This window comes from Xiphias gladius, chromosome 12, assembly GCF_016859285.1.
Source record: "Xiphias gladius isolate SHS-SW01 ecotype Sanya breed wild chromosome 12, ASM1685928v1, whole genome shotgun sequence".
In the NCBI taxonomy this organism is placed as follows: domain Eukaryota; kingdom Metazoa; phylum Chordata; class Actinopteri; order Istiophoriformes; family Xiphiidae; genus Xiphias; species Xiphias gladius.
The window spans coordinates 13,701,486-13,757,500 of NC_053411.1; the positions used below are offsets into that span (position 1 = coordinate 13,701,486).

At 41.2% G+C, this 56,015-nt stretch overlaps 3 protein-coding genes and 1 long non-coding RNA gene across 7 annotated transcripts; 2 read left to right on the forward strand and 2 right to left on the reverse strand.

Annotated features, from left to right (window-relative positions):
• The first annotated feature begins 1,861 nt into the window (after positions 1-1,861).
• On the forward strand, positions 1,862-4,605 carry six7 (SIX homeobox 7). Its single transcript, XM_040140542.1, has 3 exons — positions 1,862-2,269; positions 3,852-4,015; positions 4,395-4,605. The coding sequence occupies exons 1-3, from the start codon at positions 1,862-1,864 to the stop codon at positions 4,603-4,605; spliced, it is 783 nt and encodes a 260-aa protein (XP_039996476.1).
• LOC120797171 lies at positions 3,447-8,099 on the reverse strand. Its single transcript, XR_005708463.1, has 3 exons — positions 7,986-8,099; positions 5,592-5,680; positions 3,447-4,642 (listed from the first exon to the last, which is right to left on the reverse strand). It is a non-coding gene; the product is annotated as an uncharacterized LOC120797171 (long non-coding RNA).
• zgc:101810 (uncharacterized protein LOC493612 homolog) lies at positions 7,570-16,023 on the forward strand. 4 transcript variants are annotated; one of them, XM_040140537.1, is made up of 10 exons: positions 7,570-7,718; positions 9,207-9,313; positions 10,336-10,446; positions 11,653-11,811; positions 12,117-12,246; positions 12,496-12,632; positions 12,827-12,976; positions 13,503-13,648; positions 13,733-13,865; positions 14,937-16,023. In XM_040140537.1, exons 2-10 carry the CDS (start codon positions 9,266-9,268, stop codon positions 15,105-15,107), a joined length of 1,185 nt encoding a protein of 394 aa, XP_039996471.1. In that variant the 5' UTR covers positions 7,570-7,718; positions 9,207-9,265; the 3' UTR covers positions 15,108-16,023. The 4 variants fall into 4 exon arrangements, with proteins under 4 accessions (XP_039996471.1, XP_039996473.1, XP_039996474.1 ...); XM_040140539.1 differs by having other exon boundaries at positions 9,227-9,313; XM_040140540.1 differs by lacking the exon at positions 9,207-9,313.
• Positions 16,024-17,976: 1,953 nt separating this feature from the next.
• Positions 17,977-45,496, reverse strand: si:ch211-168d1.3 (ras and Rab interactor 2). The gene is made up of 12 exons (XM_040141194.1): positions 45,384-45,496; positions 32,690-32,833; positions 31,758-31,872; positions 31,426-31,498; positions 30,789-30,880; positions 29,404-29,585; positions 28,798-29,082; positions 27,680-28,241; positions 22,970-23,278; positions 22,038-22,169; positions 20,857-21,026; positions 17,977-18,300 (listed from the first exon to the last, which is right to left on the reverse strand). The coding sequence occupies exons 2-12, from the start codon at positions 32,831-32,833 to the stop codon at positions 17,977-17,979; spliced, it is 2,388 nt and encodes a 795-aa protein (XP_039997128.1). The 5' UTR covers positions 45,384-45,496.
• Positions 45,497-56,015: the final 10,519 nt, after the last annotated feature.

The following is a 56,015-nucleotide window of genomic DNA, read 5'->3' on the forward strand; positions in this document are numbered from 1 at the left end:
TACCTAATAAAGCCACAATTATAATTAGAAGTGTCTAACTGAAACTGTTTGTGGTGAAACTTGTTTTATAAAACTGAATAAACATTTTTTATGGCTTAAATAAGGACACTTATTTGAAAGGTTTCACTGTGTATGCTATACAGTCATTCCGGAAAAAAAGGCATTAACATCTTTGTATGTTCTATCAGTACATTTTTAAAAATCACATAAGTTTGTATCCAAAAGAACCAGCTGGTTTGAGAGTAAATGCCTTAAAAACCCTTTCAAATCTATTTTTTTTTTTCCCAAATGATGAACAGAATTGATGAGCCTCATAGGCAATCAACAGTTCATTTTCACTTAAACTGGTGGTGTAATTGCTATATGTTTTCTTCATAGGTAATTATCTGCATCTGCATCCATCTGCAGTTCGTAGTTGCTCTGGCTGGAGGGATTCTTTATAATTTGGGGAGTCATATTAATCCCCAGAACACAAGACTGTTAAAGGAAAGCTGACACCCTGACAACTAACTGTAGTCTACCTATAAAATCCTAATTGTTGGCATACACAAGTCGGGACAGATGTTCACTGATCAGGCTCCAGTGTCTGGCGGGCTCATATCTGTATTCTAGACAGATTTGTAGATGGGATTTTAAACCTCATCACCTTATTTTAAACCAGATGATCCTTCACCTGACTGCAACCTTTATTCAAAGCCACATATCCACCCCAGGAATTAATCTATGTCTGCCTCTAGAGGCGTTTATTGCTGACTTCAGTGAAACCGTAAATTTAATATCTACAACTTTAAATCTTATATTCAGGCTTTGGTCCACTGATGCTAAAGTGGCACGTTAATATATTTTTTTTCCTCTGGTCTATTATGTCCAAATGAAATGTAACATTTTTGCATTATAGCTGGCAGATGCTTACAGGATCCTTAACCTGATTAATAAGAAAATTGTCCTAAGGCTGATTAATGAGCTACAGAAGGATTGAACCGGGCGGCAGACCGTTAACTCCGTGTCTTGGAGCTGCTCTGCCGCACATCGATGTCTGGGGGCCTTTTCATCATGTCCTGGCCTAACACGAGGTCGCAGAGGACAACCTACAGGGACAACCATGTCTGTTTTAATTACATGGGTATTAGTTGGTCAGAGATCGCTACAGCTTTGTGCTCTCGGCCAAATGTCTAGACACATGTGATACCGGTTCTCATGACCATGCATAGGTTTTTACGGTTTTCAAGTTTTCACTCTATCGTAAAGGCACAAAATGTCTTTGCATTTTGCTTCGGTTTTCTTAGGTTTTGCTTGCTGCCTAAGACCCGAGTTCATTTCTGTAGCAGACCGACCATGCACTCCGCATTCTCTGCCGGTTATCATCTCCTCCTGAGGCAGGGCTCCATCGCCATCAGATCCGCCCTATTAAATAACCTATCTTCGTTTGTTTGCTCGCCACAGTTATCCTGGCAGTCAATGTATCCTCGGGCTAAGCCAAACAAGCTGATCAGCCAGTCACCTCTGTACACACAACCCCCCACTAAGAGGCTAATGGCCGGGACGTATAATCCTTCTAAAAACAACTACAGAGATGCTAATTGTATCCAGCTATAAATGCAGGTTGACTCCTTGTCCCTTTTCTCTATTCGTCTCCACTCTCGCGCAGCGGCTTCTCTGAAATATCCGCCAAAATACCGGGAAAGACCCAGTTACGTAAGGGAGGCAGCAGATAGATGCTGCAAGTGTCAATGAACTTGCCGTCATCTCAAAAAAGGCAGCGGGCGCACGGAGTTTCGAGCGCGGTTGGATACACCATTTCATGCGCACTGTGAACGGTACACAAATTCCGCGGTGAGCTACTGAGACGCGACGAGGCGAGATGTTCCCCCTGCCGATGTTCACACCGGACCAGGTGGCTCGGGTTTGCGAGAACTTGGAGGAGACCGGGGACATAGAGCGCCTCGGCCGGTTCCTCTGGTCCCTGCCCGCCGCTGTCCCCGGCTCCGCCGGGGAAGCGCTGAACCGACACGAGTCCGTGATGCGAGCGAGAGCGCTCGTCGCCTTCCACGGGGGAAATTTTGAGGCTCTTTACCAGATCCTCCAGAGCCACCGGTTTACGCGCGAGTCGCACGCCAAACTCCAGGACCTGTGGCTGGACGCGCACTACCGGGAGGCAGAGAGGCTCCGCGGGCGGCCGCTGGGCCCGGTGGAGAAGTACCGGATCCGCAAGAAGTTCCCTCTGCCCCGCACCATCTGGGACGGCGAGCAGAAAACGCACTGCTTTAAGGTAAATGACCTGCGAGTGATACACGGTGCGGTGCTATACGCAGTGTTATCCGTACCTCAGAGATCAAATTCTCTCATGGCGTCCCATCATACCATATTTTATTTGATATGAAAGTACATCTTGACATCGGGAACTTGACCACCAGTTCAACCCCTTGCTAAGATGCTTTTTAACTTGACTGCTGTATCAAGCCGCCTGGTCTTTGAGCTCTTAAGATGGTAATGGTCAGAGCCGTGGTTATCCCCCTGCCTTCTGCCGTGAAACCTACTAAACTACTTTAGCCCTGGTGTCCTGACGCAAGATCAGAGATCTCATACAAGCCTATTTTCTGACCGGATCATTCATGCTCTGGCCTACTGTCAAACAATGTCAGGGAAATTGTTTATGGTTACACAAGATGACAAACCTTGTAGTAACTGTGAATGCATCAAGTTAACTTTCTAGATTTTTTTTTTTGTCATTCTCATATTTGTCTTGTATATTATTTATGGCTTAAGTTCACAGTGTTTAAATAACTTTAAATATGAGTAGGGCTATGTCACACAACTGTTATTTATCTGTATGTCTAATATACTCTCGTCTTAAAATTGCCACTTCGGCGTAGTTTTTCTCTCTTCTTTATGCATTCTGTTCTTTGTTGTAACATGTACTGTGTGCAGCCCACAGGATTCATTTACAGTTTCATCAAATATTTAATTAGCAGCTACTACTTTAGAAATAGGAACATCACTTTAAGTGGCTCTGAGCACAGACCTACAGGAGTCTAAACGAGCAATCTATCAGTTATCCAGGAGACATTCCTTTTCTAAGAGCAACATTTCCAGTGCATCGCCTGTGGACAGCTGTTGAGCTGGACGACTAATGTATGATGCAGTCAGTTACAGTGAGACTTCTCTTGTTAGAAACCACTAATGTTGTCCTTTTTACAAAACTATTCTTCCTGTCACAAACTATTAACCCTTAGTGTCTTGATGTTGCAGAGCACCTTTAGCATTATCGTGTTTACAAAAAAATGCAGTGTCCAGTGTCAGGAGACTGTTAATGGTTGCTTTGAAAAGCGAACTGATTGGATTTTGTCGGGAGACATTAGCAACAAATCAAGAGGGAAAAAGAGCTGCTTACACGATTCAAGCAAGCAGGCATGCACTTTGCCTCTTTGATGTGTGTTTGTGTGTGTGATCTCCCTCTTGTGGCAGGGTGAAGTAATGTTCATAAATGCACTTAATCTCTAATTCCAAACCCCAGCCTCTGCAGCATCCTATTAAGCCCCTTAAGCATGATCCAGTTTAGTGGATATACATTTTTATGTATACTTAGAATGTACAATGTGATCATCTGTTTATGAATCTAGTCTAACAAGATTATACTGAGCATCATATGAGATTGATAAGATTAGGGTGGTTTACTAGGATGATATCAAAACCACATTAACCACATTATTGTGGCCAGCTTCCATATGGTGTCTTTTCAAAATGCTACGCATCCATTCTGACAGAAAAGAAGAGTTGGCATAACATATGTACACTTACACTTACTAATCATTGAAGCCTAAATATGCCATATATGTCTCTGTCTTCTCCAGGAAAGAACTCGCAGTTTGCTGAGAGAGTGGTACCTGCAAGATCCCTACCCCAACCCATCCAGGAAACGGCATTTGGCCCAGGCCACTGGACTCACGCCCACACAGGTCGGCAACTGGTTCAAGAACCGTCGTCAAAGAGACCGTGCCGCATCCGCAAAGAACAGGTATCTCAAAAATGATATCCGATTATGTTGATTATTACTACAAAGGATTATAACTACATTCGATCTTTGTTGCACAAACATTTTCTGAGAGGCAGACCTTCTCTAAGAATAATGTGAAAAACTAAATTTGCCTTCAGTCAAATGGGTTAAGGTCTGTTACAAGGCAAACAACTGATATTATGAGGCAAATTAATGAGGAAAAATTCCAGCGTGTCATACTTTGCCACACTAAAGAAACTTTTTTAGCTCAGCCCTCCAGGGCTTGACTAAACCAAAAGAGGTTATATCTGTCTGAAGAGCAGCTCTGCCACATGTACTGTTAAAAAAGACTCCAATCAGGGACTTCGCTCTCATCTTTCTCCTCTCTCCCTCCACCCAGACTGCAGCAGGATTCTTCCCTCCTGCCCTCTGAAAGCTGCCCCGATGGGTCCCTTCAGGAGCGCCGCCAACACCCCCACTTGCTGCCTGCCTCCCCTCGCCACCTGGGCAGCCCAGAGGCCAGCGACTGTAGCACAGAGACAGAGCGCAGAGGAACCGGAGCCTCAACTCCAGAGATCTCCGTCAGCAGCGACAGCGAGTTCGAGTCTTGAGATGATGGACTCTTTTTCATGGACAGACTCTTGTTCCCTGCGAACACGAGAGCAGTGTCTGTCGGCAGACTCAGACATATGTTAAACTTGACCTGTCTGTGGCTGTGGACACACTGGAGCTGTTCTCAGTGGGAGGAGGGCGAGCATTAGGAGTCCACTTGAGGTGGCTCTGAGTGGACAATGTAAGGGAACGATATGCAAAAATATTATGCACTTAAAAAAGCACCATGGCACATGACCTTGACTGTTATATGAGTTAGTTTACTGCTGACCGTTACGCAGGACTATAGAAAGGTAAACGTCTTATGAGTACTTCTATACATGGAACAAGTATTTTTCAACCCTCAGGAAAAGAATTTATAGAAATAATGCCAATGGTCTTTAGATAATGTGAATATTAATACTCTAAGTTTTGATACTGGTTTCAGTGAATATTTTGGATAGATACTTTTCTAATAGTTTTTATGTATGCTACATAATACATTTGTATGGAAATTACTCAGACACAGTAAACATTAAATGCCTTGAGTAGGCTACTATTGTATGTGAATATGTTTACATGCACATTAATATGATGCAGCTTACAACTTGGCATATTTTAAATACATAAGGCCTATAAATTAAATTAATTTTCAGCATAAGCATAAACTGATTAACTCACCTACATTTTTGCTTAATGATTCACTTTATCTAATCAGGTAAATGCACAGCCTATTTTCATAATATCAGCTCGCACATGCTGAAAAACTGCTTTACCATCACCTTAATGTGGTTAATCAGAGTAATCAGGTCACAATGTGCATGTAAACATAGTGAAAGACCAATTCAACACATTTCACTGCCTTAAAAATGAACAAAGGGCATCACTCTTTTATAACTCAACTATACATAATAACATAAGTTTAGACAATCTTAACTGTATGTAATGAACAATGCATGTGTGCTGCTCAGAACACAGAACATTTTTGTTACCAGCTGTGTTTTACCTGTTCACTTCTCTTTTGGTTACTGTTTGAAATTTGTACCGTTTTCTTTAAATGCTCCTGAGTGCTCTGATGATGAATTCCTGCAGGGGCTAAAACAGACAAGACGAAAAAGAGAAAGTTAAGTACTGAATTGGTCTTAACTCAATGTGCCTATTATATTTGAGAACAGTGAGACCTGGTCAGATATGATTGTGTCCCCATGTCAGGACGACACACTCAAAGGCTTACTATTTGCTGTCTTTCTTACAACCATCATTTCTCATAACACATTACTGCATTTCAATGAAAAGTTGTATTTTGTAAATGTTTTATGTAAATAAATGAACCTATTTTTATTCAAAGTTATACTGGCTCAGTATATTTGTAAACTCAAAATTGTATTATTGCAAGTTTAGCAATGCAGTGTGATAGCAATGAAGTCATGGACCCCATATAGCTGTATGCAAAAGTTTGGACACCCCTGGGCAAGTTAAGTTGACTGATTCCATGAATTTAGTGTCCAGAATTTGCTGATATATATATTCCGGCCATTTGATCATCTTTTCATAGCCTTCCCCTGCTTTGTAGGCATCAGTTAGCTTCATTTTCATATCCTCAGTCAGTTGCATCGAGGAGCCCGTGGTTGCTGAGAGTTACCACAAGGTTTGAAGAGTCAGACAATTCATCAGCTGTGGAAATCAGCTGACAGTTCCTAATGGCAATTTCTTGTCTGCCTTACAAGTCCTAACGAGTAAATTAAGGTCTAAAGAGTTATTGAAGTTCTGAGACATTACAAGTAGAGCGGTGCCCAAACTGTTTATTTCTTTTCTATTTTTTTTTTAGGTCATTAAATAAAAAGTAACAAGTAAAAAATAATTGTTAAAGAAGCTCATTTTTAAGGTCTGTTTGCTGCAGGGGTTGTACTTACTTCTTTTCACCTCAAAAATCAACAAAATAGGTAATTTTCACAGGGGTGCCCAAACTTTTGCATACAACTGTACAGTCCACACAGGACAATGCTGTGTCCACTTTAATGAATGGAGAATCCCCAAACTGGCTCAGTGAAAAATGTTGGACAGAGCAGGGTTCATTCCTACTTGTTCCATCCTTTTTCACCCCTTCCACATATGTTTTTTCAGAAGAAGAAATTCTGAGAAGCTACTACATCTCAAATACAGTATAAAGTTGCCAGGGCTGTTTTATTCTTTTTGTTGATCACATTTTCACTCTTGCTGAAAACCAAAGTAATTTTGTATAGTATTTTTCACATCAAAATTAAAGCCCTAGATTCTTACTGATTTATAAATCAAGCCTTATAAGGTAAAACTCAAACTAAGCTAAAACTGGGTAGCCATTATTTTTCCTATAGGCTTGATATGTTTCTTAGCCTTTAATTATCTTAATGGTTAGTAATAGTAGCCTACATGAGGATATGAAGATTTTCTGTGCAATGCAGAAGAATTCCCCCAAATCAGATAGTAAGCTATGACTGCAATTTACTTTTAATAATAGAGACGAAAGCAGAAATACAATTATAATATACTTATAATATACTCTAATTACAGCCCGACCTCCTACTTCCACACACTGAAAAGTTAACATCACAATTGTATGGTTTTGTGGTTTAAAACTAAGATGGATATGGTAGTTTACTGTTTGTTCTGACAGAGTGAGATGTGAATCATCTCAAGAGCTGAGCTGTGACACTGAGAGCAGACTAAAGCAGTCAATAATGATACACACAAACTGCATTATCCAACTCCCTACATCGGAAAATGCCACATATTATGTGAGTGGTTCCCAAAATGTTTGCTGTCATGCCCCTTTGAATTGTTCCCAGATTAATCAGATTTTTAGACCTTTTTCACAGCCGATCATTTGACTTGCAGGACCAGTAAAAGTGGAACTGACAACATTGATGAAAGCTCAGTTCAATTAATTATGTTACTAGTAACACCTGTGTTGGCAAGTCAAAATGTCTGTAGTAAAAAAGGTCTATTCAACTTAAGTTTCACTCCACATTTGCCCCCTTGGTGATGTTCAAAACAAACTGAAACACAATTACGACATATTATCACCTTAAAGTTGTTATGGCAGACAGCAACGTTAGCATTCATATGGAGCTGTGTTTTAGGCTACCTCGTGGCTGTAAGTTCAACATTCACTCTCCTTTTAGCTCTGTTTTAACTTCCAGGATAAAATATCAGGCTCTTTAGCTGCTAAATGCTCCACTATGTTCACCAGCTGGGTGTGTAAGTTGTTTGGTGCTGGGATTTAGAGTGTAGTTGTTTTATCAGTGCTAAGACTTTAGCACTACTTTTGACAGTGAATTTTGGCTTTTGCGCTAACAATAAGCATAGATTAAACTAAGATGAATACAAAACAAAACCCCACAGGTGGTTCGACAATGCTTACCAATGTTTTGAGGACATTTCCAGGTTCCCAAAATATTCTTCTACCGAGTTTGAACGAAAGATATACTTTCTGGTGCACAGTGAATACGAATTTTAACTCTAAACGAAACAAAGATGGCGGCCGGAAGTGACACGTCTTTTTGTTTGTTTTGTAGCCCGACGGGCAATAAAACAAGGGGGAACAACGGTGTAGTCTCTTTTGTGGCTTTTATTTAGCTTTTACAATACACAAAACATTAATGAGTAAAAAAATATAAATGCTAAAAAAACTTAACGATACACCTTTCAATTTATTTGTACCGAAGATGTTGGTTCTGCAATATTGAAGGAGTACCAGAAATGCAGGAGGGTGGTACACATTTCCGTTTTTACTTTTTAACGTTGTAGAGTAAAATAAAAACACTGATCACCACAATCCTTTTACAAGGGCTGCTGTGAAAATGTTGATATTACTGATGTTTTATGGAAGCAGTTCAAAATCCAAAAACAGAAAAAAATTACAGTGACAAAATCTAAAATGGATGGTTCAAAAATTTTGAAATAACAGTTTTTAGATAAATTAAAACAAGAAAAAAATAATGATTACATAGGTTATTCATAAATAAATAAATAATGTATCATTGAGTTTTATAGCATCACATCAAACTGAGAGAAAGGACTCAAGAAGTCATAGTATAGTAGTTTTTTTGATGCTTGGCTACATTCTTAGAGGAAATGAGAAAACTTTTAAGGTCTACAGTAGGGCTTTGAATCTATTAATCTTGACTTTTGAATGTGGACCTTTCCAGAAAGGCACAAAAGTTTGATGGGATAATTTATTAAATATTATGATTTCCACTAATGCAATCCAAAGACAAGATTATAGTTCCCTAATCGCGCAGAGAAAGAGTGAACATAAGCGTGTCCCCAGAGTAGGCACATTTAAATAAATAATGGACCAAATTTTCTTTTGTTGTTGTTGTTGTTGCTATAAAAATTAGCAGTGTAAGGAAATGTCAACTTTAAAAATGATTTGTGCATGTCTCAGTCAAAAGGCCGCTACTTCTCTCTCTCTAAAAAGCATAGTGTAGGCCTTCCTCCTCCCTGGCCACAGAAAATGGGCGTCCTCACTTTCAGTAATCCCGCCCATGCTTGAAGGAGTAGCAAGAAGATTTCTGCTTGCCTGTCAGTTTTTGTCACTGCTAAATTCATGTGTAGAAATTTTGAATTTGTTTTTTGCTAGTTTGACCCCTGTCCTGACAGGAGGGAGTATCTTGAGCTGTTTATTGCATTTGTGTGAGGATGGACAGCCAGGGAAGGAAAGTGGTGGTCTGTGACAATGGGACAGGGGTAAGTAAGATAGTCCCAAATATTACCAGTATCATTTACGCATTGCCTTTATTATATTCTAGTAGATATCAAATTGAGTTCTAATTGTTTTGTTGACTGTATCCTGCTGTCTGTGTAAACCACATAATTTTTGAGAGTTTTCGATGCAAATCTCTACAACAGGTGTGTTAAATTTCAGTGTTTTATTTTAAAACAATTGTTCCAAGAATTCTTCATTTATTGGCAAACATCCGAAGAAGTCCAGGGTGTGCCTCTGTGTGCATACTAGAGCCTGATTCCACATCTGCCTGGACTTGTCACCCTGCCTATTATGTGCACACACAGCCATAAATGGTTGTAATGCTTTGAACTGAGCAACAATTGGATGAAGAGGAGGACGAAAGATTTGAGATGCTAAAACCCCAGGAGTGGCTCTTTAATACTGTAATGTACTTTTTAAACATGATATCTGAGGGGAGTATGAGCTGTTACCTGTACCTTCAGTCAGAAACCGGCTGTAGTCTGTCTTCTCCTCTGCTGGGAATGTATTGGATCCCTCCAGGCTAAGGAATGCATCTTTAGTCACCGGACAAGTTGAGACAATATGGTATGAGTTGTAGCCATGTCAGGCAGAGAAGCGGTCTGCAGTGATTGCATGTCATTAAAAGGTCATGTAACACCATACTTATTTACCAAATGCATGCCAAACGAATTATTATACCTGCTTTTAAGGAATGAAATGAAATTGCAGTTGCATTGTCTGATAAATAAGAGACAATCTGGTAAAAGCATTATAATAATACACTCTTGGTCAGTTTCCTGGATGCAGATTAAGCCTTGTGCCGGATTAAACTGAATGGAACTGATTTATGAAGGGAAATTATCCGTACAAAAGATCTAGTGCAGTAGGAGTACAATTAATCTGCAGCATCCATTCAGGGATATACAAACAAACTTTCAGTCTCAGTAAACTTACAAAAATGAGAACTTTATTCACACAGAAAAAATCTCTTTGTATGTTTCTTTCTCATGTCCCTCCCCAGTTTGTTAAGTGTGGCTTTGCAGGATCCAACTTCCCTAACCACATCTTCCCTGCTATGGTGGGTCGCCCAATCATACGATCAAGCACCAAAGTCGGCAACATAGAGATAAAGGTGAGGTTAGTTTCAAATGAATAGGCAGCTTGCTCATTGCTCTTTCACAGAACCTGGTAGATGAAGTCAGTCTGTTTGCATGTGGGTTGTGATCATGGAGGATTGAACAGAATAAAACATGAAAATCCTACAAATTCTTCTCCTTTTTATGTCTTGCTTTGCATAATGTAATCAGGTTATGAATGCTGAGGGCACAGTATACACACTCATCTTTATCAGGTCATATTTTATTTTCCCCATCCAATCTGCTGTAACTGGTTTTGACTTGAGATAAATGACAACAGCAACAACAGGATAATAAAAGAAATAGAAAAGGGGGATACAACTGTCTGTCACTTATTAAAACTTAGATTTTGTAACAGTCACCAACTTCCATACCACTTAAAACAAAATCTCTATCTACATGCAGTTGTATTCTATTTAAAGAAAAGTAAATGATTGTGTGGTAAGAGTGGACACAGACTGTAAGACTTGTTCAGCTAATTAAATGCATGACCTACCTCTGCTCTTCAAGATCTTCTTATCTCCTAGGTGAGGAGATACAGTTCTAAGTGTCTTAGAACTGTATCTCCTGTTAGCTTCCTAAGACACAGTTAAGTTCATATGCTCTTGTAACCTGAGGTTGTGCAGATCATCCAGACCTTTAACCCTTGTAAATCTTGTAGTACTTTTTTTTTTTTTTTTTTTCCAAGAAAGATCTTTTGAGCCCTCAATAACAGTAGAGTACTTACCGAAAAAGTGTTTGTGGCGGTGACAATCAAAAACTGTGACATATCAAAAGTTGTCAGATTCTTAGCCTGGTTATTCTCTGATTCAATGTTTCCTGATTTATCTCAGGAAACTCTTAGACTACTTTATTCAGACAAAGTTCTTGTAAGGCTTCTTGTATTAAGTCAGTAATGAACATTAATGTATACATTCCTCAAGTATGGTATCATGAAAATGAATATATTATGAAAATGTTAAATTCATTGTATCTATCAATAACTGAACAACAACAACAGAACAGATTCCTGCAAACTGCAGTGTACACACTTATAGCATTACTCAAACAGAAAAAAAACAAAGACAAATGCTTTAATCTCCCCCCCATAAGAAAAAAAACCTTCCTAGTCTTTACTTATACCAATATAAAGCCACAGAATCATTAACGAAAGCACAGTCCACCTCCACAATGGCTTAACCCCTCCTGTTCTTTTTCCCCAGGACCTGATGCTGGGGGACGAGGCCAGCGAGTGTCGCTCCATGCTGGAGGTGTCCTACCCCATGGAGAATGGCATGGTGCGCTGCTGGGATGACATGCTCCACCTATGGGACTACACCTTCGGTCCTGACCGCCTGAACATCAACCCGTCAGAATGCAAGGTACAGAGCTGCTGGGCAGATGTTGTATGCATTTTTGTCAGGTGCATATAAAAGTCTATGCTGTTATAGACGTTTGCAAGAAACACACAGATTCAGCCTTTCAGAATAAAGCTCAGTAACATATATAGCATATTGTGACACAGCATGAAATAACAAAACAAAATCCATGAAACACTAAAACTGACCTAATTATAATTAATGGTAAATTTTTGTGCTCTATAGTCCATCATTGTCTTCTTTTGCTGTAATCTGCAAGAGCTGAAAATATATATTTTATAATTTCTATCTTATTTTACTTCTTCAAGATCCTGCTGACTGAGCCACCTATGAACCCCACAAAGAACCGGGAAAAGATTGCGGAGGTCATGTTTGAGAAGTACCAGTTCCATGGCATCTATGTGGCAATTCAGGCTGTGCTCACTCTGTATGCTCAGGGTAAGGTATTAGCAACAGCTTTAAAACTTGTTGGTAAATCAACATTTAATGTATTAAAGATTTTGTATATTTAAACTTTTCATCTTGAGGGGTTAAGCCATTTGTAATGACACAAGAAATCAAACTTCTAACTTTTCTTTCCTGCTCAGTCTGACCTCTAAGCTAACTTGCAACCCTGATCTACTGTCTACTTCCTGGTGATCAATGATGGATTCACTGACTATTGAAAGGTTTCAATTGGGTCAACAGGTTTGCTTACTGGCGTGGTCGTGGACTCAGGGGATGGTGTCACCCACATCTGCCCGGTGTACGAGGGCTTTTCCTTACCCCACCTCACACGGAGGCTAGACATCGCAGGCCGTGACATCACACGCTACCTCATTAAGGTGAGTCTAAGTTCAGTGTTTGGGACGTAAGGCCTTAACATTACACATGAAGAAATTAGAAAAATGAAACAAATTGAGAAAATAAATGTGATACATGTAAAATTTGATGTTGCATCTATCAGTAAACACTGATATAAGAAAAATGAGAAAAAGTACCTGTTTTAACAAATCACCTTTTATCTTCCCACCATCAGCTCCTGCTGCTCCGCGGTTATGCCTTCAACCACACAGCTGACTTTGAGACTGTGCGTATGTTGAAGGAGAAGCTCTGCTATGTGGGATACAACATTGAACAAGAGCAGCGCCTGGCCACGGAGACAACCTACCTGATGGAGACGTTCACAGTACGTTGAAAAACAATAAGTCTACATTTTGGGAAATACTCTATGCTCTGTGTCTCTCTTGTTTGTTTTTTTCGTCAAGGATTAAATGAGAAGATCAATACCATGCTCATTTCTGTTTGCTATATGTTAAGGTAAATGCAGCAGCCGGTACAATTAGCTTAGCATCAAGACTGCAAACAGGGGGAAGCAGATAGCCTGCTAGATTTTTCATTCTCGGATTGTTTCATTTCAAAGGCCTTTAGGGGACAGACAAGTAAAAAATATACAGCATATTTAATTATAAAATATAATTTTGTGTAACAAGATCTTTCCCAAACCCCCTAGTCATCTTGTGACCCTTTAGATCAAGACAGGTTGGGAAACACTTTGCAGTATGTTCACTTCAAACCATGGGTCCAAGAACATCACAGCACTGGCCACACAGTTTGATGACACGTAATGACACGTAAAATACATTGGAAAGAACAGTGTCTGTTTAGGATCGGAAATGGCTCCAAAACCGACAGTCTTCCTTTCTCTGCTGCAGCTCCCTGATGGCCGAGAGGTGAATGTGGGTGGAGAGAGGTTTGGGGCTCCCGAAGCCCTGTTCCAGCCTCACCTCATCAATGTGGAGGGAGCAGGAGTGGCCGAGCTGCTGTTCAACACCATCCAAGCTGCAGACATTGACCTCAGGTCTTAGTCTCATCACTGATTAGATCTGATAGAAGGTAGACAAAGCATGTCATTTGCCCATCTACCATCTGTTTTTCTGTGCAGGGCAGACTTCTATAAGCACATTGTTCTGTCAGGAGGGACCACCATGTATCCCGGCCTCCCATCCAGACTGGAAAGAGAGATCAAGCAGCTCTACCTGGAGAGAGTGCTGGATGGAGACACTGAGAAACTATCAGTAAGAACTTTAATATTCATGCTATATCTGCTCTATTGGACAACAGTGCAGTGGGGTTACAGTCGGGGGTTAAATTGTTGATGTTGTTGTAAAACACAACAGCACCAGGATGTTAAATAAGATGTTATACAAGTGTTGATACTCTATAATAACTTTGCATAAATGTCATAAACCATTATTGTAACAACAACATAATCTGTAGCATAAGCCATGATGTTAACATAACAGATTTTCCATTGATTTAATACATTTTACATACCACTGATATATTACCTTTATTTTTTACTCATTTTGTAATAGTAACTGCATTTGACAAAACAATCTCAGCTCAAGGGTCACTTGAGATGAGATTGTTTAGGGACTTTTGAACATAACACACGGTCTTCATCAGCAGATGGAGTTTGCTCAGTTGGCATTTGCAAACTTTAAAACTTTACATTATTCTGAACACCTCTGGGATTTTTAAAGTAGGGATTATGCTTGACCTTGAGGAAAGCAGTTGACAAAGCAATCTCAGCCCAAGCGCCACTTACTCAGTTGTTCTGGAGCATTTGATCGTATCACAAGATCAGGACCGAAAGCAAGTGGACCTTGAGCTAAGATTGTTTTGTTACTGTTGGTTCCAAAAGCAAGAATAAACTGTCAAGCTCAATCTTTGCATTTTTTTGTTCCATCACATTAATAATAACAAAGTTGAAATTAACAGTATGTCAGCCATTTACAAATATCTCCAAGGAGCCATTTTTCAATAAATATTCATTACTTTTTTAATATGGAACCAGAATCAATGTAAAAAGTTTTGTCAATGGAAAAGAATTGTGTACCAAATATGGACTATAATATTTTAATATTTTCCAACCAGGAATTTTTTACTTTTATTATTTTTATTACTATTGTAATAAATGTACTTTTACTGCTTTTTTTTTTTTACTGTAGTTGTAGCAGTAGTTTTATCTGTAGCTCTGTCACAGAGAGACCCACAGAGCATAAAAAGCGTAAAAGAGGGAATGTGTGTACATATAGTGCTCTGTGTTTTATTGCATCTCCCGTCTTCTCTCAACACTTGTGTAGAAGTTTAAGATTCGCATCGAGGACCCTCCCAGACGTAAACATATGGTGTTCCTGGGTGGTGCTGTGCTGGCCAACATCATGAAGGACAAGGACTCGTTTTGGCTGAGCAGAGCGGAGTACCAAGAGAAAGGCCTGGGAGTGCTGCAAAAGCTGGGAGGTGGAGTCAGATAAAAAAAAAAAAAAAAAAAAAAAGTTTGACTGAAAAGGAAAATGTCATCCAAATATTTCAATTGTCTTACATCAAAAGGTATTTTCTGGTTCCAGCTTCTCAAATTTGAGGATTTGCTGTTTTTTGTGTGTTTTATATCATCGTAATTTTCTGATATTTTTAGACTAAACAATGACTCAATTAATTGAAAGCATTTTGACAGATTAATTAACATTAAAAATAGCCTTAATCCCTGTTAATTTGGAGTTGAAAGAAGGCTCAATTTTATCACAGCAAAACCAAATCAAAATATCCCATAAAATGTCTCTAACTACGTGTTCAGCACAATCTAAGTCTCATGAATTTATTCATATGTTTGTCACGTCCCTAACAACTGAGGGCAAAATATTGGTGACCCTATAGGGGATAGTTGTGCATCGGAGCAGCGAGTTCTGACTGAGCAGAAATAATTTTGTTGAGGTGGTTTATTTTGCATTATTTTGCCCTGAATATATATAGGACACACTGAGCAGATGCGGTACATGGATACTGAAATTAGGTTATGCACCGAATTGGCAGTTTGAGACATTTTTGAATTAGATCATGATTTGACCTCATGCAGGGCTCAAAAGTCTAAGAGGTGACAAAAAATAAAAGCTATTTGGGTGAGATTGAATTAAATGGCCAACCAGAATCAAAATAATTTGTTACAGTCAGTGAAACGGGAGTTTTGGAGTGAATCTAACCTCACATTGCCTTGAATTTTCCTTATTTAAAATGATAATGGAACTAATGAGAATTAACACCACTGACTGATATTGAAAATATGAAATGTTTAAATAACCATTAGTCTTCCAAACTAGACACTAGAAATATAGTATTTTTCTCTGTTATTGATATATCTGAATCCTACTGTCAAGATAGATTGTCAAAAAAAAATTAAAAGAATGAAAATAATGTCTTCAAATAATCAAATGTTAAATATTTTTAAAAGAACTGCTGTCTTTCTGAGATGCTCTTAAATAAATATTATAATACAAGCTAATTAAGCCTTGTGCAAGAAGTGTGTAGTACTATCTTTCATGGGTTAATACAATAACACAGTTTAAGTTATTTCAATGGTGGAACAGCAAGGAGTGAAGCGGTGATGTTAGTATTTGCTTCCCTCTGGTGGTTGAGTTCGTTTAAGAAATCGAATGGTTTCAAAGTTCACAATCCCACCACAGCACAAGCTGGATGTAACAACACTGTGAAACGATATTGCAATTTTTATTGCGATACTGAGTTACCTGACAAAATACAGTAATGTGTTCTTACACTAAAAAGAAATAGTGAGCTCTCACAGTGACCACATGCTTCACACACACATACACCACATTCGCAGAACCTTCACGTTAAATGAAAAAAGCATGCAATAATGCTCAGAACACACCATAGTTCTCAAAATGAACCTCCTCAGCTGATCAAAAAACTCCAGATATGTCCGAAATCCATACATAGGTTTGATATCTACTCGACAAATTGAACAATTAAAAGTTAGTTTTAAATACACAATATGATAATTGATAATGACACTGAGTTGAACAGTCAGTTGATAGTGATGACTTGCAGCGGGAGCCACCAGAAGCTGGTGACTCTTACATTTTACATTCTACCAGTCACCGTGAGGTCCTGGTGTGTTGGTCAGACTGTCCTCTCCGTCCGGGAGACTGTAACGCAGTACAGTGCGGCCAAGAGAAACGGTGGAACTCAAAAGCGATGAATTGAAAACGTGAAATGAATGCAGTTCTGAGAGGATCAAACTCTGACACTGAAAAAGATTTTAATACATTCGCAAGTCATTCAGTAAATCTGATGCAGGTTGTCTCGGTGTGTCGATGCGATTTTTTTTTCTTTCTCACGCGGTTTAAAAACAGAGCTGATGCTTTTCTATCACTTCTCTCCTACTCGCCCATTAATCCACCTGCCAAAAACACTTAATAAAATACACGAGCAACGAGGAGAGTCTGCGCTTTTTCACAAAAAAAGTAAAAATAAAATTGTCTCTGTGGGTAATTCAAAAAATAAACAGGTGATTTAAAGCTTCCTTCAAACTTGTAAACCTGATTTCTTTCAAAGTAGACACCTGTTGTGTCACAAAATGACCTCTCTTTTTCTGTTTTTGTCACTTTGGTATTGAGGTTTGCGCTTGGCAATAACACATCTCACATTTTTGTCAAAACTCTATCCCCAGGTGCACAGAGAGGTTTGTATCCCCGAACCCCTTTAACAAACTGGTTCCATCCAAAGATCTGCAGACTTTTACACATAAAAGTGAATGAATAAAATATCCAAGTGTCTTTTAGATTTTGCCCAGAAAGATACCTTGAAAGGGTTACATCACCTGGGTGGACAATTTGCCCTCTTGCGTGTGTGCAGGAAATGATTTTGTTTCCAGGCAACAGTAATCTCACAGAATTTGTCTTTGGATAATAGTCTCCTCGCGTTTTAATGATGTAAACTCTTCATGGTATGTACTCTGGGTTTGTGTTTCAAATAACAACCAAATCCACTTATTACACATATTTCCATGTCACAAACAGTACACTCCTTTTCACTAGCGCCCACACTGAGTGGTACATAGTACAACTTTTGGCAACAGTCTCTATGTTGGTCCTGCTTTGCTCTGCATGTTGGTCCATTGAAGGAAGAGTTTACCGTTTAAGGTCTGCTCCTATTTTGGAGAAGGGCTTCAGTTTTTTCACAAGTCCTGACCCACGACGAGACACAACACACCGCCGGAGAGAAAGAGACAGAACAAGAGAGAGAAAGAGAGAAAGCAAGAGCGACCATCCATCTCCTCCTCCTCCTCCTCCTCCTCCTCCTCCTCCCTCCTTCCTGCATCCCTCCCACTCACTCCTCACACACCGACTCGCTTAGGTCCACGGCGCCACCTCTGGTGAGCCGACGCATTTTGCTGAAGTCGTGGTCGGTCCTCAGGTAGGAGAGCGAGGGGCCTCCCTCGCTGTGGCTGGCCAGGTCCTGGGGCTGAGCCTGAGGCGGCAGGGCCCTCATCTCACCACCGCTGCGCCAGTACAGGGTGTATTGCTGCGGGTCGGACACTCCGAAGGTGGTGGCACACAGCTGTGCCAGGGCCTGGCTGGTTTCCCCGGCTCTCCACTGCAACGTCCGAATGGCGCTCCGCTCCCCGTCCTGGAACAGTATCCGAACGCACCTCTGGAGGGAGGGAAGGAGGGAGGAGGAGAGATAGAAAGAAAAAAAGAGTGAAAATATACTGTATTCAGGAAAAACAGAGGTCAAGAGGCTTATGGAATGAGGGCAAAAGAGGGGGAGGAGAGAGAGATGGAGCCAGAGGAGGAGTGAGAGCTGTGCAAGGACACAGGCTGATAATCCACTACAATAAATGAGCCAAAATGATGTTCGTAAAAGAAATTCTCTCTAAAAAAAAAAAAAAAAAGCTTCTACTTCCCACACATACAAACAGCCGGTCCAAGAGCTTTATATGAAACTCATCCTCATGAAATTGCTCTTTTTCCCGGCTGCATGTTACAGCTTCATTGACAAACTCCCAGAATGAATCCACTGGAGAATGTCCACGTCCAAAGTCATAAAATATAATCCACTAAACTTGCTCTACCTTGTTGTTCTGCTGAAGTTTTCCCTCTGCACTTTAATCCAAACAGAAACTTTTTGACATAGAACAAAAAAAAAAGCGATCAAACACAGAACTAACGAGTGTCTCAACAATTGCCACTCTACAAACACTTATCAGCAACGGTGCTGTACCTAAGCTATTATATAATGTCAGATTGAACCACCTACAGACGCCCTCACAACTCTCTTTAAAACACACGCGCGCACACACACACACACACACACACACACACAATGAAAACATACTGAGCATAATCCTTTTACCAAACATCCAACCTTGAGAAACCAGTGAGAATCCTCTTCTCTGCCTCACACAAAAACACACACACCACCCTTCCTACTCTTCCTGCACACACACACACACACACCCTCAGACACACAAACACACAGATGAACAAGTGGCAAAATATGCTCAAGAAAAAAAAAAAGAAAAAAAAGAATTGTAATCAACAGGTTTTCCATCATCAAAACTTACAGAGTCACTGAGCTCCTCGCTGTCCGTGTGCATATTGTGTTTGCCTGCTTCGATGGGTAGATGCGGCTCAATAAATTTCATGTTATCTGACCGCCCACTTCTTCATAGCACTTGGCTCACTGATCTCCGCCTGTGTCAGTGGAAAATCTGGCTGCCGGGTGAGTTAGATCGGCTATTTGAAGCCAGGAGAGGCACCACGTGACGAGACAGAAACGTTGTAGATGACAATGCCTTTCGCCCATGGCATCTGGTGGACTGTTATACCAATCTGGGGCCGGGAGTGTGATAATAGGAGAGTGTAGGTAAAAGTCAGTGTGTGTGTTCGCATTAGTGCATGCCCCCTCGTAAGCCGGCAGCCCCAGATCAGCGGATTACCTCTAAAACTGACTAAAAATTAATCCCCCCAAATGAATTTGAAATGTTTTTGCACGGAAAAGAGGGAAACCCATGTGTGTTGTCTGACTTGTGATGGATGACCTACTGTTTGACTGAAAATCCTCAACTTTTTCTTGACCTCTAGAAAATGTGAGTACTGTCTTCAACTTCCCCCAGCAGCAGCAGCAGCAACAGTAATACCTGAGATCCACCTTGAATCAAATATGGGTCGCTGTTGCTGGTTCTACGCCACCTGCCATTGCCATTGTTACATATATAGGACAATCAGATGTTGCTCAGCGCACATCATCGTAATTAATGTAACGTCTCACCTCTTTGGATGGATTATCTCCTTTTTTTTTGGTTGCCGTTTGTGTTTTTTGTGCCATTTGAAAGACATCAAACAGGTTCAAGTTTGAACTATGAAATGTGTCGATGATACTTATGATACTTTGAGTAACAACTAAGCTGGATATCAGGACAGGTAACTTAAGTAAAAATTCACTAAAGCCAGGTACACCGTAGAAGACTTTAAAAATCTTAGCAAGCTGTGTAAAGACTCAGCATCGCACATTCATCGACCAAATTTTAAAGAAACAGTTCTAACTAGTTTCTAACTAGCTAAAACTACAGTTTCAGGTTAGATTTATCCATTAAAAGGTAAGAGATTTGAATCGTGGACACTATGCGGTTAAACGCCAGTTCTGTCTGAGATTTGTCATGACCTTTGAGGCATATGCAATAGAGGAGAGTAAAAAACCTCTGCTGTCGATAAAAACAATCACATTACATTACTGATTGCTGTATTTTACAGTCCTTGATCCACATTCAGCCCCCTGAAACCAATTTTTGGCACCAGTCTGTATTTGAGGGAGTTTTGTATTGCTCTACCCTTCCAGTGTAGTTACCATGTGACTATTTTTCTCCTCTGCAAATGCTCCTGTAACCATAAAGAGTTATCTTTCATAGTTTCACACATGGTGTTTTCACTAACAGCAACTTTAACATAAAACAGTTCAATTTATTTAATTTAATTTTGCCATTACAGTATGTCTTTCACATGGTACACTGGAGAACATCTCGTAGAATTATTTCACTGCATAATAAGCACGAGTTCCTACTGTCTGCACATCAGTCTACACTTCACAAATAGTAGGGGCATCCATGTGTGACAGCAATAGAGTAGATCACTATACTGTACAAACCCACACATAATGCTACCAGTGTTTCTGTGGTGTACTACTATAATCAGAGCATGTGGTACCCACCTGGCTCTGCTGGCTCTCCTTTTGTCTCTGGGCTTCCCGGCTCCGTCTGCAGCTCCACTCCTTCAGCGCCTCCTGGGCCTCCAGCGTCAGGCAGCCTGAGAACGGTTTTTCCCCGTCCAGGCTCTGGATCAGACAAAGGCTAGCATACACACTAGTCAGGTAGTACCCACCTGGGAGCAAAACAAAAAGTGTAGAGGGCTTGAGAAGTAGAAAGAGTTAAAAGAAAAAAAAACAAAACGTACTAAATCTTACACTACATAGTTTTAATCTGTGCTTGTAATATTGGACTTTATTCATGAAAACTTCATTGTTCTACTCAGTTTCTCGAGCTGCTGTTTCATTTACTCCCTAAATGCTCTATTCCCTATTTAAAAACTACGAATAACAGAGTAGTCTTGAGTAAACACAAAGTGATCAATGTGCAAGTACCAGTAACTAGTAGTATTACTAATGTAGTAGGTAGAAGTAACTATTTAATAATATAGAGAAATATCTAATTAGGTAATGTGTAATACAAAAGGTTGCTTACAGAAACCTAAAGAGAATTATATTTGGTTCACCCTCACCACTCTCATCAACCTAATTTTCAGCAAAAGCAGACTGCTGTTCTCATCAAAAAAGCTCTAATAGACCCACTACACACTACTTACTCAACACCAAACAGTTAGAAAAGGTTAGCGACTGGTTAGTGGAGCATTTAGCGGCATATTTCCTTCATGAGATGGTGGAGACCAAAAACAGAGCTAAAAGAGGGTTAATATTGCACTTAGATTCATCAGGCGGACAGAAACATCTTTTAATGAATGTTAATGTCTGCTATAGGCGACTGCTATTTTAAATCACGCTGTGATAATAAATTGGTGTTCTGTTTATAGCTTGTTTTGATTTCCTCAAATAACCAAATTATCAATTAATGCAAGATTAACTAATTATGTATTTCACCAAACAGGCTACAATATAAGTCCTAAACTTGTCACATCTTTTATGAAAAACTACAGTATACATGCGGGCAGTCGCACAAGGTAGTCTTGGTAGTCCTATCTTTTCCAAAGAAGGACATCATGATCTGTTATGTATTTAACAACTGAAAAGGACATCTGGCAAATTTGGTCAAAGTAAAAGCACAGCTCCTGAACAGATGACATTTTTGGGCTATATCAGACAGTTGGTAAAGATCGTACCCTCTCCTCCGAGCCAGGAGGGCTCCAGCAGCTCCATCATGTACTCCACCTCTATCAGGATGTGGGGCCTGTTACACTCCACAATTACGTAAGACAACGATGGCAGGAAGTCATCCCAGCTCACTTCCTGTCCTGCAGAGAAAGTAACAGGAGGACAGTTTAAGTGCAAAAGTAGGCTATTGTTTTAGATTTTTCTGACACTTTGTGCTGACAATTTGAATTGAATTACTGATATATTCTTGTAATGTATGGAAGATATTTGTCTTTTCTCTCTTCACTAAGACGAACTTTGTCTTTTGGTCTTTTTGGACCAATTTGGACCAAATCTTTCACTGAATCTTTTATGTTTTTACTCAATTCCTTTCAAATATAAAGAAAAGTCATGAAACAATCCCCCCCACTAACTGTGTTTTCCAAACATACAAGAGCATAAATTTAGCCTACTGTAGTTACCAATCTAACTGGACTTTGTAAATATCAGCTCAGTATAAAGATGCAATAAGTTACTATCAAACAATACCAAAATTATGCCCCAAATTTGACTGCACTGACATAACGATGAATTAATTTCCTGCCAACAGCAGCTTCAGGTCGTGATAACAAGCAGACAGATCGTGCTACAGCTCACACAGATGCAGTATGTCTGACGTTTGAAGCTTTTGAAAGTGACAATACACTCGCCCTTGCAAACACAGATAGTTGACCTTCATTCTTTTTACACGCAATCTTTCAGGGAGCAACTACGGTATGTTTAAAAAGGGTAAAGCAATTGAAATATTTCCAGTTTTCGGGTTTTTGATTGATCATCTCCTTCTGTGAGTGCAAGAACTTGAAAGTAGTGTAGTTCTTAAACAAGGGCTGCTACTAATAAAGCTGTTTTTGTTCTTAAAGTTACAGTAGATCCTTAAAATCCCAGGAAAAGAAAATCTCACCATGTAAGGACCCCATGGCTTTGTGGACGCACTTGCACACTTGTAACAGCAGCAGCACTTTGTCGATGGGCGAGTGCGTCTTCTGCATCAGGCCCAGCTTCTGCTTCACCCTCTCCACCTCGCGGCTGTCCGGGACACCCGTCTGCACGCCGAGCTGCTCCATGGCGGCGTCCCCTTTCAGACGGAGCAGGTTCTGGGAGAGACGCTGGCTGGAGCCGTCCTGATTGTGCAACGCCACCAGGGCTTTTTCGAGGTGCGACCTCAGAGGCCTGAGCACGCAGGAGAACATGGCTCGCTCCAGTGCCAGGTCTGGGGACAGAGATGGGGGCTCATTGTATGGGAGGACTGAAACTGAACATTTCTTGTAGCTGTGAGACATTTTCGGAGATAGAATTGCCTTTGTGTTTTTATTTATTTGGTCATTTGTTGGTAGAGAGAAATGTTTTTTTGCTGTACAGCAAGCCATTGCCTGCATTTGACCAGCACTCAGGAAAATTATACTGCTGTTTGTAGGGGACATCTGTTTGTCCCATTGATTTGCATGGGTGAATAAACTGTAAATGTTTTCATTTTTTAATTTAATCAACACAGAATATGCTGTACATACCAAGGAAAAATAATCAACACAAACGTTTTGCATCCCTGTAATTTCTAAATTGCAGTTGCTTCAGCCTACCATTAACGCAAAATCTATCATCCATATAGGAAGGATACAATTAGTTGTATGATGAAAAATTGTCTTTTCACCTTTTATCTAATTTTACAGGTATATGACTTCAATATATGCCGGAAATATTTTTTTAAATATATTTCTCACGTTATTTTGTGTAACTCTTAACTCTTTTACTCTCTGTACTAGTTGACAAACCTTCAACAAATAATGCCCATTGGTTTATATTTTAATGTTCCCCAATGTCCTGTGTTTAGATTCATATTCGGATTCAATTCGATCACACAACACGGAATTTGACAAATTACATTAAATGGTTGTGTGAGTTCACATGACAAGAAGAAGATATACAAGCATACTCTTCTGCACTTCTATTTAACACACACATCTTTAACAAGGCGATGTAATCCAGAATCACAAATCATAAATTATGGCCGAAAAAAGTTGAATCAACCCCACATCTTTCTAACAAAAATACATACCACTGTAATTTACAGCAAATACTATGGGCATATAGCTAATCTGTCTATGAGTATAGGCATGATGGTACCAAAGGCTGGGAACCCCACTGTGAGGATGAGTCTCTGGGAATCAGCTGTGCAGTTCACACACCCGTCCAACTCAAAACAGAACTGGGTGACTCCTGAATGACCTGGCACCTGGCTGATAATAGCCCACCCTCAGTAATCATCATCAACATCATCATCATCATCATCATCAATAAGACAGCAAACAAACTGACCCCCAAATATCAAAGTAACAGAGCATTACTAGGATAAGTGACTGTAATGTAATTACTGAATTTCGCGCTACTCGTTACTGGAAAAAGTAATCACATTACTTTAACTTGTTACTAAAAAAGTAATTACTAAATAAGGCATTGCTGCCCAACACTGCTGGTCAGTCATGCATTGCCTGCTAATCCACAAATATTTGAGAGGTGAGCCACTCACACAGAACAAACAAATAGAGGTAAACTTTACTTAAGTGTCGCACCGTGCTCAGTGTGTCTGTGTACAGATTAGCGTGTTAGCAAGCAGATACCGCATGCTACATAGCGACCGTTAGAGTTGCTGGAAAGAACCAGGCTAACTGTTTCCCCCTTGTTTCACGTCTTTATAAACTAGGCTAATCACACTATGTCTCTTGCGTAATACTTAACACACTGATACAAGAGCGGTATCGATCGTCTCACTCTCGGAGAGAAAGTGAATAAATAAGTGTATTTCCCAAAATGTTAGACTGCTCCATAAAACTTTACTTTAAGTCCCCCATTTAACATTAATAAGCAGTATATACACTTTTAATAAATGATTTATGACACACTATAGTGTGGTTGTAAACTGATATTACAGTTATTTTTTTAATGTGTCTGTCAACAACTAGAACTAAGTGGAGGCTGCTGTATAAACAGATAATGCATGATATGAAATAAATCTTCATAGGAGAAGTTATAATTGTTGACAGTAATTGTATATTAATAAACATTTAAAATGTCCTTATATATGCCTAAAAAGTACAATATATTTTGTTATAAACTACTCATAAAACCTTTTTATACTGCTTATAAATGCTGAATAAGGAGTTACCGTAAGCTAAAACACTGCTATTTTTCTAATTTTTCTCTGCTCCTGAAAACACAACCATTATGAAGAAGTTTTTTTTTGTTTTGTTTGTTTTTTTGGCCTGACAACAGTGATATGTAATACAGAAACTCGTGTACATGTACGGTACACATGCATGCATGCTCTCACACGTGGAAACACACTCACACTCAGTGATTCTCCTGCAGTCAGTGGGCAGTCCCGACTAGGTGGGAAACAATTCTACAGAGTACACTGTTTTCCAGTCAGTCCATCAATATCCTCATCTCCCTCCACTCCATCCTTCACGTTTCCCTCCCCTATAATACCCCAACATCTCCCCACATCTACCACACTATATCATTCCCCCTTGTGATTTAATCATTCACGCCCTCCAACCTCCGTATCTCCACAACCCTCTCTGCTCAATCCCGGCATGTCTCTTCCTTTTACCAGCTCTCAAGAGCAACAGATTACATGTAATTTGATTACAGCCTTGGCAGTTACTGGCTAGTCTTGAAAAAAGCTGACTTTTTTAGCTATTACTCACAGATTTGTAACTGATTACATTTTCAGAGTAACCCGTCTATTTCTATCCCTACCTCCCACCCTCCCCTGAATCGTGCTGCTCTTCAAGTGAGCGTGGGACTGTGATATCTTTTTATGATAAACGAGGGGGAGAAAAAAAAAAATGCAAATGCCTCCCACCGACGCAATGCGAGATAAATCAGAATCAGAGCGCAGGAAGGAAGGAAGGGAGGAAGGAAGGCAGCGGCCAACCACTTTCCCCCTGAAGCCTCTGCACTGCCAGGCAACCATCCATCATCACGCATTTACACACAAACACATCTGCAGACACACACTGAGCTGCACACAAAGGAGTCCAAAAAAGAAAAGAAAAGAAACCTACGCACAGGGCTGTGTCAAACGATCTAACTGCGATCCCTCCAAAGTAGCACCCTGCGATGTCTTTGCAATAATGAGAAGAATCACACTTTGAATTCGATGGATGTGAGTGCAGGCGCATCGTGCAGGGCTTTCCTAATGCTGTTTTCTAAATACCAGAGACAACATGAGCTCCAGTGAATGAGGCTCTACCCCCCCCACGCAAACTACTTTGTGTTGACAGTGCCTTACACTGGATCCTGGTCAGCCCACCATCTAACAAAAAAGGCTGTCTGTTTCCATAGATCTGCGTCCTCTGGCACTGTGTCTATTGAATCAGTCTTTTCTAATAGTACAGTTTTTTTTTCCCACATTTCTCTCTCTCTCTCCTCCGGTCCCCTGCTGCAGTCACTGTCTCCTCGATTTGATGTGATAAACTAATCATGCACACATATGAAAAAATTCACAAGGTTGAAATTAAGCTCAGAATGTAATCCAGCACAGTCTGCTAAATTCAATTAAATAATTCACTCAGTGAGGCTGACTTCCTTTGAGTTTCTTTGCCGATAAAACCAAAAGCATTTAAATCGTGTAAATTGACTCCACCATTGAAATAGTTTTTTTTTTTTTTTACTTTAATTGGAAACACTTTCTAATGAAGCACACTTTATAAGAGATTCATTTTGACTGCACATAAGTGAAAAAACAAGGATTGTTCAGAGATTTCGCATTGGTTCTTGGTATGCAGAGATGTTACATGTATTTCTGCAAGATTATATAATTTATTAATTCTTTATATATATATACATAAAAAACCATTAATAAGGACCACCTGTGGGTTGCCAGGTTGTAAAATCCCTTTGGCTACTGTATTTGTCTTCAGTCATAACTCTGCAGCTAAAGTGAATGATTTCCATCCCACTTCAGTTCAGTTAATTTAGTTCGTCCAGCTTTTGTACTGACTGTAAGAACTCAAACGGTCCATTGAAACTGTCCATCCAGACTCACATTTTTTTGAACAAAAATTACAAAAAGGTGATAATTTTGGTGATATACAGGTATACTGTACTGTGTGTTTAAAGGGACTTTCTAAAAGGGCATACTTTGTCAGTGGTTTAGAAGTTGTACTTTTTTAATGTTAGTAAATCAGTAAGTAATACTATATAAATTAGTAACCAGACATTACCAAACTACCATATAACTTTGTATTTTATTAATATCTTAAATTAATCAGGAACATTCCTTCACTGGATAATTTCAGCTCCTCTGATAAACAGCTTTAAAACATCTGGAACAACTGAATGAGTTACTTGATCCGTAATGAAAATCATTGTGCAATTAATTTACTTTAATATGTGCATGAAAGTGGAAAGTCATTGCGCCTGTTCCTTTGCAAAACCGTACTGTGTCACAAGAATTATGCATTTCTGGGAGTCCAAAAGCCATTTGAGTCATCAGTCTGTGTTTCAAAGTCATAGTTCAAGCTAAGGTTCAAATACTTTATAAGGTTTTTTACTTTGATGTGAGTATTTTTTGTGTATTGACACATTAACCAGGTTTTGGTTTGCTCACCTTTCTCGTTCTCTGGCACCAGGGTTTCAATGGGAGGCTCTAGCTCTCCGCTGTCCAGCAAGCAGCACTTTGCCTGGGACAGAAAGAGCCGCAGACCCTGCAGGAGCTGCACAGAGCTCACAAGAGATGAGGAAGAGGACGATGATGAAGAAGATGAGGCCAGGGATTTGAGCACCTCCCTCTGCGCCAGGAGGAAGTCCTGAACCATGCCCCCGAAGATGGAGCGCCTGTCTCTGGACAGCTCCTCCACCAGTCGCGTCAGCCGCTTGTCCGGAGCAAAGAAACACACAAACGCCTCACTCATACGGTGCAGCCCCCCGCGGCCTCGGGATCGCATGAGTGGCGGGCGCGGGTAGGTGTACCTCTGGGTTTGGACCATGCTTTCTGGATCTGAATCCCAGTCACTGTCCTCATCCATACTGCTGAAGGAGCTGCTGCTGTCGAGCTCGGCCAGGGACGGAGCCACGCGGCGGTCCAGGGCCAGAACCGCAACCTCGATGCCTGGCTCCTCTGCTTGGGCTGACTGCTGGGTCTTCGGAGACTCTTCCACCTTGGCAGATGTCTTGACCAGGAGAGAAGTGATAACTTTATTAATTAGTATTATTATTTTTATTTATTACTTTTTCTGGCGTGTACACAAACATTATTAGTGGATGAATCGCACAATGACAAAAGACAAAGGGGTTACTTAAAAACTTTAAAAAAGAAAGTTTCTTTCTGGTGAGTAAATGATGGAGAACTGACTGTCTGAGCCCGTCAGCAACTAAGTGGATAATGAAACAGTTATGACGAGGTCAACCAGAGGGTGATTTTATTTTTCCCTCTTTAAGAGGCCTTAAAGAGGTAAAATGATCCATTAATATGCAAAAATGCAGACAGTCATTATTGGACAGGATTGTCTGAAAAATTTAATTTAGTGTAGCATAAATATTTTTTTCTGTTTTCCCATTTCGATAATTGTGTTGTGACCCGTGAGATTTACTTTGCGACCCCTTGAGTGGGTTTGGAACCATATTTTACAACATGCTCTCAAAAAAAACACATACACTGTGCTCAAATGTATCCACATCAGTGTAGGCATGGTCTGAAAGGCAAATAATTATGCTTAATCTTATTACCTCGGGCACACAGGCAGACATCATGTCCTCTTCCTCTGCAGAACCCGGCGATACAGCCGGGGTTCTCCTCAGGATCCCTGCCCCAGCATGAACTCTCCTCTGTGGGTTAGTGCCAGCCTTCTGCAGCTTCTCTGGCCCAGCGGGCTGCTCCACTGAGGGGGGAGGCGAGTAGGAGCCGACCCCCTCCAGCGACAAATTCATGGAGGACTCGGAGAGCCGGAGCCGCATGCTGCGCTTGAAGCGGTGCCGTTTATTGGAGGCACTGTGGTTTGTGAGTTGTGGCTGCTATAGAAAAGGAAGAGCGGGTTCAACACGAGAGCCACTGGCTTTTTGAACAGGAAATGAAGGGAATAAAGTGAAGTGCAAAGTGAATAGCAGTCAGCTTAGCAGTCAGATGGCCTTAGAGCACTTTTCAGTGACAGAAGAAAAATTTTCACAAGTTATAAAACACATTTTCAACAGGTTTTTCTTAATCTTGCTCTATCATCCTTTATAAAGGAATGTACAAACTTTAAATTAAGGTAAAAATGCACCAAACTCTCCAAAAGAGGAGTCCTCAAAGGGAGCGATAAAAGCTCAGATAATCACACAACCTTCACTACTAACCTTGCTGACCTCCAGCTGCAGGAACAGCGGGTTGATGAAGCAGACTTTGCCTTGTTTGCCTTGGGTCAGCAGGGCACATTGGTCCTGGGTCACCACTGTCTGGGCCTGGCTGGCGCTGGTCGATGCCAATGGGTCCACCGGTCCGTTTTGGATGTCTGAAGCACTCGGCGAGCTCCAGAAGTCTGGTGAAGGGAAGACGGAAAGAAGAAGAAGGTTTTTTCAATTAAGGACTCAGTAATAAGAGGGATATTAACTCACCATATCCAAATCAGAAGACTACAATGTAAAATGCAGCATACAGGCTCTTTAAATTAATGTGGTAATGAATCATTTATGTTAAAATGCAGTACATAAAACCAGTATTTCTTCTTTTAAGGCTGCTTCCTGTGCTTAAAAACTTGAGGTAAAATCATTTTGCATTTTGAAAAGAGCAATACACAAAAAACACAAAGGAATAAAAAGTTTTTCTTCTGTGAGCTGACTTGAGCAGACTGAATTTGCAGAACCATGGCGAGACAGAGTCCTGTTACGTTTGAGGTGCAGTCAGTGACACATTCTGCATCATTTTTCGCCATAATGAATTCGCAACCCCGCTGTTAAAATCGATGCGGCCTGGCAGTCACTACTTAAGTCAGTACTGAGTTTATTTGTTACTTTTGTTTCTCTCAGTGATGTTGTACTAATATGTTTTAATTCCTTAAAGCTCGTCTGCTGAAGAATCTCTTTTGCAGAGGAACATCACCGACTCTTATGTACCAAATGAAGGTATAAAACTTTTGGCAATATTTTGTATATATACTAACATTTTTACTCTCTTTTTGCTAGTTTTTTTTTTTTAATTTTTTCATTTGGTTAGGGAGTCGACCAATGTACAATGTAAAGAGGTTAAAGCCAACGTCAGCATGCTAACATGCTCACAGCAACACTGCTATCACACTTGTGTTTAGCAGGTATGATGTCCACTATGTTCAACATCTTAGTTCAGCGTGTTTGCGTCCAAACATTCCCTAATTAGCTCTAAACACAAAGTACGTCTGAGGCTGATGGGAATGTGATTAGTTTTGCAGATATTTGGTCATAAAGTACTGGAAAAATTTTAATTTTGGAAAACTTTTGGTAATGCTGGATAAAAAGTCAGGGGATCATCAAAGTTATTACAGTTCACCCTGAGAGGGGTATGAAAGTCTGTGACAAATTTCATGGCAATTCATCCAGCATTTTCGTCCAGACCTGTGGTGGACTGACCGATTGACAGTGTCATTAGTGCGACGCCACTAGTGCAGCTAAAAAGATCTTAGAAAAGGAATTATTATTATTTAGGGCAAGTGACAAAGTAAAGTATCTAATAATTAGCCAGAAAAGGGTGAAGTCTACAGTGACCGTACCTTGTCCCATGTGTGAAATGGCCTCCAGCTGCCTGTGAGTTGTGGCTTTAGCAATAGCCTCTGGTAGCTCCAGTGGGAAAGGCAACACATCCCTGCAGACAAGGAGAAAAAAAAAGAAAAAATCAACAATAAAATAAATTGAACCCGCTGTAAATGTGCGAGGGCTGAATGACATCAGGTACACTACATGGCTGAAAGTATATGAAAACCAGAACATTACACCCGTATGTGATCGATGAACATCTCCTTCCGAAACCATGGGCATTGATGTGCTGCTATAACAGCCACCACTCTTGTGACTTTCCACGAGATTCTGAACCTGGCCACATGACCATTACTTAGGTTCAAAACTGATGCTGGGTGGCAAGGCCTGGCTTCGCAGTCAGTGTTCAAGTTCATTCCGAAAGTGATGGATAGGGTTACAGTCAGGGCTCTTTGCAAATCTTTCCCCACCAAACCAGGAAAATGAGTTCTGGGCCTAACACAAACTGTTGTCACACTCTATTGTCTATAATATCTGTAACACTAAGACCTAATTGTAACTATGGAGCCCGTACCATGAAAAACAGCCCCGACAAAAAAATTCCAGGGACGAACTTTTGGACCATTTGGTGTATCAGTTGATATAATACATTACCTGCTGATACAGTAGAAGGCCACCAGTCGACACAAGTCAGGGAAGCTGAGTGCTGAGCTCTCCAAGGCGAATGCTGGTTAGAGAACAGACAGAGTTTGACTGACAGCTTCGGAGGCAGTGGGAGACTCGTTCAAATTTACCAGGAAACATGCAAAGCTGCTGCAAAAAATTTGGAGGACCCATCCTCTCCGACCCACATCACTTCACCCATTAAGTGTATGAACTGCACTACACTGCAAACCCATAGGCTGAGCAGAGAAGTGCAGCGTTACGTGTGTGTCTGTAGCTGCAGGTGGATAATACGCGCTCATCCAGTTTGGTGTTATACTCACTGGAGTCCTCCTCACAGATGAAGCACTCCTTGACAGAGGAGGCACTTCTGTCCGCTGTCACTCTCAAGCACAGCACCTTCCTCTGGCTGGCGCTGCATTTACGCACCAGAAAGGTCTGGAGGCACCGAAACAACAGTAAAGTACAGGGGATGTTATTGTCTTTTTTCTCAGATTTTTTTCAGAGGAGAAGAAACCAAATGGTGCACATAGCAATTATAAAATCTGTGTTTCACGTCAGCTTGGATGAAACAGCCTTCAGCGCGTGAAGGTTGCTGTTAGCACAGATATGTTCTGTTTGTGTGTGGTTTATTCAAACAAGACATAAAACAATTAGTGAGCTTTAAAGGTCTTGCTAAGTGGATTCTGGAACTAGTATTTATGTTATGCTAAGCTAATCGCCTCCTAGCTTCAACTCTGTACCAAAGCACAAACATGAGAGCTGTATCAGTCTTTTTATCTCACGCTCAAAGAGCAAAAAATATATTGTATATATTTTATGTATATATATATATTTTATATATATTTTCCAAAATGGCTTCTTCGTTATATCCCATACATCGTTGTACATAATACAAAATGTGAACAAAATAAATGTTGTTTGATCTTTCTTTAGTTAACAAACTACCAGCATTTTAGATGTAATGATTATATTTCCTTAAATGTTGAACTATTAATTTTTTTGTCTTCGGTATAAATAATAAAAAACAAAGAAAAAGCTTATTGCAGTTTAAAGATGCATAACTCTTACATCTTAAATAATCACTCAGCTAAGTCCCACAATTTCACGTAGAAAACTGGTAATATGCACTTGAGAAATGATTAAAAAAAACATAAAGGGAAAATATTTTCCTCGTAGAAATAGGCCCGTAATGTATTCCTGTATTCTTTTACCTCATAAGGTGTTAGGATTAATATGATTGATCGGTCCTCACCCCAACAGGCTCTCTGAGCAGGATGTAGAGGGCAGAGTCTTGGTTGAGCGACAGCTGCAGCCACACAGGATGTGTGAGCAGCAGACGATCCAGGACGCTGAAGGCCCGCTGAGAGCCTCGCTGGGTACTGCCCACCTCCTGCATCTGAAACACAGATTTTGTTGTACAAAAACTTAGTTATTATAGCTTCAAATAAAGTTTTGGTTTGTTTTTTTTTTTACCCATTCTGCATTTTCGAAGCAAAGGTGGGGTTTGATGGAAGAAGTCATAAGAAAATAAAGTTGTATCCCTTGTAATCTGTATGTCTATATCTATGCACACACAAAAAATAGACTGCTGTTTTTCATATCTTAATAGCTATTAGCTAATTGTTTCAAGAGTTAAACTTAGCAATGGTTCACTGTTTCATATTGACTAAATAGTTTATCATACCTACAGATTTTCCTTATGTGTCTTTTAAATTTTTTTTCATTGAAGATAAATTGCATTTAGGATGCAACTATTAACAATAGTAATAACCTACAATATGTAAAATATATATGATTTTGCTGACGAGAGTTTCATTCACTTCATTCAGGCCGTGCCCCTTGAAGTTGAAGTGCAACCTACGTCCTACACAAGTGCACTTATACAGTTAAAGCCGTGTGCGTAAAGATGAACATACACACATGTAAGCTCCTCCACGTACACGCCCTGCTGATAGTACTGTTCTGACATCATGTTTTTAATTTGTCCTGCGTGCTCCTGCAGAGGTAAACAAATGATATTAAAATCAAATACTATTTCTAACTGCAAATACAGAAAGAGGATGCGTATAAAATACGAAGCATCTACTGTTCATCTCAGCTTTCCTCCATCTTATTGGTGGCGCCAATCTACAAGGACGCATGATGAACACCATGCTGTCACGTAAAACTTTCGCAATAACCAATCAGACTGTGACTGCATTACCACAAATCAGATTTGTGTCATATTTGTGTTGCCGTATAAAGAATAACATTCAAATCTGTCAGATTTAATTTAATTTTTCGGTTCAGAAAAGCAAATCTTCTGTCCCATATCGCAGGCGAAAGCTGATTTTGGGGAATTTTTTTAAAAATAGCTTTAGTGGAGAGGTGACTGGAACTCAGGGGAGAGAAAGATGCAACATAGGTTGATGGCCAGATTTGAAACAGAAGTTGTGGTTCATGTTCGGCATCATAACCTCTCATTTTAGGCAACTTTTAGGCATCTGAAAGTGGGTTTCAACTAACTTGTCCTTCACCAAACTTCGGTAAAAACATTTTAAAGCGGCTTTACATCCCTGTGAAAATTGTTCTACACACACACACACACACACACACACACACACACACACACACACACACACACACACACACACACACACACACACACACACACACACACACACACACACACACACACACACACACACACACACACACACACACACACACACACACACACACACACACACACACACACACACACACACACACACACACACACACACACACACACACACACACACACACACACACACACACACACACACACACACACACACACACACACACACACACACACACACACACACACACACACACACACACACACACACACACACACACACACACACACACACACACACACACACACACACACACACACACACACACACACACACACACACACACACACACACACACACACACACACACACACACACACACACACACACACACACACACACACACACACACACACACACACGCACACACACACACACACACACACGCACACATAAACATGCACACACATTACGTTAAAGGGGTGACAGGTTTTCCGGGTGTCAGAGGACTTTTATTTGTTGGAAGGTTTTTTTTTTCTTTTTTTTTTTTTTTTTCGGTGACCTCACTTTTTCTCAGAAAAATAAGAAAAAGAAAACAGCGATGCCGTTAATAATCTGTATCTTTTTAAGTCACTTCCTCCCTCACATCAGAGGTTTCAAAATCTAAAGTTAATTTCTGAGCAATGATTATTTTGCTCTGAAATAATGCATGAATATTGTTTTCATTCAATAACACAAGTTTTTCATCACCGCCTGTCATCTTTTACATAAGGCTCCCCTTCCTCACGTGGAAAGCAGTTATCCATCCGCCATTCTCCACTCTGTAGGACTATTAACAGTAGATGGTTGATAGCATTAGAGGGGTTACGAATCCAGTACAACAGATGTGAATCAAAGGGGGGGGGGTTGGTGTTACATAATATTCACAGGTTTGCTGAGAGCTGTAAGACTTTAGCAAAAACAACTGTGGAAAAACTTTTTTAACCTGTTTAAGAATGAGAAGAATCCACAGTTTTCTAAACCCCCCTCTCCAAGCAAAGAGCAAAGTCATACTAGTGTATCAGAGTTTAGAGGAACATTTGTGGCTCTGTTCTGCTCTTTATTGGGGTAAGTTTACACTGATTACTCCTCGTCCTCAAATCTGCTTCTCTTGTACAAGTGAAACATACTGTAAAGCTTAAATCTAATCACCAAGAGGCTGGTCCAAGGATGTTTTTCTGTGGTAAGCCTAGGAAACTGTAATCTGTCAAAGATACACTTCAGATGAGCGCTACAAGTCAACAAGCATCATCATCTTCATATTAGCAGTCAAATACTTCTGATTTCAAGGTGTGCTTTTAAAAAGAAGCTGTGTGAGAGCGTGTGTGACTCTGAGTGGGCCTGCGGAGTCACCCCATCGTATATCTGAAGCCAGCCACCACGCAGATCCACAGCCTGAATAGCCAACCGCACACAAAACCACACAAGAGTATAAGAGAAGCAGAGAGAGAGAGAGAGAGAGAGAGAGAGAGAGAGAGAGCAAGACCCAAGTGTTTCGTTAGCCATTTCCAGGTCTGCCTTACATAAAATGCAACGCTGCCCACACACACACACACACACACACACACACAGAGAGTTATGTAATTCCCTCAGAGAAAGAGAGACACACAGAGAGGGAGAAACCGAGGAGATAAGATAAAAGATGAAATGACGAAAAGACAAGAGAAAAGCCGGGAATGAAAATTAAAGCTGGGTAAGGAAATCACATTGTCAGTGGGCCCTCGGCGCTGCAGTTCAAGGTGGCAGCCTGGAAATGTAATAAGCAGAAGGAGGCGTACACTGTATATCTAACAAGGTGTTTTTGCACCTTCGGGCTCCAGCAGCAGCAGCAGCAGCAGCAGCAGCAGCGGCTGAGAACCCAGAGGGATAGACCAGAACTGATGCTGCTGGATGCACTGAGCACTTAGCAAGAAGTAGATGACTTGACAGAAGGGGGCGGATGGAAGGGAGGAGGGGGAGGAATTGGAGTGCTGTGCCCAGTAGTGGGAATCTGTGGGGAGTTGTAGAGGGAAGTGGAATTTGGGAAAACCCTAAATTACATCCCCCTCCTCTGGCAGACAGGACCAGTAGAGGGGGAAAGGACCCATATATTTGAAACTGGAGTAGCCGTTTACGGTGCCAAAAATCAGCAGGCTGTTAATGAGTATTTTGGAAAGGGAACATCAGATTTTATTTTGCAAATATTGACTGACGGACAAGAAAAAACCCGGCTAAATGAAGAATTTTGGACAGAGATCTGAACATAACTGCAACACTGGACAGAAGGACGGACTGACCGACGTGCTGGCTGAGCGAGTGATGAAGGAGTGACTCAAACACTTACAAAAGACAATTTTTAAAACATCTGAGAAAACACAACAGGTGCTATAGGTATCAGTGGTGAACTCCACTTTCCTATTGGCAGTTTTTCAGATGCTGAAGGCATTGGTGCAAATAAATCATTGATTTTGTATGCCTGAATCACAAAAACATCACCACCTGTCACTCATCAGATCACAACATCCTGTTCCTGCCAAAGAGATGTGTGCACGTTTTGGTTAAATAAGACTCAAAACAAATAGAAGGCTTCCATTGCTGGAGATGAGGAAGAAGTTACGTCACTCTAGATGTAGACGTGAATAAAAGGATAACAAAAAGACAGAGTTTTCAATTTGTAGGGAAGAGTGTGGGATGAGAGAGATCCCTGACAGTGAGCAGCTGCTCATGGAGCAGCTTAGCCTTATTGCAGATGGACAACATCATGGTGCCCAGATTTGCTGGAAGCAATTAGCCCACCTCCACACCAGCGCCCTAACAGGCTGCAGAGAACGCACAGTGGCGCCCCCAAGGGATCAATGGTCTCAACCTCCTGCCATGTTCCCCGATGACAGCTCTGTCAGGCTGTGCATCGGTGAGGCAGACGAAAAGGGGAACGGGAGTCTGGTGAAGAGCTTTGTCCGGTGTTGCAAAGGAGAACTACCTGCAGCTCAGCGTCGATTTGCAGCAGAGCAAGAAACCGCCGTGAACGCACCACCGGATGTTTGCTCTGGTGTGCCGGAAAGGCAACGTAAACACATGGGATGCGGGAATATATTGAAGGATTGGACCCATGGTTTTGAACGCTTTAGGGGGAAAACAAAAATTGTGCCACGTATTTTTTTTAATTGCTGCAGCCCATTTTTTCAAAGCACACCAGAAGTCTTGTGTTAAATGTCTCACCTTCCAAGGAGACACTGGTTTCCATGTATTTCAAGGGGTAAAATCAGCTTGGAGAAACGTAAAACTTGCCTAACACAGGTAATCAAAGAAAAAAAAAACTAATTTGCTTCTTTTCTGACTTACTGTACATCACGATGTGGTGCAGTGGCGTTCTGAGTTGTAGCGGCCTTCCACAAAACTCCATCATCCAAGTTGCAACTGTTTAAAACCTGAAGTTTTTTAAAATTGATTTTCATGGGCTCCATCGTGGACAAAAAAAAACAATGGCAGCCTGAAAGATTTAAATCTATTTAAAAGACAAGGAATTCAGCAGTAAAGCAAAAATATACACACGAGTTAAAGTTAAATGATAAAAATATGCAAATATGGAAATGGTTCTATAAAGGTAGAATTCACCCGTGGATCACTCAGTCTGTAAAGTTCAATAAATGGAGTTAGGTCTGTGTGTAATATTTTTACTTTGCCTCAACCTGACTCTCCACCTTCTACTCCAGTAACGGATTTCCTACATTTCCCAGAATGCATCTTAATTGCCTCCAGAGAACGCACATGAACTCGTATTCAGCTGAGCTTTACGTGTAGGTGGATAGAGCCATAATGATGGAGCTAGCGAGAGCAAAAGAGCACAGGTTTTGGCTGCAATGGAAATACCTCAGTGATAAATCCTCTGTACTGTACTGGAAAGACAAAACATAACAAAATGAGTCCAGAGACAGTCGGAGAGACTCCTGAGACAGCAGCAGAGGGGAGATGCGGAGGAAACAACATCTCCCACCCCCTCGACAAAGAGCTGGTGCCGCTACAGACCACCTCCAGCCTCTGCCTCATCATCTGAGGTGCGGTGCAGAGCCTTCACAACTCTCGGGGTACTTTTTTTTTCCCTCTGCACCGGTGTAACCTCCAGCCAGTAAACACGATGATAGTGATACTGAAAACAGACAGCGATGTTGTGAACGTTGCTCATTGTCACATCCTACATATGGCATTTCCATCTGGAGACTTTATTAAGCAGGCAGTTAGCAAAGCACATATCCCGTCAGACATTTTTTTTTGTTTTTTTAATCATCTCATTTGTTATATATTATGATATTTCTTATGCTTTGGTTCCCTTAGAGATTTTAGATTCTTTGATTATGATTAATTTTTGTCTTTTTCTTAGTAATTTTCAAACCCACATGATGAAATAGTGTCAAAATTGTCATTTCTGCATGTCTACAGTACCATTTACTTCAGACAAATTAACAATCTCAATCATTTCCAACAGGTTTCACTTTACTTATATTCCTTATTTTACATTTCTGCATCAAATTCCGGAAGCTGTAAAAACAATATAGCTGTAACCTATTCACACAATTGCACTGGAGGAAATGACTCACAATAAGTCAAAGTGTCAAAACCCATAACATTTTAAATCTGAGACACACACACACACACACACACACACACACACACACACACACACACACACACACACACACACACACACACACACACACACACACACACACACATATCACCGCCTATGATTGACAGAGAGAAACAAACAGTCACTCTCTGCAGTAGCGACAGGCAACTGAAAATAATGTTCAGCAAAGACGGCAGGGCTGGTGCAGAAACGTGGTGTCTGTTCAAATTAGCAATCGAAAAACTCGAGTTTACGCTTGTGCATTTTCAGCCACGACATCTGCACCTCAACAAGTAGATCGACATTTTTCAGGGGTGGGTATGGAGAGACTCCAACTATGGTAATCACGCCGGTCTTTGTGCTTTACAACTCTCTCAACGTAAAGAGCCAACGTCCTGCCCCCTCTCCTAGCTTAGCCTCTGCTCCCCTGGATTCTGTAAATCAACGTGCTCACTCATTCGCAGGAAATTGCTACTGCGAAATTTGGCGCCTGGTGGCGGCACTGCTGGAGAACAGCGTTGAGCTGGAAAATAATGAGCAAGTCATGTATTTTCAAACCTGCTTTGCAGTTGAATGACCGTTTTAATTCATTTGCTGGTTGTGTGACACTGGGTTTTTTTGGGTTTTTTTTTAAACATGAAGTTGACATGTAAATTGTAAATAACTTTAGCTCCAATGAGACTTTGACATCACACTTGGGAAAAAAGAGAATAAGCATAAGTCTTGAAATGTTGAACTTGTTGAAAATAGCTATGGGGGGGGGTGGCAGCTCTCTATACAGGTGGATACCAGATTTAACCTTATGAGGTAAATTTCTCTAACATTAAAAACTTGCAAAATAATAGTTGACTACACATTCATGAGCACGAGGTGGTTCCTGCACACACAAACTTTGTGAAAAACACAAGTCAACAACAACAGCAAACTTTGTCGAACACAAGTCAACAGCGACTGTGTACTCATTACTCATCTCTGTTCTTCGTGTTTGACGCCAACCACAAGCATCAGTCTGTAAAATCTCTTGTTTGCACAAGAGTGGCCATAATGGTGGCTAAGTATAGCCGGCATCCCATCACTGCATGCGTAGGATGACTAATGGAACGGCATAATTGCAGTGGGCTATAAGTATCCACAGGGGGCAACAGTGGGCACGGGGGCCCTGCTGGCTGACGACAGGTGTCCGTTGCGATGCCTGTTGCAAGAGCGCCGTGGCAGTGGCGCTCAGGGCAGTGACAAGGAAGTGAGAGCTGTGTTAATGTGTTTTTAGTGTGTGTGTGTGTGTGTGTGTGTGTGAGAGTGTTTCACGAAGTTGTACAAAGGCATTAGTATGAGTCAGAAGCAACACTTGTGCTGTAGAGGAGAAGAAGAACTGTTAAGATAACTGTTATATTTTAGAAGCATGTCAGTTAATAGCTGGTGCAGTGATTCAGAAGGGGCATTGTCACAAATAGTCCTGCCAGGCCAATGATGTGTGTGTGTGTGTGTGTGTGTGTGTGTGTGTGTGTGTGTGTGTGTGTGTGTGTAAAAGAGAGACATGCTATAGACTATCCATCATGGTCTCATAAAATCTTTACTCCCTGTCATGTTTGTCCGGTGTCTTTCCTGATTTTTCTCTGCAGTGTGACACTTAACTGAATTAAACCAACACCGGATCCAAACTCTGAGAAAACTGCTTTGACTCTGTAACACTCTTAGTACATAAAGTCGTTCACAGAGAACCCCTTTTTTGTCTTGTGGTAGGACTAGAGAAATAGTGCATATAGTAATTTTGAAATGGGCCTCAGTCAGAGACGCTCTAAAGCGAAATTAGAGGTTGCTCGAGTTCCCATGGTCAAAGAAGGTCTCCTAGAATAAGCAAATTACGAGTGTGAGGCTCTCAGGTGATGTGGTTGAAATCACTGTCGCAATATTATTGTAGAAATTTTCCGATATAGGTAGAGCCGTCTAGGTAGGATATAGGAATTAAATCTACCAGCCAAACCTTCAGTTCATTTTTTTCATAATTTAAGTAAAATGATCTCATATTATTTGTACATTATTTCTAGTTTGAGTTTACATATGAACGAAACTATACCAAACAGAGAGTAAAGCCACTATGTGTAGAATTTAAAACTTTTTTTTTTTAATTTCTTACTGCGGAGTCACAATGTGGTTGTATCAAAATAAAACAAAAAGTACTGTACCAGTACAAGTACCAATAAATTGGATTTAAGGGAAACACAAAAGCATGAAGTGCAATGGGATGAGACCCAAACTAGGACGGTTTTTGAGCTTGTTTGGAAAGGCTGCACATGGCTTGCGATGCTAAATCCGGCCATCTGAGCAGGCCCCCCAATCTATGAGTTTTGAAATCTAATTTTGTTTATAATAAATGGGAAAAGCTTTGCCAGATTAACACTCTAGTCCGGATCTATCCATTTGTCTCTTGTCAAAACCGAAAAACCAACTTTTTCCAAGATGCGCTCACTTCTCCAAGCTGTCAGATATTTCAACCTTGCTTTTATTTATTTATATATAAAAATATATATAATAAAAACCAAAAACAAATTGCTTGGCAACATTTACATTTTTAAGAAAAATAATAATAATGAAGTGACAGAGAAATGTAAATATGTCCTTGGGCTCCAGTTACAGCTGCAGTCTGTAATGCAAGCACTTGAAAAGGTTTTCTAACGTCGCATTTTCTGCCTCCTCAGATCTGTTTTGACCTTTGCGTGACTCTGTGTGATTCACAGTGTGACTAATGACAGATCGGCGCGAGGAGCACTTCAGACAAAACATTAGACGGTAAAGGACCGTTGGGCTGTGTCAGGGGTTTTCGGTGAGTGAGTGTGAATAGCACCTCTAAAAAAAACTGAGGGCTTTTTTAAGTTTTTTTGGGGGGGTGTAATGAGCAGACATTTTATGAAGTTAGGGGCAGCACAGGTTTCCTAGACTTTTTTTTTTTTTTTTGGTTAATTTCCAGTTTAACAATCTTTTTAACAGTGTTTTGGTCCACAGAAAAACGAAAAAACATGATGATACCACACACATGATGATGAATTAAAAGAAAATATGTAGGATTTTGGGATGTCATGACTGTTTTTGCCTTTAAGACTTTTTGTGCATCTTTCTAAATGCCTGACATGTGAACTTGATTTAATTTTCCAGCCCTCTCAAGGCTTTCTACTCCCTCGTATGAATGTTCTGAGTGTGGTCTTGACAGTGACAATGAGGGATCACTTTCATCCGCGAGTTTCAGATTGTGTTAGAGTGACCACAAGAGGACAAAAGCCTGCATTAAATCTGTGCAACAAAGCTCGGGTGTGTTGGGTTAGGCCAATCAGGTGTGTGTTTTTTGAGTCTGGGCAATAAGCGCACACATTTAGGGAATCACTCTGTTGAAGAAGACGTTCTAAAGGACTGACACCAAATCATAATGCTTTATGTTATACTGTATCGATCAATCATTTTACACACACTACACTTGAAACTTCTCAGCTTGAAGTCACACTGGAGTATTTATCCACCAGACTTGCCTTAGAAAAATACGAAAATAAGCCGCCATAAAACAAAAGTTTTGCCGTAGGTGGATTTTGACAGTAAGGAACCACCTCCTGATTTCGTTATAGCAACCAAAAGTGGTGTTATAACCTGAACTTAACCACGTTTTCAGCACATCTCAAAGCTGCTAGCAGCTGCCTGGGAAACCTCCACGTTCCGTCACTTCACCATCGATGCTGTGATGCAGACGATCTATCGATATGTTGAAGATGGGGCTCTCTGTGGCTGGAATGTGGGCTCAGCCAGGCGGTTCTGGGGGCCTGGGAACACGTAGTTGAGGCAGCAGAGCATTTATTTACCCACAGTGGTGATATCAAGTCTTAACCACTGCAGAAACACAGCAGGATGGACTTTAGTATTGATGTATTATTGTAATTATTTATATATCAATGGTCTGTATTGTTTTCTGCTGGGATATGACTTGTTTAACCACAGAGTCTGTGTACGTGGGAGCAATTTAAGACAAAAAAAAGGGAACTGTTCCTTTCCACGCCTCATATCACTAAAAAAATCCAAAGTCGGAAATGCCTCATTTTACAGGTTTCTTGATTTCATTTTAACTTCCTGAATATAACTTTTAATTCTTAGGGCATTTTTCATCCAGACTTTATTTATACAGGCTGGTCAAATAAGGGAGGTTCACTCTCGCTGGCATGGGCGCCCTGTGTACACAGGACACTAAAAAGCAAAAAATACGTTATCTGTTGTTAAGAACAGTTAGACAAACACAAAACTTACAAGGAGAAAGGGTAAGGATTTCAAACAAGAGAGGGCGTTAAATGAGCATTTCACAACAAAATGCAGTAAAGGCCATACATTTCTCAATTTTCCCAGAAAGGCGGATGTGATTTGTTTCTAATTATAAGGAAAATATATAGTTGTTGGTCGGTAAGTACCCTCTCCTAATATTTGGGTCCATAAGCAGCGATTAACATGCATGTTAGATTCCTAACAATATCTTAACTGACAGAGATCCGCACTAAAATACTCTGCATTTTTCTGTCCAACTGCTTTTCAGGATATTGGGCTCTTTTTTGGAAAACCCTATGATGCGTGAGTATCTATCAACAGTTTCTCCGTTTTCCCCTTTACTACCAAATGACGTAACCCCTCTCCATGGAATCTACAAAGAATGAACAGTTACACACCTGCTCCTATTTAGGGAATTATTAAGACAATTTCCTGAAAATTAAGAGGAAATTGAGGGTACCCATGAAATTCAAAAATCAATAGGATTAAGTTGAAAAGAGTGCTTATATTTTTACTCTATTTGATGAGGTCTTGTGACCTAAAGATAAGCAGCTTTCAGTAATAAGACAGTGTAAGATTACTTAACTATACACTGGTGGGTATTTATAAAGTGCATTTATCATCTAGAGCGGTTTTACTTCGTGAGCGACGGCCTTCAACCGAAAAATAACCAAACGCTTCGCAGTCGTGAGCTTTTCTCGTAGGCCAGCCTTCATTTCGTCTGAGCATCTGCCGGCTTCGTTCAAAATGGTGGACACTTGCTTGAGGAAGCTCGTTTTGGGCTCCTGTGCTGTGCTGCAACGACGGTGGCACGGCGGGGCTCCTGGGCCGTGATGGGGGAAGCCTGCCCATGTCCGTGAGTCAGGTTACTGTAACATGTCTGTCCGCGCACCACTTCCAGCACCGCGGACAGACTGCTCTGCGAAAGGACTGAACTCCGTCCAACAGCTCTGAGCATCATGCTCGGGCGCTCTGCGATCACACACCTCCCACACAACACAGGGCAGGATGCGGCCCCCCCCAAACACATACACATAAATATATACACACATTTTGGTCATGCCTCCTTCAAATTAACACGTCGTTCCTCACTCAACAATCACAGACTTCTTGTAGGTAGGCTACATAGTCACAGCGAGGACTTGTAAAGCAGTCAGTCCTGCTCGGGGTCTCATCCGCATGGAAACCCCCCCCAAAAAAAAAGGAATCGGCAGTCGTGTAAAGTCACAAAACGCCACTTACAGTAACGTGCCTCTCCGATTTAACGAGCAAAGGAACAGCAAGGAAGTGGGAACATCACATCTACTCCCACGCAGGCAGGATGGCACTTCAGTTTTAAAGTTATGTAACAGTCCAATGGTGTGAGATTACATTCACTTTGCCCTCAGAGGGGAGACAAGAGATCAAGATACTTAAAAAATAAAAGTCTGAGTGGCTAATTGAACACTGCTCTGGCTCATGGAGGTGCGTGTCTGCCAAAACACATTCGGATAAATGACATTAGTTCATCCCTAAAGCTATAAAAAATAAAAAAAATAAAAAAATAAAAAGGCACATTTGAGTGATTTGAATTATTTCTCATGGGTGCTGGATTTGATTAGGTCGAGACAGCAGCAGCTGCAGGAAAAAAACCAAACTGAACAAGTGCTTGTGCAAACAAAGAATCACACTTTGGAGGCGTTTTCTCCAGACTAAAGAAGAAGCTGCAGAGCAGCACTCGGATGTTTCCAAAAAAAAAAAAAAAAAAAGACGGATTCTAATGACTAAACTTGAAAGAAAAGCAGATGACAGTCTACACAGTGAGAACAAAAGCTCCTCTGACAACCTGAGGATAATCCTGTGGCTGGCAATAATGACAACACCTACACTTTGCGTCTTAAATGCCAGTCTGAAACAATTTGAAAATCCCCATTTCTTTCTTCTTTCTTTCCTTCTTGAGACTGAGGCTCTCTCTCTTCTCTGGCTTTGAGACAGGCTGAACTGTGGGAGAGCCCGGGTTGCCATACCCCAGTACCACAGGTCTGCCATTGTCCCGATCACCAACCGATTAATTGGCAGAGCTTGAACGTCGAGGGGGGGCACACACACACACACACACACACACGTGCACGAATCACCGAGCACCATTGTTTACCGAGACGTCCCCTGCTGACCGGAAACCGCGTTAAAACAACAAACGCCAACGTGCTTTGAACTTGACAACAGAGAGAGACCCTCAAAAGGGGGGGGGGGGGCATCAACACAGATACTGCAGCAAGCCTGCGTGTGCCAACTCTCCGGGAACTCCCCGCGCGTTTTTACTTCCTTGACCCCTCATTTCATTTAGTTTAATTTCTTTTCTTTTTTTCTTTTTTTTTTTCCAAGCACGTCTTTGCTCAACGCCAAATTCCGCCTCGAAACCAACTTACCTTTCTCTCCGAAGGTGGGGAACAGGTGCGGCGCGGCGCTGTCCGCCGTCTAATTGGGCGTCCGGGAGACTTCAACGGTTACGTGCGAGGACGGCGCCGAGCCTCCGAGTCCGATGCGCCCATGCCGTGGGAACGCGGGCTTGCGCACAACACTGGCGACAAGGCGGAGGGAGCGCATGTTTAATTCTGTCTGAGCATCTGAAGTGATACGCGGTCACAGCAGAGACACTGTGTGTGTGTGTGTGTGTGTGCGTGTGTGTGCGCCCCCCCTCCACCACCACCAACCTCCTCCTCCCGCCTCCCTGACTCTGAGACACACACACACACACACACACACCAAAACCATTACATTATGTCACTGGAAAAATCTCACATTTATCAGCAGAACCACTTTCGACATTAGGGAAATAATACACGAGGGTGTTTCCCCCTTTGATAATCCTATAATAGCATTTAAAAGAGCGCTACAAAGATGACTCAGCAAGACTTTTAAGTCTCTTAAGGAATGTGATGGTGATACCGTAAAGTATGGAAGCTCCATAAAGGACGATGGCATCGATATATACTGTAACAGGATGAGGATAATGAGTATTTTTTTTTTAAATATCGCACAAAGCGTTATAGAGACATTATACCAGAGGAGTTTAGAAATAACTACAAATATCAAAGTATCTAAAAAAAAAAAGAAAAACTAAAAACCAACACCCTTTTTGTCCTAATATGCTCCATCACGTGAAACACTTGCATGAGCAACGCTCTGTTCGCCGCGATCACTTCGCCTTCTCCCTAGTGAGGGCGCATCAGTCCTAAAGTATCGCGGTCCTCTCACGCTGGGACCACGGGAGAAGTGTCAGGCGCGTCACGTAACCGGAACCGCACTTTTTCTGTGAGCTATTCCTGGATTTCTGCATCCATTTTTTTGTTGTTGTTGCGTTTTACAGGTGAGGATGTGTCGTTCTCGCCTCTGCTCGCCGGAGGGCGCCACAGGCCGTGTTTGCAGCTTCACCTACAGGGCCACAAAGCGTCATGATCCACCACCGAGATGCGGAAGAGAGGGGGGCGCTGAAGCTTTAGTAAGGGAAGGTGCAGAGACTGGTGATGCTCTATGTTTGGCTGCTCAAGGCCCTGGGTTAAATGTTGAAAAAGTCAAAAGGGACTCGAGGCATGAGACAGGATACGTGCAAATCCTTCTCCCTAAATCAAATCACATAATCTACACACTCAGTGTGTTAGATACACCTGTGCAATCTAATGCACTGATTCATTCAAGAGTTCAGCTGTAAAGCTTTCGTCGATAAACTTTTATAGTGTCCAGTGTTTGTTGACGCTGTTACAGGGGTGTTAATTAAATCCCGTGCTGAGGGTAATGTTGCACTGGAACGCATGATATTCAAAGGCGTCTTCCAACAATCGGGTCCACTAATAGGAGGGGAACCAGAAAACGGGGAACAGCTCTCGATATATCTGTCGCCCAGTGCCGCACAACCTTCGACTCTGACCTCAGCAATGGACGAACGAAGGAACTTACACGTTTCCAGCAACGTCAACCAAAACTGAGCATTGTGAGCTTCGTGACTAGATGAACCAGATGTTGAGGCAAGACTGTTGCATCGGACAGCGTTAGATTGTAGGTGTAATAAGGTGTATGACCGTGCATCTCTATCTCTTTTTTGAATATGTATATACATATGTGTGTGTGTGTATATATATATAGAGCCAGGCCTTTTACACAGAAGACAAACCCATGTGTAAATAATAAAACGAACAATGGCTGAATCCCATTTACCCGCTTCGTTGTCAGGGTCCTGGTGCTGTGCGTGCTGGCTCGCCGCCACGCTGTCGTCTTCCTCATGGGGGACGCTTGACTATAACGGAGCCAGGTTCAACGTCATCGGTAACACGCGTGCTTTTCAACACCACGAAAAAGGCCCACCGTCTGCCTAAATGGGGGGTGGGGTGGGGTGGGGATGAAGTAAGATGTTGTGTCCAAGTGAACATACAGCTGGGCAGAATACGACGTGCATGAGTGATCCGGCCTCACCCCCTAAGATAAGTCAGCGCTCATTTATCAGTTGCCGTTGCTTCATATAATAATATCATCTGTCTAAATGATCAATCACTTCCTTTGTGCACTGTAATTAAACTATATGGCCAAAAGTAGATGGACACCAGACACTTTGGTGAAGGCTCTGCCCTGTTTCAACATGACGATGCTCCCATGGGGCAAAGGTCAGGTTCGTACAGAACCTTTTTTTTTTTTTTTTTTTCACCAGTTTGATATGGAAGAACTTGACCAGCCTCCTTCCACGTCCCAGCTGCAGCCTTCTTTAAATGCTCAACTTATTGCCATTACCTTCCAGTGCAGTATAGAACCGACCCTAAAGTCTCACTGATTGTTTGAAAGGCACTCAGTGGGCTGGCTCCTTTTCATACCACGGACATGTTAATCCCGAAAATCTCATCAAGGTCTCTGAGGTCTTTCGGATTAAAGTTCCGCGGTCTAGACTGGACTGTTAAGGTGACGGCACTTGTGCTGCTGTGGCCCCCTAGATTGCGGAACTTGCTATAAAGAATTGCCCCAGGGAAAAGCAAGGCAAGGGAAGTTTATTTATCTTTCAACAACGAGGCAATACAAAGCGTTGTACATAAATCACAAAAGACATTAAGGAAGGAAACACAAGGTCATTTAATAAGACAATATAAAACACATATAGAAAGGATTTTAAACGAGTAAACTAACAGCCCAGACCTGAACTCCATCCAACACCTTTGGGATAAAGTGGAACGTGGACTGCGATCAGGTCTTATCAACCCAACATCAGCGGCCATCCTCACTGATATTCTTGTGGCTTAATGGGAGCAAATCCCTGCAGCTAGGTTCCGAAATCTTGCGGAAAAGCCTGAAACCAGAAGAGCAGGGGGGCGTTCACAGCAGCAGATTAACGCTCACGGTTTCGGGCGGAGTCACTCAACAATCACGTATGGGTGTGACGTTTAGCTGTCTACAGACTTTGGGCCAGATAGCTATTGTCATTCAGCAAGAGGTCAGACTTAAACTTGATTCGGGTGTGTTATCCTAATTTCATGCCATGTTATTGCATTTCTGATGAGATTAGGCTTGAAGCATGGCAGCGTGCCTCCTAATACACATTCCTCATTATGAATTTTTCTATTTGCAGTGTTTGTTGGTGCTCTGCCAGCTCCAGATGTTGTCTGGTGTCTGGCACTGGACCATTATTTTCTGGGCCTCTGCCATGCATCTTATGACCGCATTCATTCCTCTACGCACTCTTTAAAATAATTATGCTTGTTTTCTCGTTTCTCTCAAGAAGATGCCTCTCTTGACTTATTTTTGAAATCCTGCCATTCTGAAAATTATGGCAACGACACTTACAAAATGATGATGGTTATCATGTTTCCCTCTAAAACCTCAGTAGAGGTTGTGTTTGGGGTTTTTGTTTGCTCTTGGTTCTTCTCCTTTTGATGTTGATATTTTTGAATGAACAATTTGAATGTTTCATAATGTTAAAAAAAAAAAAAAAAAAAGAAAAAGCTGCATGACTCGGGGCTGTAACAAGGATTTTAGAAATACTGTGGTCATGAGTCACAATTCCCCCCAAGAGAGTCCCTTTTTAATTAGTTGACTTTCATACTTCATTTTATTTATTCATTTAACTGCTCAATTATATTTTCTACAAGCTTTATTTAAATGGAACCATTCTTTCAGGGAATTTCCTCTCGAAATTAGCACATGCTCGCTGTAAGGTCGACACACTAATTAAACTCTAACTAACTAAAACAGCTGTCTCATTGTCCCTGCAGTAGTGGCGCATTACAGAGTACCAGTTTCCGAGAAACTTTCTAGGGAACTATGAAATCCCATAAAATGAAGTAGGAAATGCGGATAGATGATCAAACAGAGCGTGAGATTCAGTTGACAGCACAAAAAGAAGCTTGTTAGTGGACCTTGTGTTTAGGTTATTATCTCACACATAGGATATTACTATTTTTATTGCCCCAAATAAAGGTCTGAATGCAGTTTTTCAAAGCCTTGTTCACGCCAACAGGAAAAAGAATTCCAGTCTAGAAATATCAAATCCTATTTTTGATTTATTGTTTTTTTTAATGACTGTAAAACAAATTGTATAATGTAAACTCTGTTGTGGGGAAATCTGCTCTGCGTTGAAACAGTGCAGGGGGGCAGGGGTTACCAGTGAGACATGAGACGCAATCCAGAAAGTCCAGTCAGAGTTACAGATTCATGCGTTCAAAGACTTATCACGGGCCACAAATACTGCACAATGGTCTGTGATGCCCACAGACAGGATTTTACAACACTGGAAAGTTACGACAGCGACAACTATTTTACCTTTCGTCGCAATGATCGTGGGGTAACGAGGGGTTCAGGTTACACAATAATCTACCAGGGATGTGCTTTTGCATGTATGTGATTGTCCAATGCAACCAAGTCAGTATTTTTTTTTATTTTTTAACATTTTTTTTACAGGTGTTTGGATCATAAACCAAAGTAATTTACATTTGGTGCCGACGATGGTGCTATATAAAATGTTAAGGGTTCACCAACGTGACCGCCTGTTCATCCTGAGGGAAACATGAATAATTGTACCAAATTTCGCGGCGATCCATCCAAAGCTCACGATGTGACGCTGGAGCAAAAGTCAGCAGATCGCCAAAGTCATTAGAATTCATAGCCTGGGAATCCCTCTTGTAGATGTTGAGATATTTCACTGGATAACTGAAAAGTGTCCGGGAACACGAATGCTTGTGCAGCATTTCAACACAACCCATAACAGTTGTTGAGATATTTCACTGTGGAATATGGCGTGGTATACCCTCCGACCAACAGACAGACAGACAGACACTGCAACCCCCAGAGCCATACTGCTACAACGGCTAAAAATACAGAAGTGACCTCAGCGTCCCCAGCCTGGTAATACTGACTCTGTCTGTGCTCTGGGGCGAAATTACAAAATCACAGGCTCAGAATTACAGATTGCAGCCAGTTCTGCGAGAGAAATGTTTTTATACGCTACATACTATCATGCACATGAATTACTCAGCCTTGACCAAACTGGCACAAGAAACTGTATCATTCCAAGGTTGGGATATGTGACGTGATTTTTTTTTTTTTTGTTGTCCTCCCATTTTCTCAAGCTGAGGTCTGCCGAACGCCATCAGGGGGCAAACTCTGCTTCAGATGTTGTGTGGCTCTCAGCGTTTTCATTGCTGGGTGTCGGCCATGCCGGGACGGCTTCCACTCTCCGGCATCTTTCACTGGGCCAGATCACTGTGGGGCCCAGTTCCTCCTTCCACTGAGTGGAAAAAAATCACTGCCGTGGCAATCTGCAGCCACTCGGAAACCAACAGCACTGAGATAATGTTAACTAAATGGTGCACACACATGCACATGAGTTATCTGTCTCTCCTTTTTGCCCTCTTGCACTTGCTCTGTCCTGTAAGCAGAAACACGCACGCGCGCACACACACAAACACACACACACACACACACACATTCTAGCCGCCCACAGCCCTTCAGAGTGTGAACTAAAATGGAAGTGATGTTTTGTGGTTTCAATGATGCGCAAAGCAGTTCTGACTCACCGAGAGAGAAATGAGCTGGGACATGGACACTGCTATACCACTCAGTATTTGTGTGTGTGTGTGTGTGTCCGTGTGTGTGTCTGCGTGCGTGTTTTTAGAGGGCCGTCGTCATGTTACACTCGTGTCAAAAATTGCGTGTAGGCTCACATCATATGCTGGGGGCTGGACGGGGAGACAGGCAGGTGAGTTGCTTATCAGACGTCTTTGTGTCACCTCAAAAGCTCTTCAGGGAAGGAAAGATTAGGGAACGGAGGACAGGTAGCTGCGTAGCAATAAGTGGCAGTGTGTACAGCTCAGAAAAGTTGAGTGCTTGCTGTTTGACAGTGTACTCATCCATCTTTAACTTCCACCTTCATTACAGTAGAGGTGTAAGCAGTGGTGGAAAACAACAGACTGTATTCGGCCCAAAATCCACTTTCGCACTTAGGGCCACTTTATACTTCTTCTCCACTGCATTTCAGAGGGAAATGTCGCTCTACAGCAAAGTTACTGCTTACTTTTCAGATAAGGATTTTACATACAAAACATATGATTGGCTGTTAAAATATGATGCATTTTTATTGATTAAACTATCCAAAAATATTTAAAAAAAACTCTGTTCTCGACCAGCTCCAACATTAAATGCTTTCACATTAATGCATCAATAACATATATTCATATGACACTTAAAAGGGGCTATTCTGCTTCATGAGAGCTTGTACTTTTGAAGTATATTTTGCTGATTATGCTTCTGTACTTAAACACTCTCACTGTCCTTGAACATTTTGAAGAATAGTATGTCAATGAAAAACATTAGCGTATGAGACTGTATCCAACAACAGGCACACCACACACACGTGCCAAGACTCTCACATGCGCATTTCCCACAGTGCCCGAGGGCTGGGCAGCATATGACAACAGGCAGATGAGCTGACTTGGTCGTCCATGTCTCCTGCGCCCTGTTATTCCTCTGTCTGTCTGTTTGCTCCCTGTTTCCTCACAGATCAGCCCTCCGCTGCACGGCTCAGTGGCGCAGTCGAGCTGACACCTCGTTCACATCTCCCGGACTCAGAAACTGACAGCCGAGTCACACAGTCAGGACTCTGAGAGTCAGGACTCTGTGACCGGATAACGGCCGCAGAGGCCAACAAGCCGGACCCGGGAATGCGGTAGTTTGTACCGGACTAGATTGGGCCGAGAGAGTTGCACTGGGCTGAATTGTGACGGCGCTACGATGAGTTAATCCTCAGTCTAGGCAGAAAAGCAGCACGCAACTGCTTTTCAGATTGAGAACTGAGGGTGTCTGTCAAGTGGAAAGGATACACAAGGGATTTGACCTGTTTAATTCGTAGACTGTAAAATACATAGTGATGTGCAAAGTTGTCTTTTCCACAAGTAACAGGAAAACTAGAAATAGCATTAACCACTTATGAATTAAAGTTTATTCTTGACCAGTTTGACAAAACAATCCAAACTCAAGGTCCACTTACCAGCCCCTTCAAGAGCTTTCAACCATATCACACAGTCTTCCTCAGTAGATGCAGTTTACTCAGTTGTCACTGAGATGGATATGCAAGCTTAGTAGCTGTTATTATTTCACTCACTTTTCAAGTCTCCTCCAGCAATCTTGGCTTATAAGTTAACAATCGTATGATCTTGGAAGCCCTGGGAAAAGCCAGTAAGTGGACCTTGAGTTGGCATTGTTTTGTCTAACTACTATTTTCAAAGTCAAAAGGGAACTCTCATATCTAGCTTTTAAGTCAGCACTGACAAGAAAGTGATGACATGACAGCTACTAAGCTTGCATGTCAACGGATCCATCTTTATGACAATTTTAACCACCGATGAAGACCATGTGATGCACTCGAGAGCTCTGGAAATAAGGCCCAAAAGTCGAAGTTGAGTTTCCACGGTCCAGACCGAACTTTCATGCTTCGCGTCTTACAGTCGAAGGCTCCAACTGAAGCTTGTAAGTGGATCTTGAGGTAGGATTGCTTTGTCAAATAGGATTAAAAGGATTAAGTCAAAACACAAAACAGAACAGTGCAGAGCAGGTTTTGCAGCTCAGTGCAGCTCTGAATTTAAAATGCTGATGGCACTTGGAGTAGAAGACATTTCGAAAATATTCTTACTTTCCAAATGCATCACATGGTGCTTCCCAGAGTTCAAAGCCTTTAACTGGGCGCATGTAGGATGCAAACAGTTTTTTAGGATGTTCGTAATTTTAGTTTTTGTCGTATATTGTTTATAATGAAATACAAGTCACATATAAGTCACTCGGCTTTATTTATTTGGACGTCCCTTCCCACTTTTTTAACAAGTTTCCATCTAAACCTCAACTTCAAGTGACCTAACCAGGCTGTCAGATTAAATATTAGTGTGCTCTTAGTCAGAGATTTGCCCACCGTTCAGTGCATTAACTATAAATAGTGTATATTGTACAACACAGCAAATGCTTTCAAAGCATACCATACTTTTTTAGATCGATTTCCTTCCTTCTGGGCTGCTGTTTGTTTCAGTTCATTCAAGGACGGTATGAAAATCAACTTGCCGAGGCAGGAAACTTGCTCCAGAGGAAAGGAATCAGTCTGCTCTGAAATTAACTGAAACCAGTGGCTTCCCCCAAAAGAAGAAAATCAATCTAAAAGGGAAGTTATGCTTTGGAAAATAATCAGCAATAACCTAAAGGAAACAGGGTTTATTCCCAGTAGATAAAATAGTCTGTAAAGCCTGTAATCAAATTGAAATTCTTCACGTTTGGTTTATTTTATGCAGCTTTGCCAATTATGCTTTCATTACAGTCTTGATAAACCCACAGGTCATTGAGTCGGTGTATTCTTCTATCAACCTGTATTCAATTCAGAAGCCTCCAACCCACAAGTAATGCTATGACTTCTAAGCAATCAGGAGAGAATTTTAAAACCTGCAGATGCTCTATATGTCGTTTCAGAGAATTCTTTACTATTTTAGGGGAAAACTGTGCAAGAAACTGAGTACATTTATATTTTTGGCATGAAAAATGGTCCCTATCAATGGCAGTGATTAAAAGTTTAGTTTTATTTCAATGCCGATAGGTGGCATCAAGCTCTAATTTAACACACAACAGGATGAGGCCAACCTGACTGACTAACACAAGTGTGTGTTAGGTGTGTGTTTTATAGACAGACAGAGGGAGAGTGAATAGAAAGGGACAGCGAGAACTCCCAGATCTGAGCCCATCCACTGGAGCAGATCACATCATAAAAATGTTTTGACACCAACATCTGGTCGAGACGCCGCACGTCAGCTGACGTCTCCTGCTCCCCTGCAGCTGTCGGGCTCTCTCTCTTCGTTGTCATCAGACAGTCTCACTGTGTCTGAAACACTGAGACAGAGGTGAGATCACACAATACAGACTCCCTGTACCTGAAAATCGGTGACGGTGTCAGAAAAGCTGTCTATAAACCCGCAGATGAGTTGGGCAACTTACACTCTCTGTGCGTGCATGGACTGAGTATACACTGTCAAGACTGAAAAGGCAACTAACTCAATTTACTTATCTTTATGACGCATAAAAGAACCTTTAGAGATCCTTTGTATGAAATAAAACCGCATTATTTGATGCGTTCATTTCGGTGTTAATAAGACATTTTCAAATATTAATTTTCGAGAAATTTTTAAAGGCATATGTATAAAATGTACCTGTATATGCTGTAGGAGACTTGTACGAATATTATAAGAATAGGCAGACTTGAGTATACTTTTCAGGGAACATCTTCTTTATGGGTAAGTGCATTTTATTTTTGGGGTTCTGTTGTATTATAAAGTTCCACCTCTGATTTCAAAGCATTTGAAAAGGTGAGTAATTTTAATTTGAAAAGAGCCACATATTTAAAACAATGTTTTCTAAGAACACAACTGTATACTGTATGGTATTTATATAATACCTTGCTTTAGCATTTAAAATCCATAACATTTTTCAGATTGACATTGTCATGTCATTACGTAATCAGTATTATTTATTATGAAATGTAATATTTTTAAATCATACAGCAATAAAGTGAGAGAGAAAAGAACAAGGTGCACTGTTGTTCGCTTTTTAAAGGCTCATGTAGTCAGTTGTCGTCACATTTCAATCCTCAGCACTGGCAGGAGAAAACAGGCACTGTTTCACACCGCACACGGTGAGAAAAAAAGCCCAGTGTCGCCCTTTTTTCTGTACATATATTCACATAAACACTCAACGTACAGTCCCTCTCCTCTTTGTCTGTGTCGCCAGAAGCTCTTACACGCAGTATATACATAAGCATGATGCCGCCGGCACCACCAGGCCATCTTGCAGAACACCTTTTAGACAGAGACAGGGATAGAGGGAGAAAATGGGTGTGAAAGTGGGGAGGGAGTGATGGGTGTACGTGTGGAGGCGAGAGAAGGAGAGAGAATATGGTTAGGCATCTTTTTTTGCTGAGGGGGAGGGGTGGTAGGGTGATGGATGTGTAAAGTGGGGGATGACAGGCATGACGATCGCACCTCTTGTTGACTAATCCCTCTTCCGCTATCGGCAAATTAATCTGTTAAATGATTAAAGGCCTGGATGATTGACAGGATGAATGCAGACAGGAAATGGGAGATTAGTAAATCATAACAAAAAACAAAAAAAAACAACACAAAATATATATTGGTTTGCAGCCAAAGTCTGGAAGATACATTTTCTCTCGTCTATTATAAATCGACTTCGGTTTTGAAGCATCCGCTAACGGTGGATAAGCGTTGTGACTTTCTCTGCAGCACTTCAGGATCAAAATCTTTTTTTCAAAGCATTTATAATTGTGATTTCCACTTTTCAAAGGAGTCTAAGCTGCATGATAAATTACATATCAGTGTCACATCCTGTATTAAATGTCCATGTTAACTAAGTTTTTTGATGTGCACTTCTGGGCAGCACAACAAGCTGTAAACACAACTTTCATATAGATGTATTATTAGCACTTGGTAAATATGCTGAATGTGTTAGCAAAGAGTTGCCTATTTACACATCCAGCAGGCATATAG

Excerpts from the sequence above, each read along its gene's own strand:
- six7 (XM_040140542.1), top strand. The coding sequence starts at position 1,862 with ATGTTCCCCCTGCCGATGTTCACACCGGACCAGGTGGCTCGGGTTTGC. Across the intron at positions 2,270-3,851 it reads AGAAAACGCACTGCTTTAAG|GAAAGAACTCGCAGTTTGCT; the intron begins GTAAATGACCTG and ends TGTCTTCTCCAG. Across the intron at positions 4,016-4,394 it reads GCCGCATCCGCAAAGAACAG|ACTGCAGCAGGATTCTTCCC; the intron begins GTATCTCAAAAA and ends CCCTCCACCCAG.
- si:ch211-168d1.3 (XM_040141194.1), bottom strand. The coding sequence starts at position 32,833 with ATGCAGGAGGTGGGCAGTACCCAGCGAGGCTCTCAGCGGGCCTTCAGC. Across the intron at positions 29,083-29,403 it reads TGCAGCTGGAGGTCAGCAAG|CAGCCACAACTCACAAACCA; the intron begins GTTAGTAGTGAA and ends CCTTTTCTATAG. Across the intron at positions 21,027-22,037 it reads CTCCTGGCTCGGAGGAGAGG|GTGGGTACTACCTGACTAGT; the intron begins GTACGATCTTTA and ends TTTTGCTCCCAG.
- zgc:101810 (XM_040140537.1), top strand. The coding sequence starts at position 9,266 with ATGGACAGCCAGGGAAGGAAAGTGGTGGTCTGTGACAATGGGACAGGG. Across the intron at positions 13,649-13,732 it reads GCTGCAGACATTGACCTCAG|GGCAGACTTCTATAAGCACA; the intron begins GTCTTAGTCTCA and ends TTTTCTGTGCAG. Across the intron at positions 13,866-14,936 it reads GAGACACTGAGAAACTATCA|AAGTTTAAGATTCGCATCGA; the intron begins GTAAGAACTTTA and ends ACACTTGTGTAG.